Genomic DNA, 69,451 nt, shown 5'->3' with positions numbered 1-69,451 from the left:
CTATGCTATATAAGGTTCTACAATCCTTAGCATGTTAACTGAAACCTTGTTAAGCTTAACAAAGGTGCCATTGAAGATCTGGCGAAGGCGAAGAAGCTGCAACACCTTTCGAACCTCTGGGCTCACACCATTGATACCTCTGATCCTGATGACAAATGCCAATTTGGGTTCTGCAGGTACGTAGAAGTTGCCAGCTTTTCTTGCCATCCTTGCCATTCGAGTCTCAGTTCTGTATAATCTGCCTATATTCCTTGTGGTAATGCTTACCTTTTTCATAGATAAGCTTCCTTCTTGCCTTTCGAAGCATCTTCTGAGCAAACTTCTTCCTCAGACGGTTGATCTTCAACTCTGCGAAATTCCTTCGCTTCTTCTTAAGGGTTTCTGGCACAGCAGGAACCTTCTTTTTCTTCTCTTCTGCACCCTCCATGATTCCAGCCAGAAAAGAGCTTATTTATTTATTTTTAAAGATTTTATTTATTTACTTATATGAGAAAGAGAGAGAGGGAACAAGCAGGGGGGAGCGGTAGAAGGGAAGCAGACCCCCCCACTGAGAAGGGAGCCTGATGTGGGGCTCAATCCCAGGACCCTGAGATCATAACCTGAGCCGAAGGCAGACACCTAACCGAATGAGCCACCCAGGCGCCTTTGTGGTACACTCTTAATATTGGTCCATGTATATTACACATGGTTTAGTTATTTATAATAACGTAATATGTTACCCAAAACCAAAACTAGCACGTTGGCTATCATCTACAAGTAACTTAAATTTCCCCATCCCATCCCTTGTCTGACCCAGTATCACATTTTGACTTTTATGGATCTGGATGCTTCTGCCTTTGTGCACCTCTTCCTACACACACACACAGACACACACACACACACACACACACACACATACTTACGTTTATAATATACTGCATTGATAAAAATAACATATTAATATTACACTTTAAAACATTTCATTTGACCTCTGCTTCTGATTTAAAGGAAATTAAAACATTCTGATGGGCCCTACAAATATTATGGACCTAAGGCACTGAGTCTGCTATGCTGGGATAAGCTGGCTCTACTCCCCACAGTGAGGTACCAATCTCCCTGGATCCTATGCTCATCAATCCCGTTTTATATATTGATTGTATATAATTGATTTATATACATTGATTTTTGCATAATTGATTTATATAATTGATTGCACCTGTATGTATTCCTTTAAAGAAGCCTTTTAATGTTAGTCATTTTTAACTTTATGAAAGGATATCATATTGTATGTAATCCTTGGAGATTTACTTTTCCTGTTTAGTGTTAGATTGGTAAAATTAATTTATATCTGAGGCATGTCCCTGGAGCTGATTCATTTTGCCTGCTGCCTATTGTATACCACGTGTGAGCATATCACAGTCTATTCATCACTCTCCCGTTGATGGGCATTTGAAATGGACATTTTTCATCATTTCCTGCAGGAACAAACAACTCCAATATTTCAATGGCTTCTAGCACCAAGTTATTTCTAGTCCTCATTCTGGGAGGCTGAGGGTCAGCTGCAGCTCTGCTGGGAAAGTGTCTGCCAACAGGGAGACTTGGCAAGGGTGAAAAAGAATGAACAATTATGAATAAGGAATGCAGTGGATCCCAGCTGGTTTCCAGCTTTTACTACATGGGCAGCCCTGCTATTACAGGGGTAACGGCGCAGCTGCTGGGTCAGAAGCGATGTGGCTGCTCGGCTTCAGAAGATGATGCCAGACTTTCCCTGGAGGGATTTCGCCCATATACATGCCTGCCAACGATGTGCCAAAGATCCTAGGGATCTGCACCCTTTCTGACACTTGGTATCATCAGACTCTTTTTTTTTTTTTAAAGATTTTATTTATTTATTTGACAGAGAGAGACACGGCGAGAGAGGGAGAGAGGGAACACAAGCAGGGGGAGTGGGAGAGGGAGAAGCAGGCTTTCCGACCTGAGCCAAAGGCAGATGCTTAACGACTGAGCCACCCAGGCGCCCCATCAGACACTTTTTTTAAGATTTATTTTTATTTATTTGAGAGAGGGAGAGCGAGAAAGCATGAGTAGGGGGAGGGGGAGAGGGACAAGCAGACTCCTTGCTGAGCAAGGAGCCCAATGCGGGGCTCGATCCCGGGACTCTGGGATCATGACCTGAGCCGAAGACAGACGCTTAACCAACTGAGCCACCCAGGTGCCCTTGGTATTATCGGACTCTTAACTATTGCAAATTGAATGGATGTAGAATGGTGTTTCGCTGAGGCTTCGATTTGCATTTTCCTGATCACTAACATTTGTCCCTTCATACTGACTGGCTCTCTGTGTTTCTTCCTCTCTGAAATATCGTGCTCAGAGTCTTTTTCTGTTTTTCTGCTTTGTTGTTGTTTTTGTTCTTAGTGATTTGTAGTTCTTCATATATTCTTCATATTATTCCCTTGTTGCTTCTGTGTATTGAGATTTTCTCCTCCTGCCTCATCATTTGTTTTTTCACTTCCTGTAAGGTGGCTTTTGTTGAACATAAATTCTTCATTTTAATACAGTCAGGTTTATCACTCTCTTATTTTGTGGTAAATGCGTTTGGGGTCTTATTTAAGAAATCTTTCTCTACTCCAAACTCTAGAAGATATTTACCTCTATTTCCTACTAGGAGTTTTAAAGTCTTCTTTGTGAAATGCAAGTCCTTAATCCATGGAGAGCTGACCTTTCTCTGTGCGTGAAGTCATTTTTTTCCCAGCTCTGTTTATTGCGCCCTCTTCCTTGTTCACTGTGGACCAGACCGAAGTCCACAGACCGAAGTCCCATACTTGTGTGGGTCTGATTCTGCTTCTCTCTGTTCCTTCCTACCGGCCCATCTGCCCCGATGGCTTTCAGAGCCCAACTTCATAGTAAATCCTGACTTCCGGTGGGGCCAGTCCCTCCTCCCTGCCCTCCCTAGAAGTGCCCATAGCACTGCAGGGCACCCTGAGCCAGGGTGGGAGGGGAGTTGGACAATCTCCTCAAACAGAAAGGGTGAGGGCTTCAGAATCGAATCCCTCTGCATCCCAACTCTGCTCCTTCTAAATGAGTGGCTTCAGGCACCTCAGTTTTCCTTTTGAGCCTTGGGTTTCTGGGCATAAACTGAGTGTAAGGATGCTACCCAACAAAGATGTTCTGAGGGTCAGATAAAACAATCTGAGCAAAGATCTTGGCTCAGCACCTGTCTGTTGACCTTGAGAGTTTGTGAGATGGAGCCCGGAGATGCTAAATGACATGTTCAAGGTCACACGGCTACATTGACCCCATGTTGCCTTCTCACTGCCAGGATTCAAAGATAATTTCTAACTAAATCATTCTTTTCAGTTTCTTTCTTCTGTTTCCCAACAACCCCCACCACCCAAAAATCCATTTCTGAAAGCTCATGGCCACACCATAGTTCCCCACAACACCATCTGCTTTGGCCCTTTCTTATCTGATGGGAACAAAGTGAACTGGATAAGAGTCCCTCTAACAATGCTAGAGAGGAAGCCAGGTTTATTTAAAATCCAACTTTTTATGGCCCTGTTACCACAGGCCTTGGCTGAGCCATGGGTCCGGGGCATCCAAAAGCAACCAAGTCTGGGCCTGGCTTCTGGGAGAAACCTTGGGCTGACCATGAAGCACCTGCTGGAACTCAGGAATCAGGAATCATCGAAGTCACGGTGGCCTTGAGGGTTAATGGCTAAAATCAGTCCATGAGGCCGGGCCCATGCCTGTGTTCTTCCCTCTGTCTCTCTTGATCCCACCGCGGCCCCTGGCAGGCCGATGCTCATGAATGAATGAATGAACATCGTCAGAGAGATGCAGAGTCATCTGGAAGGGACAGTTTGACCTCATCCTAAAGATGCTAATACCGCCAGGGAAAAGTGCAAGCTTACCAGCCAATTTGGTAAAGTCTTAGAGAAAGGGCTCAGAAAAGAGTATGAATATGTTAAAAGTTGTAAGAATTAAAGTGTGTAACTGGCTCAGAAACTGATGGAGAGATAAATGGAGGGGGATAGAAGCCACAGCCAGACCTAAACCTATAAGGAAATTTGGTATATGATAAAGGTGGCATTTCACACATGTGACAGGATATTACATTTAAGGGCAATGGATGGGTCATTTGGAAAAAATCTAGCTGCGCCCCTAACTCATTGCATACACTATAATAAATTCCAGATGAATCCAAAATGTAAAATGACAACCCAAACCGTAGAAATAATAGAAGAAACTATCAGAGAATGTTTGCTTTTTTAATCATGGAGTAGAGAACATCTTTCTAAAACGTTGACACAAATCCCAGGAGTTATCAAGAAAAAGACGGGCAGCTCTGACTATGTAAATATTTTTAAACTTCTGTAGGGGGAAAAAGGCATACACAAAGCAAATGACACACTAACCTGAAGAAAATACTGATTTCCTTTCCACATGAGAGAGGCGGACTGAGAAGCTGATTTGCAACGAACTCTCACAATGCAGCATTTTAAAAAAGTACAAAGGAAGAAAAGTAAGAAAGAAAAAGATGAGTAAGAAAAATAGGCAAATAGCATAGGAAAATACATTTTATAGAAAATGATATTCAAACGACCAAAACGCACATGAAGAAATGCTTGACTCCACAAAAAACTGATCCGAATGAAAACAACAAGGTGATGATATTTTTCATACATCAGATTGGCAAAAATTAAAAGGCACCCAGTGTTGGGGCAGAGTGTCCGTGGGGCCTTTCATGATCACTGGGCAAATGTAAATTGGCACATTAGTTTTGGAGAGAAATTCATCAATTTCTCTCAAGACTTTATGAGTTTGATCTAGTTAACTCTGGCTTTGAGAATTTATTTTATAGAAACATTGGCATGAGGGACCAAAGAGAAATATACAGGAAGTTCTTTGCAGCATTGTTTGCAATAACAAAAGACTGGAAATGCATGTGTATCAGCAGAGGATTGAGGAATTTATGGTATGTCCATATTATACAGCTGATAAAGAATGAGAACAATCTATCTATACATGCCAATACGGAAAGATGTCCACAACTTAGTTTTCTACTTTGAGAGAAAAGCAAGTTGATGGGTGCCTGGCTGGCTTGGTCAGTGGAGCATGTGACTCTTGATCCTGGGGTTGTGGGTTCAAGCTCCATGTAGGGTGTAGAGATCACTTAAAAATAAAATCTTAAAAAAAATGGCTGAATAGCATATATATTATCTACATATGTAATATTATTATATCACTAATATATATTGTAACATATATATTCAAATTCTATTAATTTTTTGATTTATATTTTTAAATTGATCTCTCTCCATATATATTTGTATAACACACACACACACATATATATAATTATATGTGACTTTATATATCTGAAAATTTACACACCGAAGTGTTAACAGTGATTTAGATTGAAGGCAAAGATTGAAATACACATTTTCTATATGACTTAAAATGTTTTCAGTGAGCACATAATATTTTTATAGCAACGTTAGAAAATTGTATTAAAAATATTTTAACGGACATTTTGGCTTAATATATCAGTGTTTGTGAATTGGTTACTAAAAGTCTGCCTCTGAGGACAGACTCCCAACCTGCTAACAGGTAGGGCTTTCTGCTGGATCTTGTTTCCCTCTCCTGGCTTTAGAGACTTCCCTGCAGAGCGCTGGCTTCCTTTTGGAGCTAGAATATGCAAGGACTGCCCTTTTTCCTGAGAGAGCCAGAGAAGCCACCTGTGTTTGCCCAGGACTCGCTGGGGCATAATAATTGTGGCCCAAGTGCATACCCTTAGCATTAAGGCAAACCCTGAAAAAGTAAGTGACTTTGTTGGGTTGGCCTTTCACAGCGTGGTCATGACATCCACCCCAGACTGTGAGCTCCCCCAGGGCAGACCCCACATCTCACTGTTGTCTGTATTCCTAGGGCCAGCACAGAAAAGGTAACTGGACCTAATTTATCAATACAAACATAGACAAAGAGGACTTGCCCACCAGGCAGGTGGTGATGTCTGGCTATCAAATGGACCTAAAGAAGTGAGAAGAGACATTAGCAGTGAGCCATCAATGGCAGGAGGGCCAGAGGGAGAAAGGGCAGATACAGAAAGTCAGTTTATCAAAGGGAAAAAGGGAGGAGGCAGCCAGCAGCCCCCAAACATCTCAGGCAGAACTCATGGAGCATGGAGCTTGCCCATCGTAGGAACAGAGGCAGAGCGGTGAGTGGGGGTGGAGTTGGGAGGTGGGATAGGCTATCCTGTATTCTGTCCTGCAAAGCCAGTGGGTGAGGAGAGAGCTGGTGTTGCTGCTCAAGACATCTGCCCCCAAACCCTCTTTGTGATGGACACAGCTCAGGAAAAGCAGGTAACAGCAACATACCATAGACCACGTGAGATTGAGAAGCTGGCATGAAGTACCTATTTGTGTTGGCATCCCCCGTGCCCAGGGCCTGGCATGGAGCAGGGACTAAGATTATGCTGGAGGAGGAAGGAAGCAAGGGAGGGCAGCAGAGCTAGGGGGCTGAGACAGGCAGCAGAGATGGGGGACAATGGCCCATGAACCAGTGAGCTCTTTTCTAGTGTCATGTTACCAGAGAATGCTTTGAGGAGGTCCTGGAAGGCTGCCTCCACTTCACTGCCCCTCCTTGGGCTCCATATTCTTATCTCTACCTCGGGTGTTGGGAGAGAGCAAGAACGTTGGACTGGCTCAGTGATTCTGACCTGGACTCCCAGAACCTTAGGGAGCTCTCAAGATAGAAATGGGTACCATGAGCTATTTTAGCACTTCTAAATGCATAACAGGAATTGTGCCTTTGCTCGGGAAGAGACTGTATGTGCCGATGGGCCAGGTATCTTTCTTTGAGGCTGGAACTGCATTCCTCCCAAGGAACAGGAAAACATTTGGATCCAGCCTGCTCTGCAGGAGGGCTGACCCAGGTTAGATCATATCCTGGTGGGCCTTTGGCCAAGTTAGCCTCTCTCACATGTTAGTTTCCTCTTCGGTGAAATGGGAGTGATAACAGTCCCCCACTCAGAGGATGATGGTGACCGTGGAATGAGTTAGCACAGGTAAAGCACTTGGCACTGAGCCTGGCCCGGAGTGAGCCTTCGGCAAATGGTAGTTACTATCATTATTAATTCAGGGTAGGAAGTCTGGACATCTCATGCTAATCAGAAACTCTGATTGGAGCTATATATATTGATTAATAAATAGTAGGAAATGAATGAATGATTAATTATTTAGAGCAGCTTTTTGGAAGAGAACATCTTTCAAAACATGAGACCCCTGGAGAGAAATCAGGAGCATACATGGGGGGACAAAGATTGAGCCCCTTTGTGTAAATCCCCTTCCTGCCAGAGTCTAATAAGAGCCTAGGCCTTCCCTCGTAGGAGCCTTGGTACAATTGTTTTCTCTGCTTGGAATGCCTTTCTCTCCCCTTCTCTGCCTGCCTGACTCCTCCTAGGACACCTCCTCCAGGAAGCCTCTCGTGGCCCTTCCGCAGCACGCTGGGCTCACTCCTCTGAGGTCACCCACCACAGTGTGCAGTGCTTTCTTAGACCAGTGATTCTCAACCTTGATCATGCATCAGAACCGAATGAAAGGCTTGTTAAAACAGAGATTCAAGGATCTCACCTGTTTATACCATGGCACCTGCAGCAGCTCCTCCGCGTCAAATAACAAGATGTAACACAGAAGATTTCCCAAGGTTTTGTGTGAGGACAGCCATACAACCGTGGTGACCCGGCTGGAGGTGTCACTAGTCTGAAGGCTCAAGGGGTCAGGGAAGGCAGGAGGCCTGTGTCCTAGGTCATAGCGCCCTCTGGTGGCAACAGCTCAGCTCTGCGCCTCGAGCTGTGAGGGGTCGGGTGACAGAAGGGATGGAGTTTCTCTCTCCACCCGGTCCATGCCACCACAGAGGTAACTTGCTGAAACCTGGCTCTGACTGTTTTCCCTTCTGTTCTTCCTCCAGGTTAAACCTTACCCACAGCTGTCTACTGCTTTCTGGACAAAGCTAAACGTTCAAGGTCCTTTGCTGCCTGGCCCCTCTTCTCCAGCCTTGTGCCCCTCAGTACCCTATGGCTCTCCCCAGGAACCCTCTGTTTTATCCACACAGACAGGCCGTGGGTCTTATGCCTTCCCATATGCTATTCCTCCTAACGGGACTGCAACGCACCTTCTCCTAGAAACGGACTCTTCCTTTAATGTCAAATGTGGCCTCCTTCCATGAAGGAAGCCCTCCTGGTCTCCCCTAGACAGAAGAGATTGTTCATATAGCCCTGTGCATAGGCCACTATAGAGATCCCATGGTGCATGTAAGTACCAGTTTGTGGGGGGCCTGGGCCCTCTTTGAGACCAGGAGATTCTTTGGGGCTCCTGACTTAGCTTTGGTGTCTCAAAAAATGCTTATGGAATCTGAAAGACTGTTTTTCTACCTCTCTCTCTCTCTCTCACACACACACACCCACACCCACACACATACACACAGCTCCAATGCTCTCTCAAATCCCCCTTTCGAAGCTGAAAATCACTTTCTAATTCCTAAGGCTGCATAGATCCTTCCTTATAATTCATTCATTAATTCAATCAGCAAATATATTGGAGGCATGCCTTCTGGCAGGCATTAATCCTAGTACAGGGCATATAGAGGAGAATAAAGACAAAGTTCATAGCCCTGGAACTTACATTCTAGTGGAAGAGAAAGATAATAAACAAAATATATTATATATTGTTAAGTAGTGGTAAGTATTATAAAGAAAAGTAGGGTAAGAGATAGAAATTGATGGAAGGGGTCTATTTTAGGTAGTGTGGTTAAGGAAAGTCTCACTGATGAGATGATATTTGAGCAAAGACCTGAGCAAAGTGAAGCTCTGAACCATGCATATATCTGGGAGAAGGCATTCCTGATGGCATGCAAAGGCCCTGTGGTAGGAGCAGGCTTGGCACATTCTATGGACAGCAAGAAGGCCAGTGTCTTAAGTTGGGAAATCCAGGAGCAGACTCTCGGATGAGGATTCATGTGCAAGTGACTTATTAAGTGCTCCCTTCGGGGTGAGCAGCAAGGGCATGGGGGAGGCAAGGCAGGGAAGAGGATTCCAAGCAAAGAGGTGACTTCAGGCAGAATGTTGCAGAGGGCGGGCTCAGCTGGATCCTACAGGGAGCTCTGGTGCATGAGTTATGCCTTAGAGTTTGTCCCCACCTAAGGCAAGGTTGCCAAGACTTTCATACTCCCATCAATCCTTGGTTTAGGGCCACCCCTAAACCAGGGAGATGTAAATGCTCAGACACTTCATGCAGGCAAAGTGGACTCCAGTAGCTTGAGGGCAGCCCTGCCCTCCAAAAAGAGCCATGGGTACTGGGTGTTGAAAGCAAAAGCATACCAAAGCTGGAAAACACAAGCAATGAAGGAAAAGGGGGTATCTGAAACAATCTAAGATTATCGAACATTATTAGTGGAGCACTAACATTATCTGTTGTAATCAATGAGGTTGAAGAACAGAAGCCAAGGGGAAGAATTATGAAATGAGATCCAAGAGTTAGCTAAGGCCAGATTAGGTAAACCAATATCTGATTTTGTTCAAAGAGGCAAAGTGCCAAGCTAAAAATCTATACTTCCCAGCCTTTCTTGCATCTAAGGATGGCCAGTTCGAGACACAGATCTAAGTAGAAGTCTGCAGGAGGCTTCTGAGAAAGCACTGATTTCCTGATGGAAGCACTATTTCTTCCACCTTGCTGCTCCCTTCTTCTTACCTGGAATGTGAACCTGAGACTGGAGGTCAAGCAGCCATCTTGTAACCATGAGGTCATAATGAGGCAAACGTGGTAATAAAAGCTTCAACACTAAGTCTGGTAGACCAGAAAGACAGACGGGGTCTGAATTATTGGAGATGTGGCAGTGTGGCTACACAGCCTGGGATGCCCATCTCCAAACTTTTTTGGGGGGAGGACAATGAGCATCATCCCTAAGTGACACTGCGTCTAAACAGTTTGTGAGTCTACACAGCCTCCTACCTTCTGTGAGATCACCTGTTCCCGCCCAAGTATGGTGGATGTCGTAAAGCTTTTTCAGGCTTGCTGATCTTCTTTGTGACTAATCCTATCCTGTTTCATTGTGCATTTATTTAGTTATGAGTGGGGCTGAGTGTTTTTATATGTTTCCTGAGTATTTATATTTATGTGAACTGCATGCCTTTGTGCTTTGCCTGCTTTCATTTGGGGACCCCAAAGAACTCACGCTGGGCATTGTCATCTTAAAGGTTCTGCGAATTCCCATAGTATAAAATCTGCAGCTTAATGTTAGCATAGAACCCTCCAAAATTATTTGACTACAGAACATGTTTAGTCTTGGAATCCCTTTTGCTATTAGTTAGGACAGAGCATTCCCACTGGTGTGCCACAAATGGGCTGTGGGCATGTTGATCTGTTCGACCCCTCAGAAGGTGACTGCAGCTGAAAATGTATCTGAACACTATCAGATGGCTCCCTCTGGGATTGGCAATCATTATTTTTGTGGCCAAGATTTTATGCCAAGTACCTGCTACCAGCAAGGCTCTGTCGGGGCGACGTTATGCCACACCCCCCCCGAAGGTGCACAGCGAAATCATCTCAGATCAGCTGATTATCACCCTAGTCCTGGTTTGCTTAGCATCTGCAACATTATTTTACGAGGACCTAGAAAATATTGACATATCTTTAATTTTCTTATTTTTCATATTTTGCTACTGTGGAAGCCTGGATATTATTAGTAGTAATGGTGTTTCCGTATAAAAAATAATGTATCATGTTAATTTTCTCACTTGTCATTTCTTGACTGAGTGAATGACTATTGATTTGCTTTTTAACGCTAATGTTTAACACAGTCTGATTCTTGGTGGAATTTCAGAATGAATTGTTGTTAGCTTTCAAAGACGAGAAAATGCTTCTAAGTTAAACATACCTGCTTGGCCCCTGAGCTTCTGGTCCTTGGGATTGATTGATCCAATGGTAGGAAGAGCACACAACCAGGAAAAGACCTGCACAAGCATGTTCATAGCAGCTGTGTTCATAATAGCTGCAAACTGGAAAGAACCCAAATGTTCATCAACAGATGAATGAAGAAATTGTGATATATCCACACAACAAGGCTGAATTTCTCAAACATGATGCCAAGCGGAAAAGCCAGATAAAAGAGCACCCACCGTATGATTCCATTTACATAAAGTCCTCGAACAGGCAAATGTAACCTACGGTGATAGAAATCAGATCAGGGGTTACCTGGGAAGGGAGGAGGCTGCTTCCTGGGAGGATGGAAATTGTCTCTATCTGGATCTGGCACACAGAAATGGAAAAATACACCAAATGTACCCTGTAGGTGTATATACTTCACACACCTCACTCTATGCGTTGTAGCTCAATAAAAATAATGTAAAAGAAACAATAAAAATTTTATGTCTAGAAATGAAAATAATTGAAAATAATCAAATCAATTATTTAAGAGACCAAGACTTTATGGCAGCAGAAAATTGATTTTTGAAATATTTTCATTATACTTGGATAGGAGTAATATCTTTATGTCATGAATTTCCAGAAATTTTATTACTAAGTTAAATGAAAATTAACATTTTAGTATTTCCCATCTTGCCTGCTGAATTCTTTAATTCTTTTAATGCAATGTGTATTAAACATTCTTAGAGATGCAGGAGACATATAGGCACAGAGGCCTATAGTAACCTTAACTACCTTTTATTTAAATAGGTATAATTTAAAAAATTATTTAAATTCAGTTTAATTAACATATACTGTATTATTAGTTTCAGAAGTAGAATTTAGTGATTCATCAGTTGCGTACAATACCCAGTGCTCATTACTTCAAGAGCCCTCCTTAATGCCCGTTGCCCAATTACCCCATTCCCACACTCACCTCCCCTCCAGCAACCCTGTTTGTTTCCTAGAGTTATGAGTCTCTTATGGTTTGCTTCCCTCTCTGTTTTCATCTTATTTTATTTTTCCTTCCCTTCCCCTATGTTCATCTGTTTTGTTCCTTAAATTCCACACATGAGTGAGATCATATGATAATTGTCTTTCTCTGACCGACTTATTTCATTTAGCATAATACCCTCTAGCTCCTTCCACATTTTTGCAAATGACAAGATTTCATTCTCTGTGATGGCTGAGTAATATTCCATTGTATATATAAATACCACATCTTCTTTATCCATTCATGTTGATGGACATCTGGGCTCTTTCCATAGTTTGGCTATTGTGGACATTGCTGCTATGAACATTAGGGTGCAGGTGCCCCTTCAACTCATTATGTTTGTATCTTTCAGATAAATACCTAGTAGTGCAATTACTGGGTCATAGGGTAGCTCTAATTTCAACATTTTGAGGAACCTCCACACTGTTTTCCAGAGTGGCTGCACCAGTTTGCATTCTTACCAACAGTATAAGAGGGTTCCCCTTTCTCCACATCCTCACCAACATCTATTTTTTCCTGAGTTGTTAATTTTAGCCATTCTGATGGGTGTGAGTGGTATCTCATTGTGTAATTTTTACAGATAATTATTTTCCCATTATAATGAAAAACTTTTAATTAAAACTAGGATGTCATCAGAGCGCCTGGGTGGCTCAGCCGGTTGAGCATCCGACTCTTGGTTTTGGTTCAGGTCATGATCTCATGTTTGTGGGATCAAGCCCCCACGTAGGGCTCCACTGAGAGTCTGCTTGAGACTCTCTCTCTCCCTCTCCTTCCCCCCTGCTCCTCCTCACCCCCCACCCCTGCTCTCACACTCTGTCTCTCTCTAAAATAAATAGATGAATCTTAAAAAAAAACTGAGATGCCATCAGAATCACTAAACACAGTAGTACAGAAAACATTTGTCATTCAACAGTCAATAAATACACCAAGATAATCTCCCATTTGGACTCTGGGACCCTCCAGTTTTATCTGTTGGCCCAGAAGTCTAATGTCCTGGAGAAGTCATCATGTGATGCAAGGTGGCCAGGCCATCCCTGCCTACACCTGACTGCAAACCTTTCAGCTACTGTAGGAAAATAATTGATTTTGGTAAATGTCTGTCATTCCAAAGCAAGAAACAAAGTCCTTTAATAAGCTCTGTTACAACACTTTCAGGCAGAGCTCAAGAAACTGGTTGCAACGTCCTGCACCTAATAGCCAAAGTCAAAATATCTCACCCATGTGCAGAATCTCTCATCTCACCAGTCCACATGAAAACTATCAGTACTGAATTTGGGGCTGAAGAAGCAAATAGAGGTTTTGGTTCGGTCACTGAAGCCCCCAGCTTTGGGCAAGGAACCAATGTTCAGAGAAGACACCATTGGAAATGTTGTTTATATTACCAAAGCTTTGACTAGAATGACATATTTGAGAGAAACACGCATTGAATCAGATATGACCAGACAACTTTAAGGAAACAAGGTTGACTTTATGGAGCCAAGGAAGGCCCTTGGAAATGTCGGCCTGATACCTTGCTTACAGAGTTCCCAACAGCCTTACCAGACCCCACTCACACACTCACCAGCTGTCTCTGCAAAAGCTTGAACTCAAGATCAACTGATATGGTTCCAGCCGATGAACAAACAAGGGCCTGCATTCCTTACCTGAGACAACAAGTCTAAGACCCTGTCCACGTTATACCAGCTCTTAGAGCATGCCCATAGGCCCTTCTCCTTGTTCTAAGATAACCTCTTGACATCAGGGACTACATTTCACCTCATTCTGATGTTAAGTCTCCACCCCAAAGTGAATATGGTAATATACATTACGCATATGTTTGCTCAATGTGCATGCTACATCTTTTCTCATGAATAATCATAAATTTCCCTGTCCTTTTATCAAGATGTAGGTAAAGGATTCTTTGGATTTTTTTCTCCTGTCAATTCAAGTTTATTCTAATGTCGCATTGGTTCCTTCAAATTGTACTTTTTAAAATTCTTTTACTTTCCAAAAAAAAAAAACAAAGAAGAAGTGTATAGAAAAATTGCCTCTTCCAAACAATCCTCTGGATTCATTGACAACATCTCAGGGGACGCAGAACCAGAGCTAATCCAGAAGCCCAAAAAACCTTTCATTGCAGAATGCTGAAGCTCCAATCATCAGTAACGGTGGTCAGCTAGAAGCAGCAGTGAGCAGAATTCTCAGAACCCAGTGAGGAGTGAGTAGTCCAGTGTAAAAGAGCGCCTTGGATTGTGGTCTCCTGGGGTGGCTGCAGCAACAGGATGTAGAACCTTGACTTCACAAATTTGTCCCCCAAATCCTGAGACTTGAGAAGCACATTCTTTCATTCACAGAAAGCTATCATATGTAAAGATCTGAATTCCACAATAAATGATGTGATCAAAATGATAAACTAACACCCAAGCCATGCGGCACCTGAGTGGCTCAGTCAGTTGAGCATCTGATCTCGTCTCAGGTCTTGAACTCTTGGTTGTGAGTTTGAGCCCTGCATTGGGCTCCACGCTGGCATTGAGCCTACTTAAAAAAACAAAAAACAAAAACCAAAAAAAGACCCCAAGCCTGTCAGCCCTGTGTGTTTTCCGCTTCATGTGAGGAAATAGGACAACATAACGACTCTGCTGTTTCATACAGAGATGCACTGACTCGCCTAAAGAAGAGTTCTGTCAGGAGTTTGTGGGCTTAAAAAACAATAAAAATAAAATGTAAAAATTGTGAACCAGTCTCACTTTGCGATTTTTTTTTTTGAAAGATTGTAAGTGACTTCAAAATCTGACTTACTTAGTTGACATTTTTGAGTCTCTGAGTGAATTTGATTGAAAGTTGTGAGAATTATGCGAAAGTACATTTGTGCAGGCATGGGTTAACTCAGCAGGCCTGGGTTGCCCAAACTCTGCACATTCCAAAGATATTCAGGACTAGCCCTCGACCAGCTCTTGGAAGATGACCTCTGAGCTCTTGGGCCATGGACCATGATGCGTTAGTTTAATATTTGGGGACCTGGAGATGGAGTAGTTAAGGCCAGTAATGTGGGTGCTGTATCCCTAAGTGACTTAATCCAAACGAAAAACTCTGGACAACAAAGCTAGCTGAGCTTCCCCGGTTGTCAACACTCTGCCTGCGTGTTCACATATCATTGCTGGGAGAATTAAGGCCTCTCTGGGCGACTCCATCACAGAAGGACAATTAGAAGCTTGTGCCTAGTTTCTCCTGGACTTCTTCACCCGAGCACCTTTTCCCTGCACTGATTTTCTGCTCTGAATCCACTGGCAAATCAGAGCCTAGGGGCGATCTTGGGATTCCCCCGCCCAGTATTAATACATGTTACCAACACTTAGGGACAAAGAAAAAAATTTGCCTTCGGAGAAGTGAAATTACCAGTGAACTAACTTGGAGTTATGATTTGAATCCTAAAAAGAAACTGCTAAGACTGATAGAGCAATGTCTGTGTATGTTGGAAGAAAGTTTCATCATAACTTTAAAATACTTGACTTGAGAAAAGTACAATTGCATTCTAAAGTCCTTTATATCACTACTGGAAATTTCAATATCATATGTTATCAATGAAAGAAAAAACAGAACTGTTAGTGTTTGAGAACAATTGCCTCATTAAAGCAAAATTCAAAGGATCCTACTCTATTAAGAATAAAAAAGGAGTTTCTGACAGTTGGAGTGGGAAAATGGTAGATATTGCTGCCATTCACAGTATCTACTTTGTGAAATATTTCTTGTCAATGGTGATGATCATGAATTTGAATGGAGCATAATTGGAAAAACATAATCAGAAATACTGTGTCCATTTCCGAGATAGAATCTAATATAAAATGTTCATGAGAGCAAGCTGATTTCCTATCAGACATTTGAAAAGAGGTTATTTGGAAATTTTACTCTAATTCAATATTTACTATTTGCCTAAATACTTTGTATGTTATTTCCTTTCATAATTATGTACCATAAAGAAAATATAATTAGTATTGTCACCGAGTTTTATATAGACAGTCCCAAATCTTGAGTATATTCTAATACACCATAAAAATCCTGCCATTTCCGACATGGGAAATTTCCTACATCCCGTGATGGGGAACATGTTTGGGAAGCACTGAGTTAAAAGAGTTTGCTGTAAAAAGACTCAAATTATGGGGGCTTAAAAACACAGAATTGTAGGGGTGCCTGGTGGCTCTGTGGGTTCAGCGACTGACTCTTGGCTTTGGCTCAGGTCTATCTTGGTGATCTCAGGGTCCTGGGATCAACCCCCCATTGGGCTCCAAGCTCAGCTCGGAGTCTGCTTGGGATTCTCTCTTCTTCTGCATGCCCCCATGCTCATTCTAGCTCTCTAATGAGTAAATAAATCTTAAAAAAAAAAAAAAAAATACAGAGTTGCATTGCCCTGTCAGGTAACAGTCCAAACGTAAGCAGTCCCGGGATGCTATGTTGGCTCCTTGGGTCATCACTTGAACACATGCCAGCCAGTAAGAAGTTGTAAGTTTTACTTTTGTCATTGCTGCATTCAGCAGGGGATGTTAGTGATCTTTGTACCTGCCCTCTTCCCCTTCTGACCACAGGCTTTTTGGGCAGGGAGCATCTCTCATTAGATGAAACATCTTGGAGCCAGACAGACATGGGTTCAAACCTCATCTCTGCTGATTACAAGCTGGGAACTTGGGCAGGTACTTATCCTTTCTTAGGCTCAGTTTCCACATCCATAAAATGGAGAGAAGAGAATGAACCTCAAAGGGCTGCCAGGAGAATTAAATGAGGAAGGCAGGTCAAGCACTCAGCGTTGCATCCGTTGGAGAGTGTGAGCCAATGGGGCTCAGGATTTGTCTGTACCCCTGGTATCTGGCATGGAGCCTTGAAAAGTTGGGTTTGCATCAGTCTTGGTTGAGATGAACAGGATTGAACTGAGTTCAGGGAAGCTCAGGGAACATTTAGTCTCCAGCACCTCAGGTCCTCCCCGTGTGCACAGAAGCTCCGGAAGCCACAGGAAGCCCTAAGTGAAGATTTTCGGGAGGGGAGAGTGGTAAGTCAGGGTAACGTGCCCAGGAGGGCTAAGCACACAGACAGGGTGATGACAATATCCACTACACTGGATGTTGCCATTTTTTATGTTTTTAGAGAAAAATGTCTGCATAGACCCTACATTTTGCCTGGAAAGGGGAAGGAATGTTATAAGAAGTGGGCAGTGATTATCCTCTATGCCTTAGGGGGCAGCCTGGCCATGGTGGACTTGTGGTCATCTACCTCCCCCCCTTGGTCTATTCTCTGCTTCTTCCTTAGTAATAAGAGCTTCTCTGTGCAGATGGTCACCTGCTCAAGACTACATTCCCCAGCCTCCCCTGCAGCCCACATGTGGCTCTCTGGCTCCATTCTGACCTGTGGAATGGGACAGAAGGGGTGTGGGCAACGTCTACATTATTGCCTCAAAGGAAATTGTTTTCCTTCACTTCCTTTCTCTCTCTACTCCTGTGACGGTGTGAATACAGACATGGCAGGAAGCCAGGCTTGGCCATACAGATGAGGACAACACTGTGTGGGAAGGCAGAGCAACAAGATAGAAGGAACCTGGGTCCAGGCTGGCCAACCTGTCAGCTAGGACCACTCACCCTAAGTCTGTTACATGGTGAGAGATAAACATGAATCTTATGGAAGCCACACATTTTGGGGTTTTTGCCCTGGGGGATTAGCTTGCCCTGGGCTCTGGGACAAGGCAGCCTCTGATTAAGACAGGAGAGCCCACGAAGGGCCCGCAGGAGCTGATGGAGCCCAGGAAGCCATTCACACGACTGGCCAGCTGGCTGTGAAGGAGACCTCTAAGGAAAAGAAGGTGTCCTCCAGGGTGAGTGAGCTCTGCCAGAGCCAGGAGGCTGCAGGGCAAAGTGCAGACTGAGACCAGGTGTAGGAAGAGGCAAGAAAGGCAGGCTGGCTCCCTAGAAGAAAGAGGACCTCTACAGGAGGAGGGGGGCAGTTTCTCTTCTGCCCGGAGGAAAAGTCCAGGGCGGGGGGTTGACAGTGAGCAGAGGGCAAGGCTGAGCTTGGACCATGAGTGGCTGGAGTGGCTGCAGGCGTGGAGGCTGCCAACCAAGGTCTGGGAGAGACCTCAAGGCAGCTAGCAGATCCACAACCTGGAGGGAGATGACATTTAAGGTGACAATTACAAGTGGAGAAGCAGAGGGTATTTTCTCTGGGCTACACATTCGGCTGAAGGGACAGAGCCCAGGGCTGCATGAGATGGCACAAGGTAGAACTACTCTCAGTCATGCAGGCCTGTGCAGTTGGGCTCCGGAACGGTGCTGGCCGGCGCTAGAGTCTGGCCTTTGTCTGATTCGTTGCTTCCCGGCACTCAGAGCTCCAAGTTTTACTTTCCACTTGGTCGAACTGGGGCGGCATTTCCCAGCACCCCTTTCCCTGTAGGGTCCCGCAAGGGTGGTCAGCAGAGGAGCTGCTTCGAAGACCGGGCAGCAGAAGCAAAGCGGTGGCCATTATTCTTTGAAGGGAGTTCTGGTGACAGAGGGATGCCTAAGGGCTGGGTGGGTTCCGGCTTGTCCTTGCTGCTTAGCCAGCACCTCTGCTCCAGGGCTGGCCCTGCTGACCACGGTGGCCCCCGGGTGCACCACCAGAGGCCTGGGTCCCCGAGGGGGGCGCCAGCCACCCAGACCTCCCATAGACCTTCCCCGAGGTTGGGCATGGCCAACTTCTCCACACCCTAGCCACTCCCTGGCGTCCACTTTGATGGTTTTTCACAAGGATTTGTTAATGACCCTTCTCCGATCCCCATCTCCCCACCCTGACCTTCACATCCTCAGCAACTTCTACAGTTGCACACAGTTTAATTCTCATGATAAATCCCTCGTGCCTCAGCAAGTCAAGACAGCTCTGGGTGCTCCCCATGCTGGCTGGGCTTCCAGCTTCTTTGAGTCTCTCAGTTTTCACTCAATCGTCTACTTTGTTGCTGCCAAAGTCTTTACTCCTGTCGTCTCTCCTGTTCTCCTGACTTTATGTGGATTAGCATGTTTTTATTTTTATATTTTAAGGATTTATGTGTTTATTTGAGAGAGAGGGAGAGCACGCGCGAGTGTGGGGGCAGGGGCAGAGGGACAGAATTTTCGAGAAGATTCCCTGCTGAATGCAGAACCCCATGCCAGGGGCTGAGATGACCCTGAGATCATGACCTGAGCTGAAATCAAGAGTCAAATGCTTAACTGACTGAGCCACCCAGTGCCCCTGGACTAACACGTTTTTAAAAACATTTCTTTAGGGGCGCCTGGGTGGCTGAGTCGTTAAGCGTCTGCCTTCGGCTCAGGTCATGGTCCCAGGGTCCTGGGATCGAGTCCCGCATCGGGCTCTCTGCTCCACAGGAAGCCTGCTTCTCCCTCTCCCACTCCCCCTGCTTGTGTTCCCTCTCTCACTGTGTCTCTCTCTGTCAAATAAATAAATAAAATCTTTAAAAAAAAAAAACATTTCTTTATTGTAGTTTTCATGAGGTTTCAGTGGGGTGGGAAAATTTGGCGTGTTTGTTCAATCTAGCATTGTAATCCAGAGGTCTTCTTACTACTGAGGTCTTCGCAGGGACCGTTCACAGCTTCCTACCAGGATCTGTGACACAGCACATGAGCCCCTCCTCCAAACCCCCTCCAACCCACTTTGCCAGCCTGCCCATTCTTAGAGACACTGCTCTGGGAGCTTTTTTGGACATCTGGCTGCGTTAGGTGCCCCTCCTGGGGGTTCCAAGGTGCCCCTCCACTTTCCCCCAATCCTATACTGACCTCAGTACGGTAATTGTCTTTGTGACCCAGGCGCCTGGGACAGTGCCTGGCACATGGGGGAGGCCAGTACATGCTTCGTCAGTGAATGAATGAAATAGATACCCATTTTGCTGACCCTTTTGCTTTGCTTGCATAAAAGGAAACAGGGGAAGATGACTTATTTACCTAAAAACGAAGAAGATCTGGCATGGAGGTGGGAGAGAGGAGACAGCTACAATTTAAAAGAGCCAAATAAAATGTTGTTCTTGAAAGAAAGAGGAGCTTTGGTAGATGACCATATTATTCCCAGTTTAGCTTTAAAAAGAGCCCTGAGAAAACGAATCTACCTTGCCAAAAGTCAGGGTGGTTGTTATGAGGAGGGGTGGTGGGGTGGTGGCGGTAACTGGAGGGGAATGAGGGAACCTTTTGGGGTGCTGGTAATGTTCCGTTTCTTAGTCTGGGTGCTACTTTCATGGGTGTGGTCAATAGGTAAAAATACATCAAGTTGTACACTTATAATTTTTACAATTTTTTGCACTATGTTACATTTCAAAAAAGCTTTACAAAATATAATTTTTAAAAGATTTTTTTAAAGGTTTTATTTATTTAAGGAATCTCTACACCCAATGTAGGGCTTGAACGCACGACCCCGAGATCAAGAGTCACATGATCTTCTGACCGAGCCAGTCAGGTGCCCCAAAATATAATTTTTTTAAAAACAAACAACAACCCAGCCCTCAACTTCTTCCTGCAGAATCACATCACCTCTACCATATCATTCTCTTCCATCTTTCCAGTTATTTAAACCCACAAACAGATGGGTGTTTTCCCCATAGCTCCTTGAGATCAGATTAATTAAATATGTGTTGAATAAAGGTATTTTAAAAGGTTGAATCATTTTTAAAACTCTCAGCATGTGCAACAGGAATCGAAGTGCTAATTATGCAAACGTGGGAGTTGTTGGAGAGCATATAGGAGTTGTCCCTATTTCCCCCCAGGTTTAAAAGGTGCCTTTCAAGTGGTCATGGTAATCATGGCAGGAGTGTGAGTAGTTCTTGGAGACTGAAATAGATCTCTTAGAGAGATCCAGGATACAGATGTCTGGAGCCTGGCCCCAGAATTTGAAATTGTAACTATGGAGTTTTATACACATACATAGCTCCACTGAGTGCTTCCTGGATGCAAATCTTTCTAAATCTCTCAATCTCCTGACTGTCCATCTTCTTTGTGCCAATTGGTTAGGTCACTCAACTCTGTGGCAGCTGGGAGAATGCTAGATGCCTAGTGGGGGTCCGGAGAATATTGGCATACCAACCCCCTAGTGATCCTCAGTCCACAAATCACCTTGAGGAAACACTGCCTGGAATCATTTGAGTCCCTTGGATTTCTGAGTTGGGCTGAAGTAAGGATTGCTTTCGTGGTGTCTTCCCAACTGAAATACAATTGGTTCTCTTGCAACAATACTCGTTTGTCTTGGAAAAATAGGTAGAAAAAAGCCACATCATGAGAAAGTTGAACATCACAAGGTTAATTTCATAGTCTTAATCCAGTTCATCAAATATCTACTGAGGGCTTGCTGTATGCCAAGCACTGTGCTAGGCACTGTGGACAGAACACTCTGCCTCTAGAGTTTTCATACTAGAAGGGTGTAGGGGCCACCATTTGGTTGGAAGCAAGTAGTGGGAGCTTGTCCAATGAGCACAGAGTTTTTAGGGAGATTAGAGGTTTGAGGTGGTTTTGTGGGGCTTGTGAAGTTTTAGGGAGGCTTTGCCACCTCTTCCTGCAGCTATTGGAGCTGAAAAGAGGCAGTTCTTTCTCTCAGTCTAGAGAGAAGCAAATCGAGATAATCTCAATATAATATGGTAAATGCTGGAAAAGATGAACAAGAGAGTGCTCTGTAGATCAGAAGAGTAATAGTCAACTAGCATGGAAAGTGGGGAGGAGTTCTTAATGCTGAGGATACTGGAAATAAGTCCTGTTTGCCAGGTTTTCTGAACCCAAAAGTCAAAATATATGATCTGAAAAGTAGTCACTTTCTCATCTGCCTATTTATTTGCATTAAAAATCTTATACGAGTATAATAATAAAATGACATTTAGTTATACGTGTAATACATTACTTTTATTAAAAAGAGTAAAATTCCAAGAAATCAGAACTGTCCCCCTGAATCTGGGATAGATGTTGATGTTTTATATATATATATATTTGTCAACTAAGGATTCATTGTTATACTTGCATAATAACATGTTTTTATAAAGTGTTTTCTTCTTTGTCTTTTATTATGTTTTTCCCCTAAATGTATTATTGAGTTACTAGTGTATGATTATACCATAGGATTATATATAACACTAATGCATATTATTATATGCCCTACATGAGACAGATGTCTCCATCAGATTATTCTAACATCTCATCATGTTCTCCTGAAGGACATCAATTAATTTTGAGGTAGATACGAATTTTACCCCAAGCTCAAATAACTGTTGAAAGCCTTTGAATGTAATGTGAATAGCTTTATTTCATGCCTCTCTCAGAGTGTAATAATCACTGCCCCTCACGATCTACCCAGCACTCAGGTTAGCGAACTTTCTTTATAAAGATTTATTTATTTATTTATTTGACAGAGAGAGAGAGAGAGAGAGAGAGAGCACAAGCAGGGGGACCGTCAGGCACAGGCAGAGGGAGAAGCAGGCTTTACAGGGAACATGATGCGGGGCTTGATCCCAGGACCTTGAGATTATGACCTGAGTTAAAGGCAGGTGCTTAACCCACTGAGCCACCCAGGCACCCCTAGAGAACTTTCTTTATAGACAAGTACAAGAAGATGCTTCATAATTTACTTCTGAATAAGCCAGGCCTTCTGGTGGCTTCTTCCCCACACTGCATACTCTTGGCATCCTGTTGGCTCTCAGCCGAATTGCTTTGCCTGATTTGCACTTTGAGGCACTGCCATCAGCCTTTATTGAGAATCATTCCAGCGAGGAGCCCCATGAGCATAGGTCTGTTGTACGGATGTTACTGAGACCATTCTTCTGTGTGTTCCATATCCTGCGTCCTCTCCATGAAGACTCTCAGAAGAAATTTTTGATCTCAGTTACAGGAATAAAGGTCCTTTTAATTCATTCAGTAAACATTAACTGCAGGCCATGTGAGAGGTGCTGGGGTATACTCATAAATGAAATACAGTCTGGTAGAGAAGACAGACATCAAATAACGAATTACCCCATCAATTGTTATAGTTTTGATAAACTATAGGAAAAATAGTGTGTGTGTGGGCGTGTGTGTGTGTGCGGGCACTTAGGGGTGCCAATAAGGGGCTTTAGGGGGACAGTGAAAGGTTATTTGAGGAAGTGATATTTCTCCTGAGCAACTATTGTATGGTTTTCTGTGAATCATATTGACCCTTCTCACTTTGGCTGCTGGGAAGTTAAAATTTGTGATTAACCTCTAGAAAGCTTATAGGATTAGGGATCTAATTGAATTTCTAGATTTATTTATTTGCAGGGGAAAAATATTTTCCAAATGTGCACTATGTGCTGGGACCGACTAGGCACTGAGCACACAGCAGTAAGTCAGATAAACAGGTCCCACACCTCACGAGCTTAGAGATAAGGGGGAGATCTGGACAAGGAAGTGCGCCGTCAAAACACAACTTGTGAGTGCTGTGCTTGGAGAAGTCCAGGCAGCAAAAGAAGAATGGAGGAGAGGTGCTAGCCCCTGGAAGGCTGTCCAGGAAAGTTACTTGGGGCAAGTGAAGGCCAAGCTGAAATGTGACATTAGGAAGACAAAGGGGAGGGGGTTTTCCCACACAGGTCTGTGCAAAGATCCAGATGCGGGAAAGAGAACAAATGGCATGTTTAGGCAACTGGAAGAGTCCGGTGCGGCTAGAGCATGGGGTGGGTCGTACGGAGAGGAGTAAACTGAGGCCAGCTTGTGCATAGCCTCATTAAATCAAATTGTGGTTTTGACTTTATCCTGAAGGCAGTGGAGTGTCACTGAGGAGAAAAAGTTCCTACCCTAATTTTCGCTTTGCCTCATTTTTTCTCTTGTATTTTACACACCCCCACCCACACCCACACCCAGCTTTAAATCCTCTCATGTCCAAGTGAGGGTAACCAGCTAATTCACTAAAGAAAGCTGGCTCAAGTGAGGCAAATCCAGTATAACACATTCGGACTAAAATAATATAGAGTCAATAAGAGAGGATACAGACTGTGCACAGAATATCTCTTGAAAGACAAACAGGAAACTGGTAATACTGGTTGCTTCTGGAAGGAAAACTAGGTGGCTGGGGAATAGATACGTGAGGGAAGTTTTTACTGTGTATTCCTTTTTTTTTTTTTTAAAGATTTTATTTCTTTATTTGATAGAGAGCAAGACAGCACGAGCAGGGGGAGGGGCAGAGGGAGAGGGAGAAGCAGGCTCCCCACAGCAGGGAGCCCAACATGGGGCTCGATCCCAGGACCCTGGGATCATGACTTGAGCTGAAGGCAGATGCTTAACCGACTGAGCCACCCAGGCGCCCCTGTGTATTCCCTTTTACCTTCTGAATTTTGTACCATTTACGTATTTGTTAAAAACTAAACAAAAATTTTAATTTTAGTATAAGTAGCCCCCATCTGGGCAAAACATACAAATTTAAATCCGTAGTTGTGGGCTCCTTCCTGCTCCATGGCTCACCCAGATAATCTGTTAGCACACCTGGCCAGGGGGACCACATAGTGATGCACAAGTGGAGAAAGCCACTCAAAGGAGCCTCAGTGAGGAAACAGTTAGCAAGATCTGGTGGGGGCAGAACAGAAAGGATTCAAAGTGAAACTTCACATGCGCTCTCAGGAGGGCATTCTTACTTTTCACTCCCGTCTTCATCATATGGAATATAGTAACAAGCATGGCATTCACATCACAGGGTGGTAGTGGGAATTAAAGTTATTAAAAGGTGAGGGAGAATTATACCGATAAGGGATCTGAGACAGACAAACGTGAAGTAATCTCAAAGAGATTGCGATCGGGTGGGGAGGTGACACACAATCAGGCCTGCAATTTCAGCACCCTGTGATAAATGTCTTAGGGAAGGCAGGGAGCGCGCCGCAGGAGGCGCGAGTAGGAGCGGCACAGTCCTGGGTCACGTCCCCTAGGAACAAGGACAGAGATGGGGTTCTTGTGTAAGTGAATAACTGAGTAACGCTCTCAAGTGAAACCTGAAAGGGGGAAGCAGCATAGGGCAGGGAAGGAGCTAGACCAGAGAAGAGGTGTGTTTAGTTCAGGGGTTGGCCTTCCGATCAAATCCGTATTTCTATTTCTGTGACACATATTTTGTTCAGGTATTACACTTTTTGTGCTATGAAGACAGAATTAAGGAGCTGTGACCCTATGGCCCCCAAAGCCTAAAATACTATCAGGCCCTTTTCAGAAAAGTTTGCTGCCCCCTAGTGTAGGCCTTGGCCTGATCTGGGGGCGGGGGTGGGGGGGTGGGGTGGGGTGTGGAGCTCCAGAGCAGGCCCAGCATTGCAGAATTGTCCCACCTGGAGACAAGGTGCCTGTTTGTTCCTGCCGGGACTTTCATGCTTAGAAGAGCCCCAAACCTGGAGTTCAGGAGACAGGTCCGGGCTGGAAATATCAATTTGGGAGTCAGAATATAGATGGTACTTAAAGTCTGGATGAGATCATGTAAAGAATGATTATAGAAGCAGAAGGGATCTTTTGAGCCCTGGGGCACACCAGTGTTTAGAGGTCACGAACAGGAATGGCTCCAGAAAAGGGCACCCAGAAGGAGAGGCCTGGGAAAGAGGAGAAAAACAGAAAATGGTTTCCTAGAAGCCTGGGAAAGAACACGCTTTAAGGAGGGAGTGACTAGCTGTGACAAATGCTGTTAGGAAAATGCTGTAGTCAGTTTAGGAGCGGGACCTGGGGACAGCATGGCTGCCCCCACAAGCCCACAGGGAGTCTGTGAGCTCAGGGTTGGGGAGAGGGGCAGTGCAAACAATGCAAATATGCACACGTGCACTCACACCATGCATCTCTGGCCGCACTGGCCTCTTTATCCGGGACCTGTGAGACTACGGCTGGGATACAGAGGTCTGGGAACACAGAGGTTAATTTTCGACAAGCACAGGTTCAGTGGAATTACGTGAGCAATAGCCTGATCCGAATGAGTTCCAGAGAAAGGGAGGGAATTGGGAGACGAGTGCAAACAGCACTTTCTAGGAGCTGTGTTGAAAAGGACACAGAGAAATGAGGGGTAGCCAGAGAATCATGTACAGTCAAGAGAGATCAAGAAATGATCTGGTAGAGAGGGGAGAACTGCTGGTGCACGAGGGGAGAATTACCAGAGTGACATTCTTGAGTTGATGAGAAGATATGGCGCTTGAAACAATGAGGATGGTTTGTTCACAGGACAGGGGGAGAAGGCAGAGCTTGTGTGCGGAGACAGAAACAGGCCGATGGATACCACACTGGGAGCTCAAGGAAGTTCTCCCGATGGCTTTTATTTTCTCAGTGAAATAGGAAGCAAGACCACTGCTGAGAACGAGTATGGGGGAGGAGAAGGCAGAGGTTCGAAGAAAGAGAGGAAAGGGTAAAGTGATCATCCAGAATACTGAATGGCTCATTCTTGTGTCTCCTGCAACATCTCTATTACTTCAGCAAGTATGTTCTCAGTGTCTATCATGTCTCAGAGCTAAGATAAACACCAAATGCTTCTTGAAAGAATGTGTGGCCATAGCACATCTTCAAATACATCCCAAGCATGTTTTAGATTTGGAGCTGAGTGCAGCTTGGGTAGCTTGGCAGGGTAGGAGCAGTGGTGATCCAGATTTGGAAGCCAGAAGCTCTCTTTGGGCCACTGAAGAAGTCTCCTAACTGGTTTCTTGGAAACCATTTGTTTGAGTCGTTTTCCTGAAAAACAAACTTGATCATGTCACAGCTTCCCTTTAAATCTTTCAATGAAGACTACAAGAGCTTGTGACAAATTGCTTCTAGGGAAGAAAACAGGAACATTGGGGTACAGAGGTGAGAAATTTTTCAAGTGTATCCTGTGTAGTGTTTGGAGGAAAAAAAAAATTAACCATATGCATGTATTCACTATTCCAAAGAAAAACAAAATCCCCTCCTCAAAAAAATTTCTATGGCTTTCCACTGCCTGTAGGAGAAAGAAAATCCTCTACTAAGTCTATAATGCTCTGCATGGTATGGCCATGCCCACCTCTCCATGCTGATCTCATAATCTCTCTTCCTTTGGGTTTTCCCGACACTGCTACACTGGCCTTCCCATTCAGCTGTGCTAGACGCTTCTAGGCCTCAGAGCCTTTACACAGGCTTTCCTTTCTTCCTCACTCATTCTTACTCCCAACCTCTCCCTTCCCTTTCTTTGCCAGTAAATTTCAGTTGTCAGCTTTAACCTACTTTTCCAGGAGAGGCTCTCTTGCCTGCATCCCCGATCTACACCAGACTTGGTCAGTTCCCACACTGGATACTCCAGCAGCAAAAATTTATGAGAATCACGATGAAGTGCAATTAGCCGATCACTTTGCCCCACTACGCCCCACTACACCAGGACAGGGTCCTCTGGAGCCCAGCACAGTGTGTGGCACACAGGGGGTGCTCAGTGAGTGTTAGCTGGACGAAACTATATCTCTGGCGCCTTCTCCATCCAAAGCAGCCGCCCTCAGGGCAGATGAGGGGCAAGGAAGCCAGAGGTGGAAGGAGTCCGCGCCCAGCTATCCTTCTAGGCTTTCCCATTTAGAGACCAGCCGGGGGTGACACTACCGGTTCCTCGGTCCAGAGGGCGTGGCGGGAGAGATGGCCTGGGGTCGCACCACCAGCAGCCGTGAACGTGGTGCTCACAAGGTCGGACGGTTCAGAGACATGGTGTGATGGATCTAGCCTCCTCTAGAAGGCTGCTGGAGCCAGACGACATATTTGCCAGGTGTGAGTCCAAAAACGGCCTCTTCTGCAAGAGAGGAAGCCTGGACCACCGACTGCGGACAAAGGCTGCGAGGCAGAAAGGCCGCAACCAGCCTGGTCTCGAACTGCCGCGCGTCCAAGGCGTCAGCTGCGCTGGAACAACCCCGCACTGCCGCCCACCGGGACGAGAAAACGCGTCCCCCGCACGCCTGCGCACTCGGGGCCCTGTGCCCCGCGCACCCAGACCCCGCCCCGGGGAGGGCCCGCGCGCCCGCTCCGCCTCCCGCCTCTGCGTGCGCACCGCCTGGAGCCCGCCTCCGTGAAAGACTGCCGGGCGCATGCGGCCGGGCTGGTTCACTGGCGGCCCGGGGCCCAGCGCGCGCGTCGTACCCCTAGCTCCTTAGCTGACGGCAGGCCTGTAGGCCGGCCTCAGGTAGGCTGACTCCAGGGATCACGGGGGAACTGTTCTCCCGTGCAGGAATCGGCGGCGCGAGCTGAGCCCGGCGCGGGACAGCCACACCGCCGGTTGACAGACACCGTTTCCACCAATCAGGGTGAGGTGGCTCGCAGGCCTGACCAATGGGCTGCATGCCTAGCGGGAGTGGGGCGGGCGGCGAGGCCGGCGAGGAGCCGGCTCCCGCGCGCGGGGCCGCGTGGCCGGGAGCCGCTAGGAAGCCGGGCCGCAACGGGCGCGGGGCGGCGGGAAAGGCCGCGGGGCCGGGGCCGTGGGGGCCGGCAGTGCCCATTTCAGCGCGGCCTGGCTCGGCTGACCCGGGGGCCGGGGATGACGCGTGGGACCGGCAGGGCCGTAGAGGCGCGGGAGCCCCTCTGCTCAGCCCTCCCGGAGCCTCCCGGGCGGCCGCCGCTCGGTGGGGACCACCCCGGCCCTCGCCCCTCCGGGCCTGGCACACGGCCTCAGCCTGGCTGGCAGGCGGTTCAAGGTCCGAGACGCGCCGCCGCGTGGGGGATGGATTCGGCGGCCTGGCCACGGCCCCTCCGGCGCGCCCCGACTCCCGTGGGCGGAAGGGGCCTTGCGGCTCGCCCGCCCGCCGGGCTCCGGGTGCGGCCCCTCCGGCCCCACAGCCGGCTCGCTCCCCTCCGGGCCGCCCGGAGTGAGCATGCTGCGTTTTTAAAGAAGTTTACTACGTTTGCGTGGCACACTTAGGTCCACACTCATTATAATGTCCAGTCCTCAACAGTCCTGGTGACAGGCGATGCGGGAGATTCTCACCCCATTTTACACATGTAAGGACCCGGGCTTCGAGCAGCTTGAGTGACCTGACAGGTCTCAGTACACAAGTGGTAGGCTGGAGGTGGTTCTCAAAACATTTTTTAACAACAAAAAAGCTTTTCTTCCTTTCCATCTTTGTTGAATTCTTCTGATGCATTTTTTTTTAAGATTTTTTTATTTTTAAGTAATCTTTACACCCAGCGTGGGGCTTCACCTCAACAAACCCCCAGATCAAGAGTCGCATGCTACACCAACTGAGCCAGCTGGGCACCTTCTTTTTTTTTTTTTTTTTTAGAATTCTTTTTTTGTTGTTGTTTTATAAAGATTGTATTTTTAAGTAATCTCTATATCCAAGGTGGGGCTCGAACTCACAACCCCGACATCAAGAGTCGCTTGCTCTACTTACATAGCTGGCCAGGGGCGTCTGATGCATCTTAATTTATGTTCTGTGCTCAAAAACCTTCTGATGTGTCCATTGCCTTCAGAATAAAGTTCAGATAGGACACTCAAGTTTCCCCATAATTTGGTCCCTTGCTTATATTTCCAACTTCTTTCCCACTGTCTTCCGCCTATGTCTCCCTGTCTCTTTTCTTGGCCCTACCTCTGTTTTCTATAGATGGCCTTCACCTTCCTGTTCACTCTGTTCCCTTCCCCATGCTTTATGTCTTACAGTGAGTCCACTGCAAGTCTCTGGTCAACAAAGCAGGAGCCTTCTGGATCCTCTCCCTGCCTCAGTTTCTCACACCTTCTTCTGCTGGGCCATGATCTATACCTTGGTCTTGTCACTGAAAGCTTTCAGCTCTCTCTTCTCCAAGTATGCCTTTCATATGTTGTCCCTGTTTCCCATCATCACTGGATTACTCATTTATTTGTAAATGTTTTTTTCTCTAACTGGACTGCCAGCAGCTTGAGTTATGAGCCCAGATCTGATTAAGTTTTGGGGTCTCTGCTCTTCCCATAGGCAGCCTGAGGTGATGATCTCTGAAAATGGTTCGCTATTCACTTGACCCAGAAAATCATGCAAATCAGGAGGTTCAAATCTTTGTGTTTACCTTAACACACGTGAAACTGCTCAGGCCACCAAGGGTATGCATATCCAAAAAGACACCAAGTATCTGAAGGATGTCACTTTGCAGATGTGACGTGTGCCACTCTGTTGCTACAATGGTGGAGTTGGTAGCTGTGCCCAGGTCAAACGGTGGGGCTGCACACTGGGTCACTGGCCCAAAAAGAGTGCTGAATTTTTACTGCACATACTTAAAAATGCAGACAGTGATGCTGAACTTAAGGGTTTAGAGGTGACAGAGTAGTGTCCCCCCTCAGTGTCGTCATTGAGCACATCAAGGTGAACAGAAGCCCCAGGATGTGGTGTAACAGGGCTTGTGGTTGGATTAACACATACATGAACTCACCCTGCCACATTGAGTTGGTCCTTCCTGAGAAAGAGCAGATTGTCCTTAATCCAGAAGAGGAGGTTGCACAGAAGAAAAAGATCCCAGAAGAAACTGAAGAAACAAAAACTTAACAGCCTGGTAGGAAATTCTGCATAAAATAAATGCAAATAAAAGTAAGAAAAAAAGAAAAAAATCTTGTGGTCCCCAAAGTGTGTAGCACAGTAGCACCTACATGGGGGGGTGGGGTCGGTCACTCATCAGTGTGAGTGAGTGTGTCCTGTCAGCCTCTCCCACCCGGTCTTTGAGCACAGTGGAATCTTTACTGCCAGGCACTGGGGGAGGCTGCAGGAATCTCCCCTCAAGAGAGCTGTTACCCTCTTAAGTAAAATTGGGGCAAATCAAATGCAAATGGATGAGAAGAGTCTTCTGGAAAAGTAACGTGCTCCATAACCCACTCGGACTTTCTAGGAACACCTAAAATTGAGTCTGAGACCGGTTATAGTGTCAGGGATATACCTGATTAGAACACATCTAAAATGTAGCCACGTCTAATATTCATGTGTCACTAAGGAGCCATTTGACTGTGAGGTGACAAAAGTAGTATTCTCCCCCTCGAATATTAGGGAGTTGGGGTCAAATTAGTTTGGGAAAACTGTATACTGTATACCCATTTGGGGAGCTCACAGTGTGCATTAACTTATTAAAGGCTACTGGAGGTCTGGCATTAAACCAACTGACTGTTTAACAGCATTTCTCTGATTTATATGTCTGTAAAAGGCTTTATGGGAACCCCATATACATTTTGCAGAAACCAGGGAGCACGCTTTTGGACATGCTGTAACAGGATAGAAAGAGCAAGTCATGGTCTGGGTGTCTTCCTTGCTATCCAAGGGGGAAGTCCTTTTGAGCATTCTTACTTTGCCAAGTGTATTCGTTCCTGCCTTGGGGAGGAGTCGGGCAGGGGAATGCTTGAAGCCGAACCCCCCAGGTTCCTTGTTCCTTTCTTAGCTTATTTTTATTATAATTTGGCTTCACATGAAGTGTTCCCGGAGGAGGAAAATGTCCTGACCATGCCAAAGCAAGCATTCTCTTCTACTTGGAGATTGTCACAATCTCCACATTTGGATTTACCGACCAAGCGATGTGTCTGGGCCTCTGAAGCTAGGGGCCAAGTGATGAATTCTCCCTGGCAAGCCTGTTGCGTTCGCCTCACGTCGTGCCTCCGTCACTCCTGCCTCCATCCACTCCTTTATTTCTCACCACATCTGTTTCCTCCTCCCTGGACACAGCTGCGCGGCTCGTTGGATTTAATCGAATCTGTACTCTCTTTGAGTCCTCTGCCCATTATGTGCTTCAGGCTGGTTTGGTATCTGATGTTCTTTTCCTCCAGTATATACAGTTTCTCCTCACGGCACACCTGGGTGAGATTGCTGACAAGGAGTAAGTTGTTAACAGGAGACAACGATCTCTAATTAAAGGATTTTTAGGCTTCATTGCAACTCCTTTTAAACGTTGAAGTTCCTTTATTCTGTCTTCCAAAACCTGAAGAAGCTGTGTTTTCTTGCTGATACATTGTAGGTTAGCCAGAGACGTTCTGTCTTTTCGTGGGCAATCGGAGTGCTCATCCAAGGTTGAAATCTTTTTTTCTTCCCGTGCAGGGTAAATAATGAGGTGCCTGCTTCCGTACCCCAGGGTCCGGTGGTTATGTCAACCAGCATTTGGGGCATAACGTTTTTATCAACAGAGCTGTTTTTAAATTTTTACATTTTGTTTTTTATTAGGTTGTCTCTCAAGGTTGTTAGTTGTCAAAGCTTTAAACAAAAGCTGCATTATTAGACTAGCAAGTTGTTTTTCAACTCCTGTTTGACTAAAGCCATTCAGTGATCCCAGGGAGTGTTTGTTAGGGTCCCACAGAACAACCTTCTGGAGTCGTGTGGCCGAGAGGGAAACAGGCTCCTGGAGGATGCAGAGCTAGCCTTTGAACTGAGATATGTGTGCTTTGTGGAGATCTGGCTTACTTGTAATTTTTCCTTCTCCCACTCCCAGGTCAAAAAGTAAAATGAAGTACATTCTAGTTACTGGTGGTGTTATATCAGGAATCGGAAAAGGAATCATTGCCAGCAGCGTGGGCACAATACTGAAGTCATGCGGTTTACACGTAACTTCAATTAAGATTGACCCATACATTAACATTGATGCGGGAACATTCTCTCCCTATGAACATGGTAAGCACAATGCATTTCTTTCTTTTATTAAAATAATAATTGTGGAGTAGGTGGAAGAACAGGGTCAGCCCTTGGAAATTGTGTGTATTTTGCATAATGTAACTTGCATTTTCTGCCTTCCAGAAAGGTCCTTGGTGTAGCAGAATTTGCTTTTCTCACCTAGACAGAGAGGAAGCAGAAATCTAAACAGGCAATGTAGCGATCAGAGTCTAGAGGTTTCTGTAATAGAAACCTCTGTCTGAGGGGGAAAAGAAAAGAAGACCTTTCTTCCTTTCCCATTTTTGAGCTCGTCTCCTATTGTGATGGTAAGAATGAACCATCGTGGGCAAAACTTCTAGAACGATGTTTCAAGGAATGAACACTAAACAAAGGAATGGGGGAAACTTTGAGTTTCACAACTTTGGGACTAAAGTGTAGGCCAGATGTTGGTTTTTTCTAATCAACAGGACCTTAATATCCGGTGTGAGTTCTGAAGGAAATCATGCTTTTTATCCCGTCTGAAACCTTTTTCTGCTCAAGTAGGAGGCTTTATTGAAAGTTCTTTCTCTTTGGGCAGCAGACCCCATACTCCTGTAAAGCTCCCTATATCCGTGGCCCTGGAGGCTGTTTTCCTTCCGCCCCATGGTCTCTCGTTACTTCCTGATTCAGACGGAGCTTGTTGGTAGACTGGAAGTATGCTATTACCTTTTGGAGAATGGTTGGTGATTTTTCTTTCTTTTGTGTCATATTTAGTTTTCTAGAAATAAATTTGTCTGCTTCACATCAAGGTAATGCAGACGTTTCTATCCGCGTGTTTACATTTTGAGACTCATGTTTACCCTGACGTATGTTTTTCACTTACCCTGACCACGTGTGCTGTTCATCACAGGTGAGGTTTTTGTGCTGGATGATGGTGGGGAAGTCGACCTTGACCTGGGGAACTATGAGCGCTTCCTTGACATCCGCCTCACCAAGGACAACAATCTGACCACTGGAAAGATCTACCAGTATGTCATTAACAAGGAACGCAAAGGAGATTACTTGGGGAAAACCGTCCAAGGTAAAACTGGATTTGCCTTCAAGGTGTAAAAAATCTTAACCAGTTTGCTTTCTCTTGTGTGCAGAAATTTACTTTCTATGCAATTTCAGCCTGAAAGTGTCAAGGTATTGTTACTGACATATGCCTTTGGTTGAAAATTCAGAGCTGTATGGCTGTTTACTCAAAAAAATCGCGTGAGGAAACCCCCTGCCACTCTGTGAATGGCACTGGAGCTGTGAGCCCCTCGAAGGATGTGAGTCCAGAGGGCTGCTGTTTTTATGCGTGAGGAGTATGTTGTTGAAGGCAGCTAGGTCAGGGCAGCAAGCCGGATGGTGTGTATATGTCATGCATCTGGGGCTGATTTCAACAGTGGTAGGAAGAGAACGTTCTTTGTGCATAGTGGTCTGCAGGCATGGGCGCACGTGGGCCTGGGGGAGTTGGAGAGGCGGGGCTCCAGTCCTCCTGCACCCTCAGAGCCAGCCAGCTTCACTTGTGTCTGTCTGTTGCCCTGGAGTTCTCCACCACGTTCACTTGGGAAAATTGCCACTCTTGAAAGGTGGGGTTGGAAAACCACTGGTCTAGTGTAATGGCGGAAGTCCAAATTGGGAGGGTGGGGTGCTGAAAAGTGTCTTGTCTCTGAGTTATGAGAGTGAATCTCTTGGCTTAAGACCTCGCTGAACTGAAAGCCGAGGGTCACATTGACAGCCAGCTCTAGTCTGGGGCCGCCCTGGTCCGATTCGGAGCGCACGGGGTCATGTTTAGATTGTAGCCCTGCCACTTACCAGCTTTGTGAACACAGGCAGATTGCTGAACCTCTTTGGGATCTGGTTCCCTTTTCTGTCAAACCAAGATAATACCTGCCCTTCCTGATTGTTGGGAGGGCAAGAAAGTCTCTCTGAGTTCCTGACACATAGAAGGGGGATCAATTAGGAATTAGGATGATCTCGATCAGTTTGTTGTTCTAGGCCTCCAGTGTATTCATTCGTGTATGCATTCATTCGTCACATATTTCTTGAATACTCAACTGTGGTCACACCCTCCCTGGCACTGGGGCTACGTGATGAACAAGACCAGCGAGACTGTCGCCCCCACGGAGGCCAGCGTGTGGGAGACACAAAACAAACTGATGAAACAAGATGTCTGATGAGAGCTGTGAAGGAAGTAAATAGTGAGAAGAGAGAGTGCGTGGGGACAGCCTGTTTGGACAGGTGGTTAGGGGGAGTCTCCACGAGGGGGCATTTGCCCTGAGAGGCTGGCCGGGGGCCTGTGGAGGAGGGGGCAGAGCCCGCACAGGGGCTCAGGCTGTGGGCGCTCTGTCAGGGAGGTCGGGGGGGAGGGGGGCCCTGCAGCCAGGTTACACAGGATCTTCTGGGCCATGGCCGCAGAGTTTGGATTTTACTCAAGAGCATTGGGAAGCCATTGAAGAGTTTAAAACAGGGGAAGGGGGAGCTCTGTTTTGCATTTTTAAAAGATCCTGTTGGCTGCTGAGTGTAGAGTAGATAATGAATAGCCTTGTGCCTGAGGCCCTGCTGGTTAAACAGGCAGGAAGTTAAACAGTAATCCCTGCCCCTGAGGAGCTTGCCTCCTGAGTCCTACAATGAGGATTTTAACAAGTGTTGAGCAGTAGCTGGCTTTACCGAGGGGCACCGGCCCGTGAGGCACTCTGCTCAGCATTTTACCAGTGGTGTCGCATAAAATTCCCACAACTTTGAAGTAGAAACTGTTACTTCCACTGAGCGGGTAGGGAAATTGAGCTTAAGAATAGTTAAGTGATTCACTCAAGAATCGGGACCTGATGTGTGGCAGAACTGAGGTATGAATCCAGACATTCTGGCCCCAGAGGCTGCGCTCCTGACCACCCTGCCCTCCCGTACTGTCTCTTACCCCGGGGCTGTTTATCCTTTGGTACGCTGGAACATCCTGGAACAGGGGCCTGGAAAGCACCCCGTGTGAAGTGGCTGCCTTCAGCAGTAAGTGGTGCGGGGGTGCAGCCGGGGTAGTCTCTGCACAGGGTATAAGGGCTCTGAGTGGGTTCCGGACACACTCTTGGCCTTACCCTCTTGTGCGTCCAGCCACAACTTGGAAACCTGGAAAGGAGGCCGCAGGGAGTGTGAGCCCAGAGATTTTTAAATGCCATTTAAGAGTGGTCTCAACAGGGGCGCCTGGGGGGGCTCAGCCGGTTAAATCATCTGCTTTCGGCTCGGGTCATGATCTCAGGGTCCTGGGATCGAGCCCCACATTGGGCTCCCTGCTCAGCGGAGAGTCTGCTTCTCCTTCTCCCTCTCTTCCTTCCCCCTGCTCGTGCACTTGCTCTCTCTCTCTCTCTCTCTCTCTCTCTCAAGTAAGTAAACACATCTTAAAAAAGTGGTCTCAACAATATTTTTATGACCCTATCACTACTCTAGGCCAAGAGTGCGGCACGTAAGCGTGTCTGCCTCCAGGGCGCCTGGGTGGCTCAGTCGTTAAGCGTCTGTCTTCAGCCCAGGCCCTTGATCCCAGGACCCTGGGATCGAGTGCCGCGTCTGGCTCCCTGCTCAGCAGGGAGCCTGCTTCTCTCCCCCTGCTTGTGTTCCCTCTCTCACTGTCTCTTTCTCTGTCAAATAAATAAATAAAATCTTAAAAAAAAAAAGTGTGTCTGCCTGCACCAGTGCTGACAGAAAAGTGTAAGGTATGTATTTCTTTTCTCTTTTCCAGTTGTTCCTCACATCACAGATGCAATCCAGGAGTGGGTCATGAGACAGGCATTAATACCTGTGGATGAAGATGGCCTGGAACCTCAAGTGTGTGTCATTGAGGTTTGTATGAGTCTTTTCTCACCAAATGTACACATTCACCTCCTTAGTCTACCATCAGCACCTGATAAGACAGTGCCCCATGAGGCCCTTGACCCTCCTCACTGCAGTGGGGCAGGTTTGGGCACAGTGCTAGTTATGGGAGTGGCCACGACATCGAAAGCAGTCCTCCGTGCAAGCGATTGTCCTCTTCAGCCTGTGTACATTTGCTCACTGTGGACTGTCCCAGGAAGGGCGGCCGGACACATTTTCCTCTGTCTCTTGAGAACGTCAGCTGACCTTCAGCTCTCCTCTGATAGGAACGTTCATCTCTCTGAAGGAGCCCCAGTGCTTTCAGTTTCTTTATACCTGTTCTGCCTGCTGGTCCTAGCTGTTGGATCTGTGTTCCTACAGAAATAGGGACTCAGAAATTCCAGCAGTTTGTTTATAATGGATACTTTTTCATACAAAAGTTATTTACGGCTAACTAAGTAGATCAGATTTCGGTTCCTTTTCTTCGTTACTTTGCATAAATAAAATTTCTAGTGTATCTTTCACCTGATCTTTTTCTTGGCCAGATCTATAACCTTGGGGTATGGAGAGCCTGTCCAGAAAAGTAACCTTTCAGCATAAGAAAATGTCAGTTACTGCCAAGTGATTTAGCCGGGCGCAGAGAGTCCACATTTTGCTGTTTCTGATCACCGGGCTGAGATGATGAGGTGCATTTGTTAGAAAACTAAAGCACGAGAGGAACCTTTAGTGCTTGACCTCTACAATAACTTTGTTCTTGTAGCTCGGTGGAACGGTGGGAGATATAGAAAGCATGCCCTTTATTGAAGCCTTCCGTCAGTTCCAGTTCAAGGTCAAGAGAGAGAACTTTTGTAATATTCACGTCAGTCTCGTTCCTCAGGTAAGGCACTCGAGTTTTACTTTGGGGGGATGGAGAAGAAAGAGAAGACGATGGCTTTCATCCCTTACCTGTTTTAGATACGTGAGGTGCAGGGAATAAAGATCTTCTTTGTGAATTTAAAATGATTTGTAATCATACTTTTTTGAAAAGATCAGATGGAAAACGTTTAGAAGATTAGCCAGGGAAGTTGCATCTGAAGATGGTGGGTTGAAAATGTCCATTGTCTCTACTACATGGTGAAACCCTGCTATAATTAGAGTAAAGGGAATTTTTTTTTCTTTTAAAGAGAAACACAAAGATAGATAATATGAAGGAGTCAGTGGGAACGAAACATGGGAACATGTAGAAAGTGAAGTAGCGGACATGGGAGAGCAGAGTTGTGAGCCTGTAGCAGGGCCGGCTGAGAAGTAGCCCTGTTTGCCCTGCACAACCCCCAAAGGCTCAGGAAGGGGCAGCGCCGGGTGCACTGGGGGGCTGGGGGGCAGCTCATGATAACTGCTATTTGAGAAGCAGCTAGAACCCAGCATCTCCTTCTCTAATGTGCACACTTGGACCTTTCCCACCTTGGCAGAAGACTGAAGCTTTTTCTCTGGAGAGGGATTCTAGATGTGCAGATACTAGCAATAGTTAAGAGGGGTAATACTGAAGTAAAACCATGGGGGTAAGCGCACTTTAATGCTGTTGGGACACCCTGCTTTCTTCTGCCATTCAGTTCCCAGAATCATCACAGCCAGGCTTGGACTGTCCACGTGAAGTTCACGATGGGGTCTCTGACTAGCCCAGGAGAAAACGCTCTGCCCTCAGAGGCTCCCCAGTGAAATAGTGAGGACCCCAGGGTCCTCCCGCCCACTCACTCAGAACTTCCAGTTAGCTTTTAAATGTCAGCTGGTGGCCAATGATCACCAGACATTTGGAGAAAGCACCTAGATGCGCAAGAAATCAAAACCGCAGGACAAAGGGGAACTCACAGAAAATTTCGGCTCCAGAGGAAGCCGGAAACTTAGAAACCAGAACAACCTGTCATTAATGTCCTCAGAGAGTCAAAGGGGAGATAAACTGCATTCATGAAATAAAATTTGGATACCCTAAGAAGGGGGCATTCAGAGAACAGAAAAGAGTTCTTGGAAATTAAAAATGGGATAGCAGGAATGAAAAACTTGAGAGAAAGAAGGTGGAGGAACTAACCTAGGAAGTACCCAAGAAGATCAAGAGAGAGGAAATGGGAGAGCAGGGGTAAGAGAATGAGAGGACTGGGCTAGAATTTCCAGAAAATACTAGAGAAACAGAGAGGGACGAGTCATCAGAACCAAGGGTCAGCATACTGTGCCCACAAGGCCAGATCAGCCCACCCCGTTTTTGCAGATAAAGTTGTATGGAAATACAGCCGTGCCCACCTGTTTATGTGTTGTCTATGGCGGCTTCTGTATTCAAACAGCAGAGTTCGAGTCCTTGTGACAGACTGTATGGCCCATAAAACCTAAAGTACTCATTACCTGGCCTACAGGAAAAGTTTTCTGATCCTTTGATCTAAATAATTCAAGGAGATTTCAGGATGTTAGTTTCTAGATTGAAAGGACCCACTGAATGCCCAGCATATACTGAATGGGAAATGACCCACAGCAAGGCACATCACTGAAATTTCATAATCATGGGGCAGATATTCTAAAAGGCTGTAAAGAGAAAAACCAAGAATTAGTAAGGCGTTACACTTTCTAAGCAGCAATACTAGAAGCTAGAAGACAGTGAAGCTATTTCCTTACAAGTGCTCAGGGAAAAATGCTTTCCAGCCTAGAATTCTGTACCCAGCAAATCTGGGAAGTGTGAGAAGAGAATAGAGATAATTTAGTACTTACGAAACTCAGCATGCCAAGAAAACAGAAGAGAAACACCAACCAAGAAAAACAAACCAAATTTGGACAGAAAGGAAAAGTATGGTGCATGGTTTACGATGGGCAGGATTTAAATACTCAAACGCACGTAACACTGGAGAGATAACCATGAGATGGGCTGTAGGCACAGGACAGGTGCTTATGTAGTAGAGAGGGTTCCTCCTCTATCTAACAGGGGAATCAATAGGAAATGTCTCAAACTACATGTCAAGAAGTAGCATGAAACATACCAGAAGGATCATTTAAGAGTGGGAGAGTGGCTCCCCTGGGGTTTGGGGAAGGGGAGGGGCTCAGTGGGCGCCAGTACCACTGTCGTTCGGACGGGCCTTGTGGAACTGTCTGACTCTAAAATACATGTACACGTGCCTTTGACAAAAATGCAAACAATTAGACACTGATCAATAAAAGGGGTTCAGAGAAAATTCACGCTGAAAATTCTTTATCCTAGAGAAAGGAACTTTTTTTCCCCTTTTGTAAAATAGCCAAGTTCAACAGGGGAGCAGAAGACCAAACCCACCCAGAATAGCGTTCGGGAGCTCAGAGGGCTTGGGCTTTCTCCGGATCTGGTAAGATTTTATGATTCCCTGGTTTCAGCGTGATCTTTTTTTTTTTTTTTAAAGATTTTATTTATTTATTTGAGAGAGAATGAGAGATAGCACGAGAGGGAAGAGGGTCAGAGGGAGAAGCAGACTCCCAGCTGAGCGGGGAGCCCGATGTGGGACTCGATCCTGGGACTCCAGGATCATGACCTGAGCCAAAGGCAGTCGCTTAACCAACTGAGCCACCCAGGTGCCCCTCAGCGTGATCTTGTATGCCTAATTAAATCTGTGTACCATGTGACTTCACTTATATGGAATCGAAAAAACAAAACAAACAAAAACCAGAAACAGACCGATAAAGACAGAGAACAGACTGGTGGTTGGCAGAGGGGAGGGGGTGGGGGGAGGGAGGAATGGGAGCCGCAGACTTCCGGTTAGTGAGCATGGCATAGGGTATAGAGTCCGATCGCTGGGTTTTGCTCCTGAAACCCATGTAACATCGTGTGTCAACTATACTTCAGTTAAAAAAAAAAAAAAAAAAAAAAGATAAAACAGAGGAAGGAGGGAAGGAAGGAAGGGAATGAATGAATGAATGAATGAATGTATGTATGTATGTATGTATGTATGTCTGCTCCCCGGCAGATAAGACCTTTGTTTTGTTGGCATGCTTTTCGATGATGCTGGGGAAATGGTTAGTGCTTTGAGCCTCACGGGCATGCATGAGGTCATGCCTTGTCTCCCCTCTGCGTCCATCATTCCCTGTCCCTTCCCTCCTACCCAAGCCTTTACCTGAGGAAAACCCCAGTTGGTTCCTGTAGTTCGTGATCTGCGTGTTCATCTGCACCGCCACCCTCTTACGTTTCTCCAGCGTGGGATTTTAGGAATTTCAGTTTTGAAAACAGGTCCTGTTTTCATAGTTGGCCTGCATTGTGCTGGAGTTAACATTTTCATCCGGCTTCATGGGGTGATGTCTATTTTCATTTCAGTCAGGAAAAAACCCCAGCTCCATAATCCCTTTCTTCTGTCTGAATGTCTTCCTTTGTTTACTGCCAGGTTGTGTGCAGGTGCTCAAATCCTCTCGACACGTCAGTGAAAGAGAAAATCTCGATGTTCTGCCACGTCGAACCTGAACAAGTAAGTCGAAATTCCATCTTCTCGTCAGTCGTGGTTTGCTTCTGGTTATCCTGAGGTCTCTTAGCCACTTGGCTTCACGAAGCTTGCTGCTTACTTCACAGTTCGAGACAGTAGGCTGTTCCCTGGAACTGATGCTGTTGGTCTGTGGTTTTCTGGACATACTTGACCTCTCCGGTCTCTTCTCTCCCACTCCTTGTGCCCTTCGCTCCAGCCACACTGCATGGTGTCCCCTCCCTGTTGGGCTGGCTGTCTCCTAATCATTTTCATCCTCCAGGCCTCAGTCGGGACACAGTGTTGTCCTAGAAGCTTTACCTGTCAGACTGCCTCCCCCTCAGACCTCAAGGTTCATCCTTCTTGGGCAACCTGTGTGTCTCACAGGTGCTGGTGGTGGGCCTGTTACACTGCCCCTCAGAGAGAGAGAGAGAGAGAGTGTGTTGGTGTGTGTGTGTGTTGGTGTGTGGTGTGTGTGTGTGTGTGTGTGTGTGTGTGTGTGTGTATGTGTATCCCCGTCCGTGTTTGTCTCTACTCGTAGACTTAGCTTCTTGAAGGCAGGGACCACTTCATTCAGCTTTATATTCCTGGTGCCTAGTGTCTAAGGTGGCATTGGCTCTAAACCTATTTTAGTCTTTTCCGTCACATGTCCTCATGGAGGGTACCTATTAAATAGGGAATTCAAAAATTTGGGACCTGTTCTATGTCCAGTGTGGGGCACGGTCGGGAAGGCCTGGTGTATGACTGCGGGTCAGTCAGGTTGGCTGAAGGAGAGGAGCAGGGAAGTTGAGGTCCAGGAATTTGTGATTAGGCTGTGAATGGTTTGCTTTGCTGCTGGGTTACTGAGGATCAGGAGATGAAGCAGGAGAGCCCGACTGGCCTAAGGAGGAGAGAAGGAAGGAGCAGTGTTGACATAAGAGCAGTTCATTTATGAGACTACAGGGGATATGGAAGCGAGGGTCGTTAAAGTCACTGGCACTGAAGTGAAGAGAGCAGGACAGCCTCTGACCCCCCATCTCTGCGAGCACTCAAGTGTCTGGGTGTGAGCGTGGCCCGGGGCCTGAGATCAGTGTTCCTAGTGTGCTTCCCAAGCTGGGAGCTCTCTTAGGAATTCTGCTTCCTGCCAAATACAGATCTTTGACTTAACGATGGGCTAAGTCCCAGGAAACCTGTTGTGAGCTGAAAATATCCTGAGTCGAAAATGCACGAACACACCTAGCCTACTTTAAATGTGCTCAGAAGACTTACATTAGCCTACAGGAGGCAGGATCGTCTAACACAAAGCCTGTTTTACAATAAAGTATTGACTGTCTTGTGTCATTTATCGAACACTGTACTGGAAGTGGAAAACAGAGTGGTTGTATGGGTACAGAACAAAGCATATTGGTTGTTTACCCTGGTGATGGTGGGGCTGACTGGAGGCTTCGGCTTGCTGCTGCGGCCCCACATCATGAGAGAGTGAACGGCCTATTGCTAGCCTGGGAAAAGACCAAAATTCAAAATGCAGAGTACCCTTTCTACCAAATGTGTGGTGTTGTCACACCATCCTAAAGCAGACATTGTAAGTCGGGAGCTATCTGTATGTAGAGCATCAGAATAATTTCATTGTTAGGAACAACCTTCTTAGGCATTTCATTTATTTCAGGTATTTCTATCCTAGTAAGTGAAGGTAATTCAATTCTGTGATAGGATAGGTTATAAAAAAATGCTATTAAAAATGCGACAGGTGTTTCTAGATTTAAGTTTGAATTGCAAATCTTTCGCCTATTTTTTGAGTTGCTTATCTTACTGAGTTATAGGAAAATTCTGTATATTCTGAATAATAGTCTTTTGTCAGATATATGATTTGCACATTTTTCTCCAAGTCCATGGCTTGTCTTACCTTTTTAATGCTATCTCTTGGAGCACAAAAGCTTTTACATTCTGATGAACTCCAGTTTATCCATTTTTCTCTTCATAGGTTGTGCTTTTGGTACCCTGTCCAAGAACTCCCATTTAACAAAAAGATTTGGTGTTTTCTTCTAAAAGGTTTATAATTTTAGGTCTTATATTTAGGCCTGGGATCCATTGTGAGTTAACTTTTATGGATAGCAACTTTCTAATAAAAGTTGAAATTCGTCTTTCTGCCTGTGGATAGCCAGTTGCTCCAACTGCTTTCGTTGGAAGGACTGTCCTTCAATAGTAATCTGTAATTTTTTTTTTTTATTAAAGGTGCTTTTTTAAGGTTTCTTTATCTTTGTAAAGTTTTTTTTCTAGGATTATTTATAGTTATTCATAATTTTTGCAACTATATGAATGGCATATTTTTAAAAATGACATTTCCTAGGAGCCCCTAGGAAAAGTTGAGCGTCTGACTCGATCTCAGCTCAGGTCTTGTTCTCAGGGTCATGAGTTCAAGCCCCATGTTGGGCTCCACGCTGGGCATGGAGCCTACTTAAAAAAGAAATTACATTTTCTAATTAGATATAACCCATGTATAGGAACCCTGCTGACTTCTGCTCATTGATCTCAAGCCTAGCAGCCTTGCTGAAATTCTGCTAGTTCTGTTTGTTTACATGTAAATTCTAAGGGTTTTTGTGGATAAGGAATAAAACTCTATGCAGTTCTTGGCAGTCGTTTCTTATTTTCCAGTTCGTATGTATATATATGTGTGTGTGTGTGTGTGTGTGTGTGTGCGCGCGTGTATGTTTCTTATTTAATCATAATGGGTAACATCTCTAGTACATTACCGAATAGATGTAGTGATAGTGGCCAGTTTTGCCTTGTCTCAGACTTTATAAAGATTAAGCATTAATATTAAATATTGAGAACCAAATGATGTTTGCTGTGGGCTTTTTTTTTTCTTTATGTTTTTCACATTTTCCCTGATAGTCCTAATTCACCAAGAATTTTTACTATGGATTGGTTTTGAATTTTTATTAGCTCTTCATCCACTGAGGCGACTTTTTTTTCCTTTTTTAATCTGTTCATGTAGTGAATTCCACTGTTAAATATCCTAATGCAGCGGTTTTCAGATTCAGCCTGAAAAACTACTTATGCCTGCCTCCCCTGCCCACCCCGAGGTTCTAGTTTATGTGGCGTGGGGTGCACTATGGGCTTGTGAATTTTTAAAAGCTCACCCAAGCGAGTCCAATGTACAGCCAAGTTTGACAGTCACTGTTCTTGGGACAAATCCTACTTGGACATGAATTTTTTCTTTTTCTTAAACTACATTTATGGTTTGGTTTGTGATTTTTTTTTTTTTTTTTTTTTTTTAAGATTTTATTTTGGAGAGTGAGGGTGGGCGGGAGAGGGGCAGAGGGAGAGAATCTCTCTGCTGAGTGCGAGTGCAGAACCCGACATGGGGATCAATCCTGCGACCCTGAGATCATGACCTGAGCTGAAATCAAGAGTCGATGCTTAACCGACTCAGCCACCTAGGCGCCCCTGATTTATTTTTTTTTTAAAGGATTTTTGCAGTCATGTTCATAAGAGATTAGCGTCTAATTTTTTATTCTGTACTTGAGTCAGTTTTGGTAATGTTTGTTTTTCTAGAAAATTGCCCTTGCCATTTTCAGATTTAGAAGTTATTTTCTGAAGGTGATATAGCCAGTAGGAGGCTGCCAGCCCAGTTCATTTTTGTTTGTTTTTACCCGTTTTTACGCAGGTGATCTGTGTCCATGATGTCTCATCCATCTACCGAGTCCCCTTGTTATTAGAGGAGCAGGGAGTCGTGGACTATTTTCTCCGGAGACTTGACCTTCCGATCGAGAGGCAGCCACGAAAAATGCTGATGAAGTGGAAAGAGATGGCAGACAGGTTTGCCTTGTGATAAGGAGCTGGAGTTCGGACCTTATTTCTCTTTTCTGGAGGGTCTCCGGGAATTTGCTTGTGCTGTCAGCTCCTGCTAGCAAAGGACTCAGTGGTAAGAGAGGCAGAGACAGGCTCTCAGCCCTCAGGTCGCTGTACCAGGGATGAGGAAGTCCTGGCAGAGCTGAGCTCAGATCACACACCTGTGGCCTTGAGTCCCCTCGACTAGGAAATCCGTGTGAATAGGTGTCCAGTGGCCGCAGGCGAGCTCTTGTATCTGAGGCCTGCCCCACTGGCTGACCGTGGCTGGCACACCTGGGTCCCCTCCAGATAGCTGAGCCGGGTTTGGGAATGTGCCGCTCACCGCCCACCAGAAGAGGATGCACAGGGGTGTCCAGTTTTGTGTTACTGCTGCTGCCAAAGCTCCTTGCTTTGAGAACCGTCCCCATTCCTCTGAAAGTTCAGCGATGCTCTGCATCGCTTCAGAGGTGTGGGCGCAGCCTCAGAGCGCGGGCTGCCCGCCACCATAGCTGGACGGGGCCGGGGCCGGGGCGCTCCTGCCTTGCTCTGTGATAGGCGTTTTCCTTTGGACATTCTCCCTTTCAGGCTTTGTGCATTTTCATGTATATCTATAGGCAGCCACAAAAATGGCACACGGCTCTGGGATCTTGTTTTCATACAATATTACAAACATTTTTGCTCTGTTATTAATTACACTTTATGCTGAAGATTTTTGGTGACTATAGACTATTGTGTTAATGTCCTAAGATTTATTTGACTATTCCCTTCATCACATTAACTCCTATGAATTGTCTGTTAATTTTTTTTGCTCTTTGGGGATTTTAATTTTTAAGAAAAACTTTGTGTGAGATTTGGAAGCTTTCTTCATGCTTCATGCTTCACGTTTCTTCACGCCCGGTTCTTAAATCCTACTTTCTTTACAAAGCCTGCCACGTGGATTTGAAAGTTGCTTCTTCTTTTCTGTTCTGTATGTAGGACTCAGATTATACCTGTTCCCATTATATGCTTCCCAGAGATGTTTTTCTTCTTTTTGGAAAGCAATTTTGATCTCGTGGTGGTCTATACATTGTATTCTAAATACTTTGGTGTTTCTTGGCCTTTGTTTGATAGATATGATCGCTTGCTGGAGACCTGCTCTATAGCCCTTGTGGGCAAATACACCAAGTTTTCAGACTCGTATGCCTCTGTCATTAAAGCTCTGGAACATTCTGCACTGGCCATCAACCACAAGTTAGAAATCAAGGTAAGGAGGGGCGGCACGCGTATAGCTGAGGCGTGGACAGGGAGGGTTTCTGGATTCTTCATAGATGCTATAGGCATATCTGCTTTATATTCTTGGAACTCAGCATTTCTTTTTAGGAATAGAAAGGATTCATGGTTGGCTTCCTGGCTTTGAGAGAGAATAGCAGAACATTTTCAGGAAACAGTGAAGGGGAGAGATGGTCAGGGTAGTAGTTGCAAAAGAGCGAATGGTTGAATCTGTGTATCAGGTGACCACGTAAAATTGCGCCAGGGGAACGGGGAGCCCTGGTGGACCAGAGGCACATTGCTGTTCCACTTACTGGGTCTGTGAAGTACAAGTGCTAATACCCACCTCCGAGAGCGGGGAGGTTTCTCTGAAACATGCGTCTGGTTGCCTGGCCGGTGCCTGGAACATGGCCGGCACCTGTGAGTAGTCCTGCTTGTGTTCTGCTCCGTGATGTGAGGGGCAGAAGCCGAGCTGACAGACCATCAGGGCTTGGCTCCTGCTTGTCTTCTTCAGGCGCTGGAGTCTTGAGGTTCAGGGCTCAGATTCTGGCTGGCCTCACCACTGGCGTTGGGGTTGGCCGCCTCCTCCTCCAGGTGTTTCTCAGCGTTGTAATTTAGTTTGCTTTGTACTGAGGAACAGGTTCCTGTAGAATGACCTACTGTATACGTTTTAAGAATTACGGGATCTTATTACGCTTCCCTGACTTACTTTTGCTCATTCTTTGGCTCATTCATCTGTCGTATGCACTTGGACATAGTTTGTGCATCTCATGGTAGATGGTGGGGGCCGAGAGGTGAATGAGTCCGTGAGGTCTCGAAGGTGTGAAGGGAGCACACAGGAAAGGGGGGGAACCTGTCTGGGTAGATGTGTGAGGAGGGCAGACGTCCTCCAAGAGGGACTCTGGGAGACTTTGGGAAGATGGAGGAGGCAGAAGGGAAGGGCATTCAGACAGAAGGTAGAGTGTATCCAAGGGCTTGGAGATGGGGAATAGTTGTTACTCAGTGGGTGGAAAAGTGAACTGGGGGATGTCTGGAGACAGGTCTGTGAGGTCATGAACCCTGTTGCCTGGCCCACAGCTGGGTCTTCCCTGAGGTTCGGGGAGGTCATTGCAGGGTATTGGGCAGGAAGGAGTAAGAAAAAGATGAATGACGTAAGAAGGGGGCAGAAGGTCTGAGTGGACACTTCCATGAAAGCTGCACCTGATGTATGTGAAAAGGCAGTCAAGGGCAGTGCCTTCGGTTGTCAGGGAAATATATGCACATTAAATCACTGTGAGACACTGACACCCGCGGAGAGGAGCAGAGAGAGGCCGAGCGTGCTGGTGAGGACGGGGAGCTCCGTGCCTTGCTGGTGGGCCGGTGAAATGGCAGGACCGCTGAGAACACAGCCTGGCGCTTTCCTACAAAGGGAAACGTGCGCTTACTCTGGGACCCAGCACTTCCAGTCCCTGATATCTACTCTGAAAACACATGTCCACAAAAAGTATTTTTTATACAAGAGGACTGTTATTTTCATAGCCGGAATCTGGAACCAATCCAAATGTCCAGCGTGAGTTGGTATGTACGTTGTGGTGTATTTCCACAGTGGGAAACAGCTCAGGGATAAAAAGGAATAAACTCGTGACACACACAGCAACAGGGATGAATCCCAGAAACATACTGAGCCAAAAAAGACACAGCCCCCACAGACACAGAAGGCTGCGTGGTGTGTGTTTTTATTTTCTATTAAGTTCTAAAAGAAGCGTCTGTGGTGATAGAAAGCAGAGCCAGGGGTGTCTGGGGCAGGAGGCGGAGAGGAGGTTGTTTGCAGGGGGAGGGCAGAGGGAACTTTCTGGGGTGACAGTCATTTTCTTTATCTTTGATTGAGGTGGTCGTGACACCTTTGTGTGTATGTTTGACAAAATTCATCAGAGTGTACACTTAAAATGCTTGGATTTTATCGTCTGTAAGTTATACTTCAGTAAAGGTGGAAGATGGAAAGCAGTCTAGGTGGTGGGCTGGGGAAAAATGCATTCTGAACAGAGAGAACGCTTTATTTTATTTATTTATTTATTTTTTTCACCTTTATTTTTCAAGATTTCATTTATTTATTTGTCAGCACGAGCACAAGCAGGGGGAGGGGCAGAAGGAGAGGGGGAAGCAGGCTCCCCGCTGAGCAGGGAGTCCGGATGCGGGGCTCGATCCCAGGACCCCGGGGTCACGACCTGAGCGGAAGGCAGATGCTTAACGACTGAACCCCCCAGGCGCCCCCAGAGAGAGCACTTTAGACTCACTCTAGCAGGCTGAGGGTAGAGCCAGTGGAGAGCCGGACTGGGGAGGCAAATGATTTTTGAAGGCAACATTTGTATTTTAAAATATAAGAAAGAATTTAAAGTTTATTTAAAAATTATTAAGTTTAAATATATGAAGATTGTAATTTTGAAACTTTATTTTTTATTTTTCTATTTTTCTAAAGATTTTATTCATTTGAGAGAGAGAGCACAAGCATGAGCATGGGGAGGAGGGGCAGAGGCAGAGGGAGAAGCAGGCTCCCCGCTGAGCTGGGAGCCCGATGCGGGGCTCGTTTCCCAGGACCCCGGGATCATGACCTGAGCTGAAGGCAGATGCTTAACTGGCTGAGCCACCCAGGCGCCCCTAAAACTTTATTTTAAAGTGAAGAGAGACAGGGCATTGACAGTATCATTTGGTAATTGGGAAAATGCAGCGCTGGAGTCATGGCCTGCTTCTTTTCTTCCCTGCCCAAATGATCCCCAGTACATAGATTCTACCGACTTGGAGCCGAGCATGTTGCAGGAGGAGCCCGTGCGCTATCACGAAGCCTGGCAGAAGCTCTGTAGTGCTCAGTGAGTAGTACACTCTGCCTTTGGTTTCCAGGGGTCTTGGGGTAGGGAGGGAGGGGCTTTAATGAGCAGAGCCCTGTGCTTTCATGTGCTAGTAGTAAGTAATCTGCTTTTTAAAGATCTTTTAATTTTTTTTTTTTAAGATGTTATTCATTTATTTGACAGCGAGAGAGAGAACACAAGCAGGGGGAGTGCGAGAGGGAGAAGCAGGCTTCCCGTGTAGCAGGGAGCCCGATGTGGGGCTCGATCCCAGGACCCTGGGATCATGACCTGAGCTGAAGGCAGACGCCTAACGACTGAGCCACCCAGGCGCCCCTAAAGATCTTTTAATTATTGAAAAGGCTACAATCTGTGTGATTTTTTTTTTTTCAAAGATTTTATTTATTTGAGAGCAAGTGGGAGAGTGAGAGAGAGAGAGCATGAGCAGGGGGGAGCAGCAGAGGGAGAGGGAGAAGCAAGCTCCCCACTGAGCAAGGAGCCCAGTGCAGGGCTCGATCCCAGCATCCTGCGATCATGACCTGAGCTAAAGGCAGACGCTTAACCAACTGAGCCACCCAGGTGCCCTACAAATCTGTATGATTTAAGCCTTACAAAAATACAGCTTATCAGTATAGTTGAATCTGAAGGAAACGTGTTCTGATTTTATGGACGTTTGCTGTCTTGTGTCTCCTGATGAGGCTTATTTAAAGATTTTCATCTGGAACATTTGATGAGGACCCATCAGCAGAGTCTCTTAGTTTGTTTTTGACAGCTGTTGTTTATACTAGTAAACAATCAGCAGGAAACTCTAGCTCTCTGGAACAGTGGCATGTTCTAGAGCCCTACAACTATGACTGAGGCCCCTGCTTGGCAGACACTCTCAGTTGATAGGGAAAGTGCTCCCTTCCCACACAAGGGAGCGCTTTAAGCCAAGAAGTAAGCAGTTGCATATGTATTAACATATATTGACAATTATGAAAGAATCCATGTGTGCCATCTTTTTTTTAACTGGTAAGCACTTAGTGCACATTTTCTAAGCTCACAGTGTTTGCGTTCAGCTCACTGGCTGTCTCGAAATCACCTCATAACCCCGGTAGGAAAATGCACGGAGCAACTTTGTAGCACCGTTGTCTTGGGCATGTGGCTCCTTGGGCTGGTGGTAAGAGCCAATCGCCATGTGCTGTGCTCTCTTGTACAGCGGAGTGCTGGTTCCAGGGGGATTTGGTGTTCGGGGCACAGAAGGAAAAATCCAAGCCATCGCCTGGGCTCGGAAACAGAAGAAGCCTTTTTTGGGTAAGGAGTAGGAAAGATCAAGAAAAGGTGCCACACGGGAGCCTGTGAGTAAAACGGAGGTTACCGGAACCAAGCACGGATGCCGTCTTTCTAGATAGCAACTCAAGCAGAAGCCGTTTTGGTCCTGTTTGGGAGAAATTCAGACTCTCTTAGCGTGAAAAGTTTAAGGCTTGTACACCCATGTGTAGATGTGGAATTGGGGGAGGATGAAATAGCAATCAGGAAATCTTGTCCATTTGCGGGATCCAGCTGTTTGGCAGGACACGTGATGCTGAGTTTCACATCCTCACTTGGAATCAGGCAAAGTGATTTTGGATGCTTCCCGGTGCTGCAAAGTTTAGCAGTTTTCAACTGATTGATCAGTTGTAAATGGGAACTTAATGAGAGAGAATAGGAAAACTTGAATTGTTAAGTATGAATGGAATATTGTGTATTTCTAAAATTGAATAGCTTATAAAACCTGGGATCTTCACATGAGAAGTTTTTGAAAGCTTAGACCCAGTTTTTTTTTAATAGAAAATTTTAAAAATTTTATTATGTTAATCACCATACATTACATCATTAGTTTTTGATGTAGTGTTCCATGATTCATTGTTTGCGTATAACACCCAGTGCTCCGTGCAGTACATGCCCTCCTTAATACCCATCACCAGGCTAACCCATCCTCCCACCCCCTCCCCTTGAGAACCCTCAGTTTGTTTCTCAGAGTCCATCGTCTCTCATGGTTTGTCTCCCCCTCCAATTTGCCCCCTTCATTTTTCCCTATCTACTGTCTTCTTCTTTTTTTTAACATATAATGTATTACTTGTTTCAGGGGTACAGGTCTGTGATTCATCAGTCTTATACAATTCACAGCGCTCACCATAGCACATACCCTCCCCAATGTCTATCACCCAGCCACCCCATCCTTCCCACCCCCCACCACCCCAGCAACCCTCAGTTTGTTTCCTGAGATTAAGAATTCCTCATATCAGTGAGGTCATATGATACATTAGACCTAGTTTTTGAAAGCTGATAACAGATAAAACACAGCAGGGGTGCTTGTGGGTAGCAGGAAAGTATGAGAGTTTGTGGTGGTCATTCTGTGAGCAAACGGTACGTGGAGTCCAGCACAGGCTGGTGGGAAATGCAGGAGCTGCCTTTTCCATGGAGCTTCATTTGTGTTTTCTCTTCCGCCTGCAAGGTGTGTGCTTAGGGATGCAGTTGGCGGTGGTTGAATTTTCAAGAAATGTGCTGGGATGGCAGGGTAAGTGTTCATTAAAAACCTTGTTAAATCCTTGCTGAAGTGTTCCCTGGAGGGCATGAAGCCTGGCGCCCACTGGGTGACTGGGGGCCCTGGAGAAGGCCAGGCCTGGCTTCACGGTACCTTGTGGGGTACAGTAGAGGGGAAGTGCCGTGTGTACGGAGGGAAAGTTCCACTCCTCCGTGTAGACCGCAGGAAGGAGGGGTCACAGCCGAGCAGGCAGCCTGGCTCTTTGCCCCTGCATTTCCAGCTCCGGAGCTGCCCGCCTGCCCATCAACGTAGCCACCATCCCTGAGCTGGCTGAGCGAGGAGACTCTGGCCTGCGTGAGGCTGTGCAGTTATGAACTTGGGCCCCGGAGCTGGTCAGACCTGGGCTCAACTTCTGACTCTCCCTTATTGGGGGTGGTTTTAGATAAGTTACTTAGCCTTTCTGGGCTTCTGTGTCTTCTTTAAAATGGGGTGATAGTGGTACCTGCTTCTCATGGTTGTAAGAAGTGAATGAAATAATGCATGTAAATAGTCCCAGCACGGTGCCTGGCAAGTAGGAAATTCTCTGTGCCTCGCTAACTGTCCAGGCCACCCAAAAACTCTGTGGCTTCCATCAACGTTTTAACATGTCTCAGAGTGCCGTGGGGTGAGTGGACTTGGCTGGCTGGTTTTCTCCTCCCTGTGGTGCATCTGATCATCCTGCTGTGCATTCAGCTCTGCTCAGCAGGGACCTTGAGATGGTTCTCTCCATGGAGCAAGGCTCATCCTGCACTCATTCAGCCGAGACATCTCACAGCGAGGCGACCTACTGGCTTCCAAAATGACAGGCCCGGTGTGCAGGCACTTAGCAAGCTTGCTCATGTCCCAAGGCCCAGCGCAGCTGGTGGGAGAGGGGACCACACAGTGCGACTGCGGGGGCAAGGCTCATTGGGACCACCGATGGAAGAGCCCACACAGCCCCTCTCGTCTCTGTAGCCCAGCTGACAAACACGAGGATTTCAGAAAGACCTTAGAAGTTGTAAGATAAAGAAACCAAGCATCCTGAGGAATGTGAAAGCAGTCTGGCTCCACGAGGGACGAGTGGCTCTCCCGCGGCCAGCTTACTGTTAGGGTTGGGCTCCTCGTAGATGTTTCTGAGAGGCCGCCTCCCACTCACCCCGAGGGCATGGTGGCCATTCTCCAGGCTGCATGCCCTTTAGTTCTGGCTCCTGAGCCCCTGGCAGGTGCTGTCCTAGCTGCCCGCCGCCCTAGAGCTGGCCCTGTGGGCACCCTGGACCCTCTCCCAGCTACAACCTGTTGCCCACTCGGGTCCCCAGGTGGTTGGGGGACCTGGTGACGAACTTACCTTCAGCTGGGACCTGGGCCTCGTAAGGCCCAGGGGGGAAGGATACCGGGCCTGTCACACACAGGGAGCCAGGCTGTACCAGGGACTGCATTCTTTTCCTTTTAGTTTTTAGTGGTTTTGCTTATGGCTAGACCATAAATTCAGTAAGGGACAGGAAGGAAGATCAGTGAATTCCTGATTGAGCTGCTGCGCGAGGCAGTTGGGCAGGGCGACACGGAAGATGCCAAGGAGGAGAGAAATGTGTTGTCCATCCTGGAGAGAGACACTCTGAGACAAGCAGGGGGGAACTGAGACAACAGCGTACGAACTGTCATAAGGAGGCAGTATTTAAATAAAGATGATGAGGTTGTGCCACTGGTTTCAATTTCCCCATTTTGTGCGGCTTGTCTTCCAGAGAGCTCACAGATGGAAAACATTCACCCGTGTGTGTGCATTGAGTACTTCGTATCTTAAGGTTACCCCTGGTTTTTGTTGGAATCACTGAACGGTCACTTTGAATTGGGGAGGGAAGTTGTAGTTTAGAGCTTAGGAATGATGCTCGAAAATAATCACTGTTGTTTGTAACTATTTTCATAACATAAGTACTTCGATTTTTCAGATGCCAATTCTACAGAGTTTGACCCTAAGACCAATCATCCTGTGGTGAGTCCAGTGTTTGAACCTCATGAGGACTTAGAAAGGGCACGGAGGGGGCATTCATGAGAGCGCTCAGCGCTCAGACACAGGAAGGAGACCACTGGGTCCGTCCATGGAACCCTCAGACCAGATGGGAAGAACTTTTATTTTTCATAGTGTAATTTCTCACTTCTCTTCCCAGTTTGCAACAGAAAATGTTTAAGACAGGTATCACCCCAGCCAACCAGGGTGGTTCCTGGTTAGCATAATTCTCCATCCCTGCTCCCCCTGATCCCCAGGAGTGCATAACGCTGCTGGCAGGAAACACGTGGGCCCCTACTGTGCGCCAGGCGCTGTCCTCACCACTTTACAGGTCCTCGTTCATTTCGTCCCTGACAACCTGGGGAGACGGGCATGTTATTCAAGACCCGTGGAACATGGTTGTTGAACGAACACGTTTAATGGTGACTAAAGCTTGTGGAGGCCTGCATCCCTCATGTGATGTCTCCTGTCAGAGGAATGTGGCTCCTGGGGAGGGACAGCGCCTTTATTCATCTTCAGATCTCCCACCCGGGGGTGACAGGTCTGTTCTTGATACCAAAGATGCTGTGATAAACGAGGTGGACAAAGCTCTTGATCTCAGGGCATTTAAACAGCATCAGTATATGCTTGTTGACTTGAAACTGAACTCTGCTCAGACGAAGAGCTCAGAAGAGCGAAGGGTTTGAAGGGTGCAGCCTCACGGTGGTGGGAAGGTAGGGCCCAGAGATGGTCCTCGAGGCCAGGAGGTGCTCAGAGGAGCCTGGGACTGAGCTGTGTGCTGGGCTGTCGTGGCTCGGGGGCCTCAGACTCTGTGCTGCCCACACGTTCACCGAGCTCTGGCTGAGACACGGCTGAGAAGCGTCCCTTTCCTCTGAGCAGCTCATCAGTCCAGTGGAGGAGACATGTGTTATAACCTATCCAGTCTCGCATCTGTGCTGCTGGGTTAAGTCTCCAGAACGTGCTGAGGCCCAACAGCCCTCATGATCCAAAGCGCTGGGGGCAGGAATGGCCAAGGGTGGGGGCAGCTCAGGACGACAGGCTGAAGGCTTAAGTCCCTACCCAACACAGGTTATAAACTATGAGAGGAAGGCCTTTCCCCAGCGGCAAGCGTCTCCTCTGAGCAAGGGCTGGGGGATTAGAGCTGCTCACAGGCCCTTGTCACTCAGCGCAGGCAGTCTGTCTCCTAACAGAAGCAGAGTGTGGTAGTGCTTATTTGTTTTTTGAACACCTCCAGGTCATAGACATGCCAGAACACAATCCTGGGCAGATGGGCGGAACCATGAGGCTGGGCAAGAGGAGAACCCTGTTCCAGACCAAGAACTCGGTCATGAGTAAGAGCTGCCTGCCCCCTGCGCGCCCCCCCCCCCCCCCCCCCCGCCTCCACCTCCGCCTCCTGCAGGTCCGAGACACACGTCTTGGGCTGCTGCTGGGGCTCCGAAGAGCCAGGCTGGCTTTTTTGGTTTTGCTCTTGCTTTTGAGTTTTTTTCCCCTTCCTACTCATGTCCTTTTAGGATGTGCTGTAATAGCCGAAGAAGCAGTGTGGCTCTTAGCCCATGGGCAGTGCGCTCAGGGGCCTGGGGGTCTCGGGTGCGGGCGGCTCCCGGGAAGGAGGCAGTGAGGTGCAGTCCCCCGCACTCTGTCCTTCCCCTAGGCTGTTCGGGGGAACTGAATTAAACTGCCAGTGGTGGCAGTTGCTGTCCCCAGAAAGGCAGTTTTGTGCGGGCCAACCTAAATCGTTTTTATTCTAAAAGTAATAGGTGCTAAAGATTAAGGGAAAATCAGGGGAAGAAAATATTTGACAATGACTGCAGTCGGTCTCCTCTCGCTCACTAGGAAAATTCTGTCTTTATATTAGCAGGGGCCCCTTGTGTCTGTCATCGTTTGAGTCAGTTGAGTAGGCGACCGTGCAGTGCTCCCAGCTCTGTGCTCTGTGGACTTGGGGACCGCCCTGGCAGCCCCTGAGTGCAGCGCTGGTGCCACGACGCTCTGGGGACCGTGACTTACCCACACGGCTCCCCCCGTGGGCCACCTCCGCAGCTCTGGAAGTGTCTTTCTAGGTTCAGCTGTTCGATGCATCCTGGTGTGTTTTCCAGGGCAGTTCCCAGCGGAAAGTGCTTTGAATCGCAGTAATGATGCGCTTGCGGCGGGGGGGGGGGGGCGGCGGTGTGGAAACGTTTGTTTCTGTGACAGTTTTTTCCTGACGTGGTCAGAAGAGTCAGAGCCTGAGGACGAGTCTACACTGCACTGCTGCGGGCAGGTGGCCCTAGTTGGCAGGAGAGCCCAGAGCTGGCCTTCAGAGGCCCGGCCGCGTCGGCACGGGAAAGTACACTGGAAGCAGGATATGGTCGAGTAGATTCTTCCGTGAATCAGAATTCTTTGCATCAGCCTGCTTTCTTTTGCCAGGGAAACTCTACGGAGATCCAGATTACCTGGAAGAGAGGCACCGCCACAGATTTGAGGTGAGGAGTTGAGCTTAGTGACCTTTCAGCTTTTCTCCTGGCGACTCTGGAAACGCAGCAAGCTGAGAGGTCAGCCAACTTAACTCTTTGTGTGCCTGCAGGTGAATCCAGTCCTGAAGAAGTGTCTGGAAGAGCAGGGCCTGAAGTTCGTCGGCCAGGACGTTGGGGGAGAGAGGATGGAGATCGTGGAGCTGGAGGGTGAGTGTGGGGTGGCCATCTTAGCAGGCCTGGGCGCTGGGGCCTGGGAGCGCTGACCTGACGGCCAGAGGAGGCAGCCCCGCGCTTGCTGGGGGTGCTCTTGGGGAACAGGCGCCCGGGGCCCCGGGGAGCCCATCCTCCCGTGGGCAGCACTGTGCTTCTGGCCTTGGTTCTCATTCTCCAGAATGAGAGCTTGCCCTTGGTCCTTGAACCCTGCTTCTGATGTGAGGAAGCCGGGGAGTAGGGCCAGCCGGGCGGGGACCCGGGAGAGGAGGGCCCCGTCAGCCAACAGGGCGACAGCGTGGGGGCAAGGGTGTCTGCTGCCCCCAGCTTTGCGGCTGCTTTTACCTGCATTGCCATTAAGACGCTATTTTTAGATAATTTTAGGGTCTGTAGAAACGTGAAACATCTGACAGGGTTTGCTTATCTTCCGTGTTTTATGCACGTGACAAAAGTGCTGCTTTTGCGTTTGTTTCAGATCATCCCTTCTTCGTTGGGGTTCAATACCACCCGGAGTTCCTGTCCCGGCCCATCAAGCCTTCGCCTCCGTACTTTGGCCTCCTGCTGGCCTCCGTGGGGAGGCTCCCGCATTACCTTCAGAAAGGCTGCAGGCTCTCGCCCAGGTGCGGTCACTCTTCTCTAGTTACAGCGGCTCATCACAGCGGGCGTGCTCTCCTCCCCGGGGCCCCTCGGGCTGCCTGGGTGCCACCTGGACCTTCCCCTGTGCGGGGTCCGGGCCGTCAGTACAGCACCCGGCCTCCGGGCTCGCGTGTGGCGGTGGGGCTCCGGGGTCTGTGGGGCGCTGGCTTTCACGGGCTGGCGGCCACAGCCCCGGTGGATCCCTGCCTCGCCGCTACCTTCCTTCAGAACCAGTTCCTCACTCTGAGCTGGGGGTTGGAGTTCCAGGAGTGAAGTATAAACCGAATGTATATCTTTTCTAACTAGAAGAAGAAAATCCCTCTACAGCTCTGTGCTCAATACGTAAAGCAGGATAGCGTCTCTCTGATTCCTGCTGTGTGCGGACAAGGGTCCTGTGGTGACGGCTAGGAACACGAGAGGAAAGTGGGTCTGTGGTGGGAGATGATGAATAAACCATCCGAATTCCACAGGGACACCTACAGTGACAGGAGTGGAAGCAGCTCCCCGGACTCTGAAATCACCGAATTGAAGTTCCCATCAATAAATCATGACTGATGGTAACGTAAGTGGCGTTTCTCAGCTCTAGTATCTTTGTTTGGTGGTTATGCTAGACTTGGAAGCTGTCGTGAAAGTCTGATGTTGAGAATTTTATCTGCCAGAGTAAGGTCGGTGTGGGTATCAGGTGGGCGAGGCCCCCCTGAGTTACAGTGTCGGTACCCCTTGGGCCTCGGGGCTTCAGTGCAGGGCGGAGGGGACACCAGCCACTGGGCAGTTGTCCTGTCGCTGATTGCGACATTCAGGTGCGAGTCTGACCAAACCTGGGGGAACTGGGCTCTCAGACCCTGTTATCTCATGTAGCCATAAACTTGGGAGAATCTTGAAGGAGGTGACTGGTGTGACAAAATGGTCATGTTTGCAGAAACTCAGGCTTTCGTCAGGAAGTGCTTTAAAATTGACACAACGTACAACACTTACGTTGATTGCTGCTTATTCTGGAAATCCTTTAAAATCGGAACAATTATCGGGCAGACTTGGAACGTTGGTCTTTACAGTGACAGGGTTTGTATGTTCCTGATGTGAGGTGGCTGTGAGCACTGCCATAAATGACATTCAGTATTACTGTGATAACCGAGTGAACTATGTTCAGCTCCTGCTGGTGGGAGTACCAGCAGGGGGCTGGGGGGGGCGGTCAGGAGTCTGTGGGGGGGGGCGGTCAGGAGTCTGTGGGGTGTGAAAGGAGAACCAGGGATGTGGTGTGGTCCCATAGGTGGGGGCCCCAGCCCAGCCGGCGAGAGCTCCCAGCATGTGGCACAGGCAGGTGACCTGCACACCTGCACACCTTGAGCTCACCAGTGGCCTCTGGGCTGCGCGACTGTGCCCTCCGGCCCTGGATGCCGAGCTGCCTGGCCTGTGGCAGCCCCTGCTGGGCGGGTGGGAGACGTGGGTTCACGCCCGGCGTGGGCAGTGGGTGTGTCCTGGCACAGATGCACTCCTCCGTCTCCGATCTGCTGCGGGCTGCCTGCTAGTCCGAGAAACTGCCCGGAAGAGGAGCCTGTGTTCCCAGTCAGGGGCCGGGTAGTCGGTTAAGTCCTGACTCTCCCTGCTGGCAGCCCTGTGGGGAGGCTGGGTGCACTGACAAGAACGCCAGCATTGGGGTGGAGGAAGAAGCCTCGTACGATCTGGAAAGCGTGGGATTGTGCAGGTTTTCCAGAGTTAGCTTCTAACGATCCATATTAGGCTCCCGTTACTGGTCTTCACTGGGAAGCGGACATGGTTTGCTATAGCAGCCGACTCTGAACTCTTAACTTTCCTACGTGCGTATACATCATATAATAGCTCTTTTTGTTTTTAAACAGGGGTGATTCTTCAAGAGAGCCTTTGGACTTTGAGAGTTTACAGCTTTGATTTTACACTCAACTTTTGACACTTCCTTTAAATTATGTTTTTATTAAGATTATTTTATTATGGGGGAAAGGTATTTGGAAGACTTTGTGACTCGCATGTCCCATCCTGTGTGCCGGCCCCTCCCCGGTGCCACCCTGTGTCGACACCCCACATGGTCCCCACGGCGCTCCACCGAGGAGGGCGGCCTCTGGGCGGGGCTGGATGACGCACGCGCCAGGGGAGGGCCCAGCAGTCACCTCGTTTCTCCAACTACCTCCTGTCATCGTGGATTCAAGCGTGCGGCGCGTTGCTTCCCCTGCAACGCCTAGATCACAAGACGTGTGCCCCGTGGACCGAGGAGGGATCACGGTAGCGAGTGCTGACGACACTTGGTGCTGGTGAGCCGAGGGCATTGCTTGGCACCAGGAGCGGTGAAACCAGAAACAGCCCTGGCACTGCTCTGCTCTGTGGGGCCTCTCGCTGCCCGCGGTGGCGGGGACACGGTGGCCGAAGGGAATGGGTGGTTTGGTGTCACATGGAATGGCGAGGAGTCTTTCTCTCTGAAGTGTGGTTTCGGGATCCCTGTCCTCTGGCCGCGAGTCCCTCCCTGGGGCTGGGAAATACTCCTTGCATCAAGGGGTTGCTTAAAAAAAAGAATCTTTTGGGGAAACTGCCTCTCAAAGCCTCTCCTATATAGACAGCTTTGTTCGAGGGGAGTTTGTCCTTCCAGAATGGTGTTACTGCCGTTGAAATGCAATCTGAAAAGCTATTTTCTTAACGTGGTGCAACCGTAGGCACCGCCGTGTGCCCGCTGTCCTCCGCTAAGACCCCGTGTATACTCTAACTTAAGAAATAAATGACGCAGAACGAGACACGCCTTTGTGTGTCGGGCTCTTTATGTCGCGGCTGGGCGGGAAATGTCTCAGTGCGGTCCTGGACATGCCCGTGTCACCTCAACGGTCAGCACCTGGCTGTCCTCAGTGGGGGCGGCCCTAAGCAGATGAGCTGATCGTCTGCTTAAAAACTGAGAGGAGCCTTTCTTTTTCGTGGGAAACCAGAATTTCCCCCAAAGGCTTCAAATTTGGGTTCCCAGCATATAGAGATGCAAAGAAGCGTGGGTGCTGCTTGGTCGTGGGAAAGAGGGGAGGGCCGTGTTACTCATGGGGGTCTCTCCCTCTGCCGGGCGTGGATGGGGCCCCTCACGCGTGTGACCCGGGAGCGGCGGACCGATGGCTGTCAGCCAGCAGGACCGCTTTATCTGCCGCTGGTCCTCCTGTCCCCCAGGCTTCTGTGTCCAGGGCAGTGTTCTGAGTGGTTTCTCCCCAGAGTGAAATCAGCACCACCGACCCTGCGCTCCTTGGGGCCTGTTGCTGCCATTGGTGCCACCCGCCCTCTGGCCACTGAGCCCTCTGAGCCCGCCTCCTCGTGAGCTGGCTCCTCCGAACAGTCTGAGGCGGAGGCTCAGGCTGGGTTTCCTGTCTGTGGCCAACCGCCTTTCCTCACTGACATTCGAGAAACCGGGTTGGGGAGAAAAACGTTTCTCAGCGTTTAGCGCAGCTCCTCCGTCAGGGAGATCGGGAGAAGCAGCGGGTTTCCCTGTGTGCCTCCGCTCACCGGCTCCAGGCCACCATCCCCGCTGGGGCCCAGAAGCGGGGGTGCCTGGCCTGACCAAGAGCAACCGCGCCACCTCTGTCTCCGACTTCTCGCGGACCGAAGTCAAGTGTGTCACTCACGGAGGTCTTCACGCCTGGCTTGGCGCTTTGGACGCGGCTGATGGGGTGGATTCTGACCCCTGTTCGCGCCTGGTGGGCTCAGTCTGAATCCTTTCTGACGTGCCCGGTGGTGGCAGCAGCACTCCCTACAACACTGAGGGCTCGCTTGGGCTTGGGACGGTTTGCAGATGTTCCCGGGGCCTCAGCTGACCCGTTGTTAAGTGCTGGCCGTTCGGGTAACCCATGTGGAGAAGGGACTCCCTGGCTGGCTGTCTGGGGCCGGCGGAGCCTGAGCAGCCCTGTGTGCCCTGCCCCGCCGGCTGAGGCAGCGGGCACCGTGGCACTTCCACCCAGCCGGGCCGGGGCTTAGCAGCCTGGAGCAGCTCAGCGACACAGCTGCGCCTTGTCTTTGTCGCCACGGGCTGTGTCCCAGGAAGGGCACTTCTGAGGGTCGTGCTGCCTGGACCAGCCTCTAGCCTGTGCCTGGCATGTGGATGGGGCTCACAAATGGCTCCCCTCTGACTTCCTCAGCAGCACATCCTCTGTGCGGTTCTCAGGGAGCCTCTGAAAACTTGGTTCAGGCCCTGCGTTTGGGTGTCCGAGGAGCCCAGTGGACGAGCAGCAGGAGTTGGGTAGTAACGTGCCACGAGACCGGCCTCCCTTACTAGCGCGGTTGGTAAGTGGGAAGAGCAAGTCTCCGAGCAGCCGAGACTGGCGCAGGAGGGGTCTCCTGGCCGACGACCCAGGGGCTGTGGTGCCAGAGCTGCTCTTTCTACTCTGGATGAGGCCAAGGACCTCTAGACCAACGACGGAGAGCAGGGCAGCACGAGTGTGTTCTGTGGCCCTCCTGTGAAATGCCCTGTTTGACCAGGTGCCACGCTTTTCTGGTGGCTCGGACCCTAAGCTGGGTATTGCTTGTTTCCCCAGCAGGTTGCAATTTGGTATCTATGACCTGCCAGCCGTGTTTTAGGTTCTGAACGTTAGCAATGAACAAAACAGACCCAAATCCCTGTCCCCGGGAGCGTGTATTCTACCGTGGCGCAGGGAACAGCAAGGAAAGCTACAGAGTGTAACTGACGTGTGCGCGGAGGAAGGAGGCCGGAAGCAGGCAAGGGAGAGGGAGGTGTCATCTGCCGTTGGGTGGATAGGGAATTGGCTTTCCCCTCCACTTGAAGGTGGAGCCCAGAGGAAACAGCAGCCCTGCAGCTTGGGGGAGCAGCCTTCTAGGCGGGGAAGCACCCAGTGCAAAGGCCCTGCGGCAGGTGTGTTCGGGAGACAATGGGTCTCTGTAGTGGGAACACCCGAGCAAGGGGCAGAGGGCCTGGGGACAGAGGGTCTGAGGTCAGATGGGCCAGGTTGGGCAGAATTGGGTAGCCCGCTGTTCGGACTTCGCCGCTGATGAAATGGGGAGCTCCTGCAGGGCTTTGGGTGCTAGCATGGCATGATCAGATGTTGGCTCGGGAGTGTCGGGCTCTGCCGGTGGAGATGGGGGAATCCTCACTAGTGGCTGGAGGGTGCTTGGCCTGGAGGTCCCACCCTGTGCAGGTGCCGGTGGGTGCTGGCGAGACACAGGAGGTCGGTCTGATGATGACCAGGTGCCCCCGCTCCCTGTCCATTTCACTGTCTTACAGATGAAGAAGCTGAACAAAGAGGTAGCAGTTTGTCCCTCCCTCCAGGGGACCTAGTCTGTAAGGTCGAGCTGGAATGGATTGCAACTGTTGGGGCCCCCCAGCTCTGGGTGGGAGGAGCCCCCGGGCTGGCTCAGCCTCCTGGACAGAGGTGGGCTGGCCATGGGACTCGGGACTCGGCTGCGTCCAGCGGACTGATCGCGCGGCCGAGAAAGAACATCCTCGCCCCAGGTGCATGTAATTTATTCAAGAGCTGGGACAATCACAAGTTCCAGCAAGCCCAGGGTTGGGTGCCCGGTGACCGAGTGTGCCTCGCCATCGGCAGAAGGGCTTTCCCAAGAGGACACGTTCCTTTCTGGCCCGTCTCGCCGCTGGGGTCAGAGACCCCGGCCCGGGCAAAATGAGCGTCTGAGGGAGTAGGGCAGTCCCTCATAGCTCAGCCCTGGGATGGCTCTGGCCGAGTTTTTAGCAGTTATTTCTGGAAGTAAGGTTCCAGGGGGATCAAGCTGAGAGCAGTTCCTCAGCTCCGTAGCCCGGGGTCTGCTCAGGATTGAAGCCTGCCCTCGGGCTGTTGTTGAAGGAGCATGGACGGACGCGCTCCCGCGCTCCCATCCACCTCCGAGCAGCCCAGAGGGCTTTCAGGGTGAGGATTTGGGCGCACATGGGCAGTCCCGCATCTGCCAGTGGAGCTGACCTTCCCCGCGCCGCTCTGTCGCCCACCCGTGCGCCGGGGCCCTCACAGGACGCAGCAGGTGCAGGAGACGGGCGCAGGCTGCTGCAGCTGCTGCCTGAGCTGCTCCTTCTCTGCCGTCAGCACCTTCAGCCTCTGCTCCAGCTTGCTCAGCTCGGCCGCCCACTTCTGCGGGCGCCACAGAGGTAGAGGTCCATGCTGGGGCTGCCGGGGGCCGTGCCCGCCCCCCCCTGCCCACCTGGGGTTGAGCCGATGGAGGAGGGCCCCGGGGGGCCTACTCGAGGCCACCGGGAGGCACGTGGGCCCGGCGAGGTGCGAGCCAGGTCCCTGGCGGGGCCACCACCCCTGACAAGTCAGCCCTGGGTCTTGAGGGAAGCCGCCTGCCTGGAGGCCTGCTGGCATCCCAGACCCTGGGCTGACCCACCCTCTGGAGCCTTCTCGGGTCCCAGGGGCAGACCCGGGTGGGCCGCCGCCCCGCAATGTCCTTCCCTCTCTCGCCGGCAGCCCCTTGCCCTCCTCTGCTTCTCTGCCACCTGATGTGGCCCTCTTGAAAAGGCTTTTTCTTGGGACTGTGTCCAGCACTAACTGCCTCCTCATCGTAAGGGCCTTCCCCCAAATGCACTACAGTCTTTGGGGTGGTCTTCAGCCCTCTCCATATGCCACTCCCCCGGCTCGGCCAGCCACACGACGCCCCGGAGTGTGTGGGCTACTTTCAGTGCAGCCCTCCCGTGTTCTGGCGGGTGATGGGGCACCGGGGGAAGCTGATGGCGTGGCCCGGACTGCGCGGTGAGGGGCCCCCAGCCGGCGGCTCACCTGCCTGCACCACTCCTGGATGGCGTGGCCGGACAGCGGGCCCTGGATGCTCCCGTCCCGCCGAAGGAACACCTCCCCCTGGTCGGTCTCGTAGAGCTGCGGCTCGGCCTGGGCCCTGGGGGCGTGCACGCTCAGGCGGATCACCTTGGTAAGGGCGACAGCGGCTCTGGCAGGCACTGCGGCCCCCCCACATCCCGGGGGGCTCCCGGAGCAGCCTGGGGGCGGGGCTTCCAGCCTCTCCTCCCATCACTCTCTCCGGTCCCCTTGGCCCCCGTCCCTACCCAGCCCTGCTCGGCAGAGTGGAGGGCCCTCCCTCGTTGCGGGGGGCGGGGGGGGACGACAAGACAGACTCCGAGACCTTCCTGGCGGCGGCTCACCTTGAGCGGCGTGCTGGAGGCGGAGGTGCTGACCACCGGGATGAAGGAGAGTGTGTAGGCGTCGGGGAAGACCTGGGGCTGGAAGCCCTGCAGGATGGAGTCCACCAGCAGGCGCACGCGGTCCTCGTCGTGGTGGCTGCAGCGCACGCCCTGCACCAGGCCGCTGTCCTCGACGCCCACGAACAGGCTGCCGCCCTCGCTGTTGAGGAAGGCGCACACGTAGCGCCGCAGGTGGTGCTTGAAGGCCAGGCTCAGGTACTCGCCACCGCCGCGCTTGAACTCCACGCTGCGCGTCTCGTTGCCCAGGAAGGCGCCCTGGAAGAGGCGCTCCTGGCCCACGATCTCCTGGTGCACGATGGCGCTGTCGGAGCGTGTGCCACCCGGCTGGCTCCGGGACCTCTGCAGGGCCCGCCCTGGGGTGCCGTGGGTGGGTCTGGGGTTGGGGCGGGGGCTCGGGCCGCTATCCTTCTCCTGCTGGGGCGAGGCCTGAGAGTCAGGAGCCCCGAGCCTGGCAGCGAGAGGGACGGGACACCCCCTTCTGCCCCGGGGGTCCCAGCCGCTCGGGCATCCCGATGCCCCCTCCCAGTGGAGGGGCCTAATTCTGCCCACCGTCCCGTAGCCAGGGCAGGGAAACCCGCTGAGGCAAGGGTTTGAACCGCCACTGCTCCTTCCTGCGGGGCTAGGGGATGCGTGGTGGGTATGATGAGCTCTCCTTCCTGGGGCTGGGAGCTGGAACTGCTGTGGCCAATGTCTTCCCACTTAGTTACAGACGGGCCTCTGAGGCCCAGGGCCAGATCACTCCAGGAGATACCTCAGCAGCCTGAGGTCCCCTGTGACAGGTCTCTGAATTGTGAGGGGGGGATCCCAGAAACCCACCCCCTTCCTGGTCTCCCTGAAACGCCTGTCACTTTCTGGACCACTGACCAGTCCTCCTGAATCTCAGCCCTCCTCCAGCCCTCCTGAGACCCCTTCCATGGTTTCTGCTCTGTTCCAGGGCTCTGCGCATGAGCAGGCTCATGGCCACTGGCCGACTCTGGGCCTCACGCAGCCTCCCTACCTCCAGACTCCTCCCATCCCATCCACCCTCCTCGCTGACCCTGGCTCCTTGCTGCCTCCCGGTCTCCAGCAGTGGCTTCCGGGGCCGGCAGCACAGTGGGGGCTGGGGCACGGTGGTGAGGGGCACCTCCCTACCAGCCCCGCAGCTCCCAGACAAGACAGTTTATCAGAAACATGAGGAAACTGTCACACAAACATGAAGTCAGGCTCACAAAGCTGTTCAGTTCCGCAACAATCGAAACACCACAGAGTTCTCATCCCAAAAGAAAAGGAAAACCAAGACCATCTGTCTCACGGAGTGTCCTACCTTAGCCACAGTGAGTTGATGCTCCCTCCCATCCCCCATAAAGGCCGCCCCCCGCCCCGACAGCCTCCCTGCTCTGCTTTCGTCTTGCAGCCCTTGGGGGCCCGGATCCTGCCCTCTGGCCCAGCTTGCTTCCTTAGCTCCTCAGCCTTCAGCTGGAGCTCCAGGAGCACCAAATGGCTTGCTCTTCTGCAAATGGAACATTGCCCCTCACCTTGCCCCGCTGCCTAGAACGTCTTTCCACCCCCCAACTCCCAGCTGGGATTTCCGGTCTGTGAAATTGCCCCCACAGCCCGCAGCTCGGCGACTGGCTGTGTCTGGCCCTGCTGGGCGGTATGAGGGCTCCTGGAGGGCAGGGCCCAGCCCTTGCTGCTTTACGGCCTGGCCTGGAGTGGGCCCCGCTGGCGGTCAGCTGCAGGCAGGAGGTGGGCCGAGGAGAAAACACGCGTCCCCTCAGGCCCGGGCTGGCCGAGACCCAGAGGATGGAATGCGGAAGGACCCCGGGGCGGCGGGTGGGGAGGCCCCACACTGTGGCCTCTCTTCACAGGCTTCCAGGCTGGAGGCAAACTGTAAGTGCCGCTCCTCCTCCTGGGAGTCCGCCAGTCTGCAGAGCTGTTCCCGGCTCCTCGAAGACACACCGCCAGCCCCCGCCCTGCGCCCCAGCACAGCCCGGCTGCGCCCAGGCTTCTCCCGCCCCGCGAGGCTCCGGGCAAGCCTCCCTTACCGCCCGGCGGCTCCAGGGCCCCGGGCCCTCAGCCAGCACCAGCTCCTTGCCACGGGCCGCCAGCTCCTCGGGGATCTGGTGCTCCTCCAGGGCTGTCTGCAGGCGCCAGGGGAGGGAGGCCAGTGTGGCCTCGTGGGCGGCCACCTGCACCAGTGCACAGGCCTTCCGTGGGCGCCTCACCACCTCGATGTGCTCGCGTGCCACCGGCAGCTCCAGCCGCTCCAGGGCGTCCCGTAGCAGGCACGTGAGCACAGGCACTGAGAACTGGGGGTTCAGGTGGCCCACATAGAGAATGTGCGTGCTGGGTGCTGTCTGGAGGCCCGAGTCCTCAGGCGGGGACTCTTCCCCGGGGGGCTCCTGCGGGGGCTGCTTGCCTGGGGGCTCCATGAGGGGCTCCTGCACCTGGGTTTGCCGTGATCTCTTCCTGGGGAAGGGGGGCGGTCTCTGGAGAGGTCTCCCTCAGAAGGGCTTCTGGGATGTTCCTCCCAGGGCCTCCCAGGGTCTCAGGGGCTGCCGAGGCAGGGGCTGGGCAGGGCCAGAGAGAGGGAGGGACGGTAGAGGGCCAGCCGAGAGGGGCCTGCCACCCACCCAAGGCCTAGGACAGGAAAGAGGGGAGTCAGTCAGCGCTGAGGCAGACAACAGGGCGTGTGGGCCTGCCCCTCCATTCCACAGAAGGGAAGACCGAGGGGGTGTGCCTCAAGAAGGGCAGAGGGGCCCCTCAGACTCCGCTCTGAGGGCCCCGCCGCCTCCCATCCTCCCCCCACCAGGCTACAGGCGGGAGGAAAAGCTGCGGATTTCCTGCCCATCAGAGATGGCTGCTGCCTCCCGGCCCCAGGGGAACCTTTTCAAGGGGCCTTTGGAGAGGAAGCCATCACCCAGGGCTCCTCCCCGGCTGCTCCGAAGCTGGGGTGAGCCCCGCCGAGGCTGTGACCCAGTCAGGGCTGCGCCTGAGGGTTTTAGGGCAGAGGCTCCCTGACTAAGTCTCAGCCCTTCCCCACAAATGGCCTCCGAACACGCACAGCTAATTTGAGGGGGCTCGTGGCCTGGTCTAGACGAAATCCAGAGAGAAGAGAGGAGGGGCAGAGCCGGGGTTCCTAAGAACGCCCCCTCCTGCCAGGCCGGGGGCCTCACGCCTGAGCTGGGCACCTTTGGTACCCGGCGGCCCCTCCACTCACCCCCGCACACCCGGCCTCCGCTCTGTGGGGCGGCTGCCACCGGCCTGCATCTTTTCAGATTGGCTCCTTGAGACAGTCAGGGCCTGGGGACCAGCACTGCCGGGGTGGGGGCATTCGGGACAATCAGGAACAGGGGACAGAGGGAGGCCTATGACCCTCATGTCCTGATGGTTCCCGGGGGGAGCGTGGGAGGTGCCAGCCCTCAGCTCCCACAGACCCCTGACCCCTGGCCAGCAGCTCCCCGGGGGCACTTGGGGGCCTGGCGAGGGGCAGCCAGAACCAGAGCTGCGGGGGAGGCGGGCGGGGCCTGAGCAGCCCCCTCTGTGATCTCGCGGGAGTCAACAATGCCGGCGGAGAGTCAGGAAAACTCCGCCGTCCCCATCCCCAAGGTAGGGACACTACGCACACCACAGCTTGGCGGTGTGGCTCCCTCTGGGCCGCTCCCGGGGTCCCGGGGCCAAAGGACATACTTCCTCCTCCTGTAATGTCTCTCCTGGCCCCCCGTGCCCACGCAGGTCCTCTTCAGTCCCCACCTTCCCCTTCCGTCCCGGCCCCAGGCTCGGCTGAGCGCCGCCAGCCCGGCCGCTCCGAGCGTGAATCGGAGCGCACACAGCGGGCAGCAGGCCCTGCTCGGCGCCGGGGCGGAGGCTGCTGGCCAGAAGAGCCCTGAGCACTCGGTCAAGAGCTGCCATCCCTTTTCAAGCACAGGGCTGTCACCTGCGGTCTGACAGGGACCAGGACGTGGGTGATACCCATGATGCCTCTATTGACGCAGAAATCTCTTCTTGGGCGGGGGAGGGGGGCTTTGAGAAATGCTTTCATCAGGCAGATGCAGGTAGCTCATTCCCGCGTTCCCACCACGCAGCTTCTGGAAGCCCTGCGGGTGGGGGGAGGGCAGAGGCAGATGCTTCAGACTGGGGAAGCTGTTGGGGCCGTGCGGGCTGCCACCCCTCCGTCCCCGGGCAGCCATCCTGAAGAGGCTGAGGGAGTTCTGTTTCCCTCAGGGACGAGGCAGAAGCTGGGCTGGGGCAGCTTCGAGCGGTGGTGGCGTGCGGCTCTGGGATGAGGGCTGCGAGCTCCCCACGCGCCCCCCCCGACCGCCCCCCCCCCGCCTTTCAGGCCCGTCTAGACCCGGCCTTGACGGGCCACTCTCAGGGCGACCGCTCAGCTGGGAAGGCGCAGTGGAGCTGCGCTGCGTCGCCCGGGAATGGCCGGCCAGGAGAGGCGCCCTGACAGACCAAACCTGTAAGCGCCACCAGAGAACACGGCTCCCCTCCCGAGAGGCCTTGCTGTGAGGCCACCCGCGGCACCTGACTGCCCACACTCGCCCTACCCCTCCTGGGGGTCTCTTCACACCACCTCACTACCTATCCCCCTGGGACCTTTTACCTCCGCGTGTGTGAAAAGCACAGCCGTCCTCCTTCCTTCTGCGGGGAGGGGTGAAAACGGCCCGTTAAGCACGAGATACATTTACACAATAATATTTCAAATACTGACACGTACGGCAGTGGAACTGGCTTATGTAGGGCACCAGGCTAAGAGGCCGCCGGCCGGTGGTGGACACAGGCTCCGTGTTACGGGGTAAGCAGCCCCTTTATCCCCTCAACGGATGTCCGTGACCTTCCTGACAGACTCTACTTTGTGCCAGAGGCAAACAACTCTGGAATTTAAAGGTAAGGATGTGAGGTGGACCCAAAGATGAGGGGGGAGAGGGAGGCTACGGATATGGCTCTTCTCATGTTATCTGGAGAGTGGCCGCGATCCCCAAAAGCACGTCAAGGATGGGCGTCCGGGAGGCCGGGCCAGCCGAGGAGCAGAGTGCAGGGGCAGAGGTGGGGACTGAGCTCAGCCACTGCGTGGGAGAGGTCAGGACAGCAAACTCTGCAACTCAGGAGAGAAGTGGTGTGGACGCAGCCTTTGCCATCTGGGCCCCATGGGGCTCCTGTCTTGAGCCCTCGCCTGGCGTATGGCCATCTGCCTGTTGATTGTCGCCTACCTCTGACAAGGTCCAGCCCCAGCCACCCACAGGTGTCTCGGGTCCCGTGTCTTTACACTGGGACTTGTCAGCTGTGGGCTCCCGGAAGCACCCGCAGCGGCTTTGGTGTCGCAGGCCAGGCATAAATGCGGTCGTGACACTTGGCTGTCATGGCCCCTGGACTGGAGGTTTCCAGCTGTAGAACTTCCCAGACGAATGGGGCGACTTGGGGTATTAGGGTAAGGAGGTGCAAAAAGCGGAAGGATGATGAGGGGAGGTGTGTCTGGGCTCTTCAAGGCAAGAAGTTTCTCCAGGTTTTTAGCTTTGGTTGCAGGGAGGAGGTGGGAGTCACCTTCCAGCTCTTCCTGAGGAGGGATCGTGGCATCCGTGTGAGGGCAGACACCGTGTCCACGTGGACCACCAGAGCCACGGCCCACAGAAATCTCAGATTATTTCCCAAAGATGCCAACAAGGAGGCTGTGGAGGCTCCAGTCTGACAAGGCAGAGGTGACAGGGACTACCTGGCCGGCAGCAGGGAGGGTGCAGATGGTGCCTAGGTAGAGCCTGGACTCTTCTGTCATCTCAAGCACACGGGCTTCCTGATGCTCCTCAGTGCTGGGAGTCAATGTCCTCTCCTTGTCACAGTATTGAGGGGGGGCACGTGAAGCTGGTGCCAGGGGGCCTCTGGCCCCCAGTCCCAGCTGCCTTCCCATTTTGTGGGTGCTGGACTGTTGGG

At 49.7% G+C, this 69,451-nt stretch overlaps 2 protein-coding genes and 1 pseudogene across 6 annotated transcripts; 1 reads left to right on the top strand and 2 right to left on the bottom strand.

Annotated features, from left to right (window-relative positions):
• Positions 1-430, bottom strand: part of LOC114224274 (large ribosomal subunit protein uL30 pseudogene) — a 751-nt pseudogene extending 321 nt beyond the window's left edge.
• Positions 431-27,891: 27,461 nt separating this feature from the next.
• CTPS1 (CTP synthase 1) lies at positions 27,892-59,132 on the top strand. 3 transcript variants are annotated; one of them, XM_028123423.1, is made up of 19 exons: positions 27,892-28,008; positions 32,247-32,425; positions 33,294-33,464; positions 36,138-36,238; positions 37,008-37,124; positions 39,496-39,579; positions 40,606-40,686; positions 44,324-44,475; positions 45,598-45,730; positions 48,490-48,578; positions 49,753-49,847; positions 51,031-51,093; positions 53,022-53,065; positions 54,315-54,411; positions 55,484-55,539; positions 55,641-55,737; positions 56,216-56,360; positions 56,847-56,938; positions 58,233-59,132. In XM_028123423.1, the coding sequence occupies exons 2-18, from the start codon at positions 32,260-32,262 to the stop codon at positions 56,929-56,931; spliced, it is 1,776 nt and encodes a 591-aa protein (XP_027979224.1). In that variant the 5' UTR covers positions 27,892-28,008; positions 32,247-32,259; the 3' UTR covers positions 56,932-56,938; positions 58,233-59,132. The 3 variants fall into 3 exon arrangements, with proteins under 3 accessions (XP_027979224.1, XP_027979223.1, XP_027979225.1); XM_028123422.1 differs by having other exon boundaries at positions 27,892-28,129; XM_028123424.1 differs by lacking the exon at positions 39,496-39,579 and having other exon boundaries at positions 27,892-28,129.
• Positions 59,133-61,885: 2,753 nt separating this feature from the next.
• Positions 61,886-66,222, bottom strand: SLFNL1 (schlafen like 1). 3 transcript variants are annotated; one of them, XM_088023003.1, is made up of 4 exons: positions 65,566-66,222; positions 63,482-63,955; positions 63,105-63,248; positions 61,886-62,459 (listed from the first exon to the last, which is right to left on the bottom strand). In XM_088023003.1, the coding sequence occupies exons 1-4, from the start codon at positions 65,950-65,952 to the stop codon at positions 62,337-62,339; spliced, it is 1,128 nt and encodes a 375-aa protein (XP_087879129.1). In that variant the 5' UTR covers positions 65,953-66,222; the 3' UTR covers positions 61,886-62,336. The 3 variants fall into 3 exon arrangements, with proteins under 3 accessions (XP_087879129.1, XP_087879130.1, XP_087879131.1); XM_088023004.1 differs by having other exon boundaries at positions 63,482-63,952; XM_088023005.1 differs by lacking the exon at positions 63,105-63,248 and having other exon boundaries at positions 63,482-63,967; positions 65,566-66,009.
• Between the last annotated feature and the right edge of the window lie 3,229 nt (positions 66,223-69,451).

This window comes from Eumetopias jubatus, unplaced genomic scaffold, assembly GCF_037043125.1.
Source record: "Eumetopias jubatus isolate StellerSeaLion01/CBP00866 unplaced genomic scaffold, mEumJub1_p1.0 scaffold_4, whole genome shotgun sequence".
Lineage (NCBI taxonomy): Eukaryota > Metazoa > Chordata > Mammalia > Carnivora > Otariidae > Eumetopias > Eumetopias jubatus.
This window is presented reverse-complemented; position numbering and strand designations above follow the sequence as displayed.

Excerpts from the sequence above, each read along its gene's own strand:
- SLFNL1 (XM_088023003.1), bottom strand. The coding sequence starts at position 65,952 with ATGGAGCCCCCAGGCAAGCAGCCCCCGCAGGAGCCCCCCGGGGAAGAG. Across the intron at positions 63,956-65,565 it reads GGCCCTGGAGCCGCCGGGCG|CAGGAGAAGGATAGCGGCCC; the intron begins GTAAGGGAGGCT and ends GCCTCGCCCCAG. Across the intron at positions 63,249-63,481 it reads CCTCCAGCACGCCGCTCAAG|GTGATCCGCCTGAGCGTGCA; the intron begins GTGAGCCGCCGC and ends GCCCTTACCAAG.
- CTPS1 (XM_028123423.1), top strand. The coding sequence starts at position 32,260 with ATGAAGTACATTCTAGTTACTGGTGGTGTTATATCAGGAATCGGAAAA. Across the intron at positions 32,426-33,293 it reads ATTCTCTCCCTATGAACATG|GTGAGGTTTTTGTGCTGGAT; the intron begins GTAAGCACAATG and ends TGTTCATCACAG. Across the intron at positions 36,239-37,007 it reads CTCAAGTGTGTGTCATTGAG|CTCGGTGGAACGGTGGGAGA; the intron begins GTTTGTATGAGT and ends TTGTTCTTGTAG.